A 71,849-nucleotide genomic window follows, 5' to 3' on the forward strand; every position below is an offset into this window, starting at 1 on the left:
CGTCGGTAAGGGCGGAGGCGGACATCTTAATACCAGCGATCGGGTCGCTCGGCGTCATCTCGAACAGCCGCCGCCGCCGGGCCATTAGCGGCAACACCCTCCGGCGGTGAAAGGCCGCCACGACCACGGCCGCCGAGAGGCCGCAGTCACGTAGCTTCCCCAAGGCCCTCAAGAGCGGTTCCAGCCTAGGCTGGTCGACCTTGATGACGCCGTATCCCCACTTCTCCGGTTGACTCTCTACAACCCGCCCGGTATAAGGGGGAAGTCCTCCGCCGTCGTTGCGGAGGTAGAACCAGCCGTCATACCAACGACGGTTGGACGTTGACAGCTGGGCCGGGATGTAGAGGGACTGCCGGTCTTGGCGCACGTGAAGGGTGCAGCCGCCGGCCCTCTGCGCCTTCCGAGCCCCCCTCGTCCCCCCCGGCTTGGAGGTGAACGTCGCTCGGAACAAATGGAGCCACAACTCCCAGTGGGGAGCGATCCCCAGATACCCCTCGCAGACGGCGACGAAGATGGCCGCCTGCGCGATGGAGTTGGGGCTGAAGTTGTGCAGCTCCACGCCATAGTAGTGCGGGAGTGCCCGCATGAAGCTATCCGCCGGCGACCCGAAGCCTCGCTCGTGGAAGACGACGAAGCTCACCACGTAACCGTCGCGCGGCCTCGGCTCCGACTCGTCCCCCGGAGCAATCCACTCCGGCTCGTCGGGGTCGGTGATTGGGCGAAGAAGACCGGCCTCCACGAGCGACTGCAGCTTCTCCTCGGTGATGTCGGACCGCCCCCAGGGATCCGCCGGGAGGATGACGGGACCACCAGCCATTGCGCGGCGGAGGACGCTGCTAGGGCGGTAATCTCTCTCCCTCTCTCTTTCGATCTCTCGCCCTCGCCCTTCTCTTCCCCGGCGCTCTATGCTCTCAGCGACGGCACGGAGGCAGCAAAAGCGAACGCGGAAAAGGTAAGGAGGGAGAGGGCGAGGCTGTTTGCGTATTTATGCAGGGACGAATCGAAACCGCCGGGCGACGAAATCGGGGAAGTTTCCCCCAGAAAATCCGGCGCGGTTATCCAGATCCGGTCTTACCGCCCACGCACTCCTCGTTAACCGCGCGTGCAGGTACGTCCCGTCGGCTGACGCCACGTCGCGTCCAACCGCAGCAGCAGCAGGTGCCGTTTCGCCTCCCCGAGAAAGCCGCCTCAAAAGACGCGCCTGCAATTAATTAGCCGTAGGCGGAGAAATAACCCCCCCGATTCCTTCCAGGCGAAGGAACTGGGCACCGAGCCCGCTACGGTCCAGGGGTTCGAAGGCTGGGCCCTCAGGGGTTTCGACAGCCGCCCCAGGGCAACAGAGTCAGGGGCAACTACGGGCGAGCCTATGCGAGGCCGAGGCCCAAGCAAGCGAAACGCTTGGGACGCCCTGTGTTGTGTCCGAGACCGGCAGGGAGGTCTCCGAATGGGATCCCACCGTAGGGAGGCACCGAGGCCCAGCGAACGGCCTCGGCACCCACTAGAGAAACCCTCCGGTACTCTTGGAGCGCGTCTCCGGACCGCTAGCCGACCCCCAGCGAACGGGGTACGGGCCTCCACTCGGACTTACCCGATAACAGCTCACCGGAAGTGCCATCGCTCGCGCCCACCGAGGGTAGCGTGGCACATTCCACCCCTCCTTCCGAGCGAAAAGGAAGCGCGAGGGTCGAATAAAAAGTCAGGAGAATCCCTGACGGCCCCCTTGCTCCGTGCAGAGGCTAAGGGACTCTTCCTGCAAAACGTTGCCGAGGCCCAGCGACTTGAGCTCGCACACGAGGGGTCTCGGCAAAACAAACCCTCCTTCCGAGCGAAAAGGAAGCGCGAGGGTCGTTCAAAAAGCCGGAAGAACTCCTGACGGCCCTCTCGCTCCGTGCAGAGGCTAGGGAGCTCCTTCTGCAAAAGACGCCGAGACCCCGCGACCTAGGCTCGCACCCGAGGGGGGCTCGGCAGTCAGACCCTCACGCGCGAGGGGCGAACCAAAAGCCAGGGGACCTGTGACCGCTCTCTCGCTCCGTGCGAGAGACTCGGGGGCTCCTCCTGCAACTTTGCCGAGACCCAGCGGCTCAGGCTCGCACACGAGTGGGCTCGGCAAACAGCCCCCCCGTCCGAGCGAAAAGGACGGGCGGGGGACGGGCAAAAAAGCCGGGAGGACCCCTGACCGCCCTCTCACTCCGTGCGGAGGCTAGGGGGCTCTTCCTGCACCCAAGATAAAGACAAGCGACCCGAGCCCGTTACGGTCCAGGGGTTCGAAAGCTGGGCCCCCCAGGGGTTTCGATAGCTGCCCCAGGGCAAAAGAGTCAGGGACGACTACGGGCGAGCCTGTACGAGCGCGCCCCGTGTCGTGTCCGAGACCGGCAGGGAGGTCTCCGAATGGGATCCCACCGTAGGGAGGCACCGAGCCACCGAGGCCCAGCGAACGGCCTCGGCACCCACTAGAGAAACCCTCCGGTACTCTTGGAGCGCGTCTCCGGACCACTAGCCGACCCCCAGCGAACGGGGTACGGGCCTCCACTCGGACTTACCCGATAACAGCTCACCGAAGATGCCATCGCTCGCGCCCACCGAGGGTAGCATGGCATCCTCCACCCCTCCTTCCGAGCGAAAAGGAAGCACGAGGGTCATACAAAAAAGCCGGGGGAACCCCTGACGGCCCTCTCGCTCCAGGCAGAGGCTAAGGGGCTCTTTCCGCAAACATCGTCGAGGCCCCGCGACCCGAACTCGCACCCACGGGCCTGGCAAACACGATCAAAACGCCTCACTCGAAAGAGAAAAAAGCCCCTGAAGAAGTGAAAATCACTCCTCCAGGGCCTCGGGGGCTACACCCGGCGGGTGCGCTCGCGCGCACCCACCGAAACCTCGAAAACAGAACCCCATCCCGACAGGAACTATCAAGAGCCAATTCTCATCAGAACCTCAGGGGGAGTGCCTCCACTCCCCCCAAGGCTCGGGGGCTACTGTCGGATACCGTGAGAAGGGGTACCCTAAGCAAGGTCAAAAAACGACTGCTTAGATTTCGTAAAGATCGAAACCAGCTAAACACTGCTGGCCTCGGCCGATTCTCCGACTCGCCCGAGGCCTCATCGGGCCTCGGCCGATTCTCCGATTCGCCCGAGGCCCCCTCACCGTGGGCCTCGGTCGATTCCCCGCCGAAGGCCTCGGCCGGGCCACCGACCCTCCGTCTCACGCAAGGAGGGCTCGGCAGCACTCCGCTACCTCTTCCTTCTCCCGTCCCTCTGGCAAAACGTCGCGTCACATCAACTCAGCCAACTGCTGCCCCTGACAACAGCCGCACGCCCGGCACAGTACAGCAAGTGGCCGATGGGACAGGAGGCAGGACTAGGCAGGGGTTACCCGCCACTGTACTAACCACCGTAACGCCCATGCCTCACTGTACTGCCAACTCCTGCACCAAGGACAATGCAGCGCGGGGAGCCACATCTGGGCTACTGTGGCCTCGGAATCAGTACCCAGGGCCAATAACTCCCCCCAAGACCTCGACAGATTGCCTCACGGGCTCGGCAGCGTGAGGGTCCATGACCACCGAGCCCCACACGATGGCTCGGCCTCGGCATCTGCAGAGCCGCTACTCCCTACGACGTCATTACACGGCAACCAGCACGTCGCGCCATGTCCTGCATCAAGCCGTACTGGAGCCCCGCGACGCACGAGACCGAGTATGACCAGCATGTCACTTCCGCACGTCCCATCAAGGCGCTCAACCACTCCGACAAACCCCACGACGGCACAGTACAGCGAAGTGGCAGACCAGACGACCGTCACGTCAGCACCCTGCCATCCACGGCGGGACTGTGCAGGGGTTACCGGCTACTGTGCCGCCTAAACTCCTACACCCAGGACGGACACGACGTGGGGAGTCGGAACCGGGTTCCTGTGACCTCCGACGAACTAACTGAGTTCCGCCTCGCCCGAGACTCCCGGTAGGGCCTCGGGCGAACTGGCCATGTTCCGCCTCGCCCGAAGCTGGGCTCGTCCCGCAACCTCGTCGCCTCCACCTCAAAAGTCACTCTGGCAGGCTATCACATCCAATTAAAGCGCCCAGCTGCCCCCACTACGTAAGCCACGATCGGTAGTACGCCGCGACAGGGGCGACAGGACAACGGCCAAATCGCCTTTTTTCCATCCCTTACTGACGATACAGGGTACCGTATCCTGTAGATGCACGTTCCGCACTGTTCCGCCTAAATCAACTATCGACGATGGCCGCCCAGACCTCACGTTGCCACCTGCTGAAGGCCTCGGCACAGCAGGCCTCGGCACAGTGGGTCTCGGCCTCAGCACGGCAGGCTTCATCACAGCCTACTACGGCAGCCACCAGACCTCGGCACTTCACCAAGTCAACAAAAGTACAGGAGCGCCACATGTCGCCAGACCATACCGATTAGACATCGACGGAAACTCCCACAACGCCATGCTACTCCAGGGAGCGGAATACGTCAGCAAATAGTAGCCTTCTCATGTACTTCTGGCTTCCTCCTTGTGACTATAAAAGGAGGTAGCCGGGGCCATTTCTAGGGGGGCAGAGAAAAAACGAACACACCGATAGAACCACGCACTTCCGGGCTGCTTGGGAGCAACGTCTCGAGCAGTCCGCATCACCCTCGCCGAGATCTGGGGTTAGCTCCCTCTCTCACCTAGCTTGTAACCCCTACTACGAGCACTCAGATGCAAGGAATACAAGATCGATCTCTCAGACTGGACGTAGGGCTTCGATTGCCCGAACCAGTATAAACCTTGTGTCTCTTTGCATCACCATCCGGGATTAGGGGCACGCAGCACAAATTCACTCGTCGGTTGGGGGACCCCCGGTTCCAAAACACCGACAGAAGTACTAACATTATTTCCCCCTCTCTCAAACCTTCTCACTTAACCCCCTGATTTTTCCCTAATTCACCTGCGCGTACCCCCGACAACTTAGTGCACGGCAGCGCGGTGAGCGGTGGCACTGAGCGCCTACGCCGGCCACCTGGGAACTACGCAAGATGCGCTGGAGCAAGCTGGAGCGACGCGTGGCCATCCGCTATGGCGGCGCAGCTGCCCCAGCGATCTAGAGCACCTATTGGCTAGCGAGAGAGCATTAGTAGACTACCGTGGACCTTGCCGAGGTGACGGTTGGGGTGGAGGATGGTGGAGGAGAGCTGGCGATGTGCGGCCGAGCCATGCGGCAGTGCACCGCGGCGGCACGGTCGCGTTAGTGACGATAGGGAGGCGGTAGAGGTTCGGCTAAGGCACGTAAGGTGGAGAGGGAGGCAAGGTGAAGCTAGTGGTGCAAGTGAATTGGCTTGGTAGGGACGGTAGGAGGGCTACCCACATCCACGGCCGGACGCGGCCTTATTGGCACGATGGCGGAAGAAACTCTAAATTGGGGCTTGGCCGGGCACGGTTCAAGGCTAGGTAGGGTCAGGCAGCGAGAGGACCTAGTGGTGAAGCCGTGGATACGATGAATTGAATGGAGGTGATCGTTCACTGGGTAAATTGGATGGCGCGGCTCGTGGCGATGGTAGAGGGAGAAAGAGAGAAAGAGAGAGATGGGGCATGGTAGGTGGGCTCTACACGTCCTTGCCTTGGCGGTAGACGGTCAGCGTGAACGTGGAGGCACACGTGTAGACGCTATGGACAAGGCGCGCACATACCGGACTGGCATGGCCCAAGCGTCCGCAGTGTCTTAAATGACAAGGCAATGGTGAGTCCGGCCACATGCGCGCGGCAGTGGTAGCCTCGAACTGGGCTGGCAGCGGCGCAGAGGGTACAGCGAACAGGCACGGATGCAATGACGATGCGATGGTTGCGGCAGCGTCGCGGTGCGAGACGGGTCAGCAGCGTGGCGAGGCTACACGGACGCGGCGGCAAGGTGATAGCACCAGCAGTGGCTTCGTCGTGGCATGGGGTGGGCGACAGCAGCTCGGCGCGGTGGGGCCAGCGACAGTCGGGCCGTAGCTAGGCCAGAGGCAGCCATGGTCGGCCACGCACAGCTGAAAGGTCCTTGTTTGGTTTTGGTAATTGAGTGACAACTTAGGTGGACTAATTGTGTTTATGTGAGATACACAGGTAATTAGTCTACAGGCACATGTGTGTGAGCAACATATGCCATGGAGGTGAAAATGGCTTGGAGATGTTGCAAAGCTCACACATGTGATGATGAAGGAGCTTATTGCACATGAGACATGACATTGAGTCATGTGATCAAGGTGGAGAAGATCAAGACAAGACTTGGCTTGATGGACCGGTTGCAAGCGTGAAGGGCAAGTCGAAGGCTTTGGAGTGATGGACCGCGTGGCGGTGAAGCTTGAGCAAGACTTGACGCCGATGGACGATGGCAACGGTAAAGAGCAAGTGAAGTCAAGATCGATGAACCAATATGATCACGTGATGATATGAAGTGGATCATATCATTGTTGATCGTGTTGGTGCATGTGTTGCATCGATGTTGGAGGAGATGGAATGGAATGCGCAAGGCAAATGTATAACCTAGGGCATTTCATTTCACCGGTCATAGGAGTGTAGAGAAGTTTATGGCTGGGTTTATGATAGATGGCCGTACTATCAAGAGGAGCAAACTTATTTGCATATCGGTCATCTAAGTGCCACTCGAGTGATCTAACTTTGCATCGTCGCTAGGATTGAGTGGCGTGGCAAGTTGAGTGGCTAACACTTTGGAAAATGATTGTAAAAAGCTAACACACATACACATGGTGGTGTACACTTGGTGGTGTTGGCATATTTACAAAGGAAATAAAGTTGGAGTTGATGTGGATCAACTTGGTGAAGAAAAGGAGTGAGTCGCGCTGGTCAGAGAGTGACCGGACACATCTGGTCTGGTGATCGAACACGACCGGTATTAACCGACGAACTCAGCGACTGGACGCGTTCGGTCGCCACACCGGACGTGTCCGGTGTGAATCTGCATGGTCGGTGTTCTGTGAACGGTCGACCGGACGCGTCCGGTCGGACCTGGGTGCTTACTAGACTCGACCGGACGCAGCACCTCAGTGTCCGGTCATGTCTGCCTCTGCGTCCTGTGTGAGCGTCCGGTCGGACATGTCAGAGAGCCGTTGTGGCAACAGCTAGCTTGAATGGGACACGTGGCGGTTAGGCGCTACCGGACACGTCCGGTATAGTGACTAGACGCGTCCGGTATGCACGACTGTCGCGTCCGGTGCTGCGTCCGGTCAGCCCGAAAAACGCCCAGTGAAGGGGTAACGGCTAGTTTAGCCCTTGGGGCTATAAATAGAAGTGACCCTCAGCCATGGCTGGTGCGGAGCACCTTGGGGGACTTTGTGTCCATGCTTGAGAGTGCTTAGGAGCCCTCCATCTCACACATACTTGATAGTGATCATCCTATTGTGTGAGTGAGCAATTCTAGTGCGATTGCATCATGAGGTTGCATCAAGTGGCACTAGGTAATCGAGTTGCAAGCCGGTGGTGCTTTTTACTCTTGGAGGTTGCCACCTCCTAGACGGCTTGGTGGTGGTCTCCGTGGAAGCCCGCAAGAAACTTATGCGGCGCTCCGGAGAAGTGCTTTGTGAGGGGTACTTGTGCTCGCCCCGCGGGAGTCGCGAAGAGCAACTTTAGTAAAGCGTGTCATTGAGCTACCCTCACTCAAGGGGTAGGTTCTTGCGGCGTCCGACGTGCGAGCTTAGCGGGTGATGCTAATTAGCCGCCGAACCACCAAGTGAGCGGTCGACACAACGGACTAGCGTGTTGGCAAACACGTGAACCTCGGGAGAAAAATCATCGTGTCAACTTTGTTCTTCCCATTGATTTGCATCCCCATTACACAAGCTTGTAATTACTTTTATACATATTAAGCTCGTGTAGTTGCTCTTATAATTAGTTAGCTTGTGTAGCTTACTAGTTATCTTCTTGCTTGTGTAGTATAGAAGTAGCTCCTTTGCGTGGCTAATTTGGTTTCCGTAACCTTGTTAGTCACATTGCTTAGTTTGTGTAGCTAAGTAATTGCGCTCTCTAATTTGGCATTGGTTGCCTTGTTATTAAGTATTGCTAGTGAGCTTAGTTGGCTTTGTGCTCTTGCTTACTAGCATGTGTAGAAGCTCCCTTGTCGCCTAAAGTATTAGTGGTATAGGTTTGTGTGACCTTGCTTCTAGAATTGGTTAGGAGAGCTCTATCTAGTCCGGCACCTTTGTTGCCAATTAGTTTCTTTGAAAGGTGTTAGTGAATATAGATAGAGGGGTGTAGTCTTGGCTAGACCGATAGTTATAATTCCGCACTTGTTTCGGTTAGCCGACGAGATTAAGTTTTAGAAAAGACTATTCACCCTCCTCTAGTCGCCATCTCGACCCTTTCAGCAGCAGCGCGCGCACGTGATACCAACGCGGTGACGCCGAGCACCCGATCGTAGTGACCGCGCCCACGCGGCCAACCAACTCTAGACCGAGCTGTGCATGAATTTTAAAGCGCCCAAAACAACTAAATGGTTGCTTCAGGCGTCAAACCATCTTCACCATGCTCAAGATGTCATATGAGACTACCAAATCAAGCTATAACTGTGCACCACCCTCTAACCCAATCTCTCAAAATAATTTGCTAAACATAGCAATGCCTAGCTGTTGACAGACTTAGAAATTTTTCTAAGTTTTTTAGCTGAACTTGATTTCAATTTGCAATTTCTAAGCTAGTAAAAATATTAGCTAGTAATATTATTTTTTAACAGCAAGTATTTCACTGTCATCTACAAAGTTTGTACTTCAAACTTATTTAAGTATCATACACATGTTCTATAGTATTTTTGCTTAATAAAAATTAGTTTTAAACCCTACTTGATATACATGAACTGTTGAATCAACTTTCGTTTAATATTTTTATTAGTCTTTTTAAGTTACAAGAAATTTATCTACATATTCTATCACATGCATTAACACATAAACATGATGCTCATGACATATTTTAGTAAATAATTTAGGGTGTAACACCGAGGGTGTTACAAGTTCCTCTGCTACTCCATCCTATGGACGGCCGTCGCCGTGTCCTTCTACGTGGACGACGCGAGCGAGGTGCGCTGGTCGGACGCCATGGGTGGGGACTTCCCGTCCAAGCCCATGTCCGTGTACACGCCACCACGTGGGACACCTCCACCTGAGGGCTAGGGGAGACAAGGGCTCTCGGCTATGAGTGGGTTTGACTAAAGGAGCGACCGGCGCTGGGCCTCAAGGCAGAAGAAGGCGGGGGCAAAACGGTCTTTTCCTGTGCTAAGTTAGGACTCCCACGGGACCTACTGCTCTGGCACGCTTGCGTGGCGTGCCACGTCAGCAAAAATGGCAAAAACGTATGAGACTCACTGTTTTGAATGACAATTATGTAGGTTCCATCGTAAAACTAGTAAATGGAGAGGTGCCATCGATAAAAAATGGCAATAAGTGAAATATCCCGTGGCGCCGCGTTACGCATCAAGATGGCAACGGGTACGTACCCGATGGGTACTGGCCACCCGTACCCGCACCCGCCAGATCAAAATCTTACCCGTCGGGTTACCCGTACCCGCAGGCGGGTAGAAAATTCATTCCATACCCGCACCCGACGGGTAATTCTTACCCGACAATATACCCGAGTTCACACACCAAAATATAATAGCTTCCAGCAAAACAAATCAACAATAGAGCAGCAAAACAGAAATATGGGCTGGTGGAGTGGTGTGAGGATGAGGATTAGGGTTTGAGGGAGTTCTGGAATATATATACTCATATGCTTATATGGGCCAAATATGGGCTATATGCTTATATGGGCTAAAATTGCAGAGGTTGGATATTATTTATGCGGGTTTTTTTTACCCGCGGGTATGCGGGTATGGATAGTATACACCCACACCCGTACCCGCATACCCGATGGGTACAAGAATTCGTCCAATAACGTACCCGCGGGTGCAAAATGTCTTCCATACCAGCCTCCTTATCGGGTAAAACCCGTCGGGTACTCGGATTTCGGGTACCCGTTGCCATCTTGAGTTACGCAGCATGTTCCTCGAGTTCCACCGCAGCGTGCTCCCTAGCTTGGCGTGCTCTACCGCAAGGACGTGGTCACACAAGTGGCGGACCCAGTGAGTAGTCCAGGTAGGTCCAAGACTACCCACAAATTTAGCCCAAAATTCTATTACTACTCTTCAGAAACCGGCCCACGGTCACTCTCGTCTCAGCCCAGGCGGAAGACACCACAAATCCACAAGCTCTTCAAAAAAATAACACGCCCAAGAGGGATCGAACCGGGGGCCTCTTGTCTCAGGCTGCAGCGCGCTTACCAGTCCAGCTACGAAAGTTTGTTGGATAGGTGATACCCGCAACCCTATTTAATAAGATAAAATAGGAAAAAATACCCCTTAATTAATCACCCATTGATATGCTAAATCATATCCTAAACGACTTTCTTTACCGTATGGAGAGAATATTTATGTAAATTTCGAACCTTTTAAATGTATTATCGTAATTTAATTAATTTATAGCTATATTTATTCAACTTTTTATTTAGATTTTACAGTATTACACATAAATTTTTTTTACTAGAACTACCTGTCCCGGTCCGCCACTGACAGACACTTCCCCCTGCGTCGAATGCCGACGGCATACTTCGTCCCCACAATCTCCTTCCTCCCGGCGCGCGCTGCCGCCGGCCGCGGCCAATACGGCTGGTGCGCCGTCGATGCCCGCCACGGCCACGTCCTGCTCTGGCGGAGCGCTCCTTCGAGTTATGGGCGGGCTGATCTCTCCGTCTGGGACCCCGTCACGGACGAGCAGCGAGACCTGCTCGAGCCGCCGCTCTACTGCACGGGTACTATCGCAGGTGGAACGACGCCGCCGCCGCCGCCGGTGGCGACTGCGACCACCTCGACTGCCGCCAGAGACCTTTCCTGGTTGTCGTCATTGACATCAAGCCCCACAAAATGTACTTGTCCGTGAGGCTGCTGCGTGGAGCAACGTAACCGTTTGTGAGCGCCCCACCCCCAATTTCCTCACATCCTGAAGCCTGCGCCCGGCGTCCTCGTGCGGAGCGTGTTCTACTTCTTGGTTCATCTTAACGACGAGATCGTGGAATACGACATGGCCACACGGGAAGTATCTATAGTTCGCCTACCACATGAGTCCGTCGTCTGACACGAAGCATTGTGCTCATGACTGATGATGATGGTGGGCTAGGATTTGCTGCCAACGTGAAGGACAAACTACAGCTATGGTCGAGGGTGGCTTGTCCAGATGGAGATGCAGGCTTTGTTCTAACTAGAGTCATTGATCTTCGGAAAGTGCTTCCTTCAGGTGTACTCATCAAGAACTCAATTCAGGTGAATGGTTTCGCGGATGGTGGTGCCAACCGTGTCCTGTTCATAAGGATGTCAGATAAATTGAGAACGAGCTCTAGCTCGGTTGGCATGCATTGCAGGTGTGCACGCTGCCCACCAGCGTTCGTAATCTCAGATTCTGCGCTGGTGTTCTCACTGGAATTTATTCCCATAATAACATTTTAGTGAAGTCTCTCAACACGTGGTGCCACAAGAGAACTGCGACGTACCCATCGCCTACAGAGCCTTCATGTTTCTGGTGACCTCTCAAGTACGCGTCTTCATATCTGTGTATAGTTGTAGGTCTGCCAAAGGGCCTCTAGTCCAACTGGTTAGAGCGTCCCGGCGGCACTTCTCAGGTCCTGGGTTAGACTCCTCGTGGGAGCGAATTTCAGACTGGGGTTAAAAAAAATCCCCTCATCTGTCCCACGCCAAAGCACAGGTCTAAGGACCGGCCCGTTCTCATAGGGCGACGGTGCCGCTGTGTAAGGGTGAGGCAGGGGTTCGGGGGTTTTCTGGGCGTGCGTGAGAAGGTTTTCTTCTAATGGCAATACCTGAGGGTGATCATACTCTCGCAGGTCCAGTATAGTTGTAGGTCTGGTTGTGTATAAATGGTGTGAGTGAGGTGTTCGTGTGTGTCTGTACGCGAACCGATGCTGCAGCTGAAGCATAGAGATAAAGGTAGCCAACTACTGCCGTGGCGACAAGGATGTTGTTCCTTACATAAGCTTCTGCACTCCAACCTCCAGGGTCCAGGTACAGCAGTACAACTTTGCTTGCTTATAATTTTCCGTACATTTAAAACATGTATTATGTTCCATACACTTGGTACACAAGTGTTCCATACACTTTTGTATATGTGCTCCTACCTATTCTTTATGAACCATTGTTGAAATTGTAAAGACGGGGTTCCTGATAACTTATCTAAATCTAGGCTCATCAGTTAGGAAGGGATTGATGAGCAGGATGTCATGGAAACCAAAAGAATTAATAACCTACACTAGCTTCTACGCTCCAGAGAATTAATCTCGTCATGCTTATGCATAGCTGATGATCTCAAATGCCTGACAATGCCACTTAATAGCAGCATAGAAACAGGAATGAAAACAGAGTTATTTCTAGTTTATACGGAGGTCTGAATCTGTCGTATGTTTGTAGTTTTGCTTTTTAGTATCTGCGTGTAGTGAGTTATCTTGGGTTGTTTAGTTAACTGCTGAGTAACAAATGTTCAAGCAAACATTAATTTCTCAATTAGTTGATTCTCTCTGTTTTTTTTTAAATGTTTATGTTTCTGCAGCACTAGGATGTGCCTCCAGGGGTGAGAAACCTAGGGCTGGTTCAGCAAATGCATCGAAGACTCAAGTTGTGGGCACACGGTCTTCAAAATTGAAATCAAATCTTGAAGTGACTATGCTTCCCCTTGCCTGAAATTACTGGTGCTCAAGAAAATGAGCATATTGAATTGCTGTAATTTTCATATATGTTATTTTACGGCTGATATACTCCGATAGTTTGGTTAAGTTCTGTGGCTGAAAATGACTGTATTACTGCTAAACTTATTTACTGAATCAATACAATACTGCATTGTTGATTTTTATATTTTTCTTGTTCTTTTACCATGGAAAATTTGTATCCATAGTGGAAAGAAAGTCCATAGAAATATGGTTCTTGCCAGCTCTAGTCAATGTGTCATATGACTTGAGTATATCACCACTTAGGTTATCAGATTGATTCTACAACTCTGTTAACTAATTGATTCTACAACTTTGTTAAGTAGTTATATGATTCATATAATAAGATTTCACGATTCTAGTAGTTATCATTCTAGTTTTGATGCGATTTCAAGTAACAACTTTGTTTGGTTTGAGGTCATTGTTGCCGAAGACACCAATAACAAATTGCCAGCTCATGATCCATGTTGGTTTGATCCAATGATCTGAAAGATGATGTTAAACGTGAAGTCCAAGCTGGAAAACTATTTTCACCATTGTACACCTCTGTCCTGCTTTTGAAACCAGAAAATTCCCGAATTTCATGCGGAGACGTGCTCTCATGCTCTGAAAAACAGAAAATGCCGATATTCACACGCATGCAACCGCACAAACATGAATCCAGGGATCTGGCTCATCGATGCGATGAAACACAAACACCCATACACTACTTACGCCACAGAACTGATTATTACAGTAGCGTTGCTGATAACATAGCAGATGCTATGCCGCTGCTCGCTGGTGGTTACATCGAGGACATAACAAGCTGTGCGAGGCTTACAACTCCAAGTAGAAACGTAACTGTCGCAGCTCAGGATACGGGAATGGTCATTAGCCCATTACATCAGGAAGAACGGCGAGGCATAACGAGAGGCCAAGTTGCTTCGGTGCATGTTGAAGCCCCGGAGGCGCTCCAGATTCATCACGTCAGAGTGGTCGACAAATAGATTTACCTACATAAGCCCGACACATGTCAAAACTTTGGGATCAAATGAACCACGAGAAACAATGGTATCAGCATTACTCAGCTTGAGTTTATTCAGGGGGGAGAGGAGGAGTCAGTACCCTTGGGCCATATCGTCTGACAAACCACTCTGTGGTGTTGGGGTTGGAAGCTTCAAACATGGTTTTATCAAGCCCGAGCCGGCCTACAATCTTGGCGATGATGTCTGTCCTCAGAGATTCAGCACGCTGGCAAACATCATCGGCGTCGATCATGATCATATCTGCGCCTGCTTCCAAGCATCTCTCCGCCCTCCTAATCAGCAGGTCAACATCTTCAACTCTTTCTGCAAGAGTGGACACCAAACACACATGTTCTGAGTAAAAAAAAGGAATTTGATTTTGCCATACTATAGCTTAGAAAAAATGGCGTAGCATAGTGTGCAAGGCTGTGAACTGTGATAACAAAAGACAATGGTGGCAAAAACGGCTAAATTATGAATGTTGAATGAAAAAACGCAAGACATTCAAGCAGTTAGTTAAACGAACCGTCTAACTGACCATTGTTCAGTATAAGAGCTGCTGCTTTGTGCAAACATTATTCAGTACTCAGTATGATAGGAGGTAACTAGGGTCATACCAATCACAGTGTGTATAATAAATGTTGAAAAGACACCCCTGTTTGGTTTACCTGAGGTCTTCTCCTTGACCGGAGCTATGTACGCCCCACAGGCCCTACCACGAGATGCTGGAATATCAGAACTGTCAAACTTCACTGAAAACATTGGCTTTGCCCTCAAACCACTACTCTTGATGAGGCGGACTAGCCTCAACAGAGCTTCTTCAGGGAGGTTGAGAGATCCAGCATTCAGCTCAATTGTGTCAAACCCTAAGGCCTTGCATTCCTGAAGTGGAATACTCATGTCATGTGCTACTCGGAAGTGATTTCACACATTGTTTTCAAACTGTCACAAAATTACATAACCATAACAGACGCGCATACCTCTACATATTGCTTGAAAGAAGAGGGTCCTTGACGCAGCAAATGCTCTGCCCAATCACCTGTGCTCACATAAATGTCATGCTTGTGTGCTAGATCAGTGATCTCTCTAACCAACTCCTTTCCCATCAAACTATGGCATCCTCCAGAAAACTTCAAACCATCAACAAATGGACTAACAGAATCCAATATTTCCTGAAATAATAAAAAGAAAATGTTTGGCTTGAGTGTCAGTAATGGTTAGGATGGTGAAAAAAGAGAGGAAAATATACAGCAGTCATTTAAGCATAACCACCCAGTGCCTGCAAAAACCAGTAAATAGCTATTGATATTCGTTCCTATGGTGAACTGTACTATTACTGTCTATGTCCAATCCCCCCGGGGGGTCTTTAAAAACAGCTGGGGACTAGTTATTCCTTGCTAAAATCAAAATCCAAGGAGTAATCTACACTTCATTGTGCCTCGATCACATAACAGCCTAGATGCTGGATAAATATAAAAATACCAGTACAATTAGCATGAATCGGCTATTTCGGTTCGAAAATTTGGCAACGCCCACGACGATCACATTCTGAAACTACTCATTTGGTTTCAATCCAAGCACTAGTATGAATCTATTATAGTCTTATAGAGACTAATTAACCATCACACGCGTCTTTCACCGAAACAAACACGCCGTATTCGCATTCCACGGAAACTGAATCTCACTCCAAGTCCCAACTAGAATACGCCCAATCCAGGCATCCAGCTCGGCACAACACAACACCAAACGAATCAGAGCAGAGCACACGCAGCGCCCAAAACAGGGGTGGCAGACTGGCAGCTGTGAGCCGGAGGCGAACCTGGAGCGCCTGGTTTGCGGGGCGGAAGGAGTAGAAGGGGCTCCGCATCTCCGTCACCCCGTACCGCCGCGGCTTCTCCGGCCGGTCCTCCTCCTCGTCCTCGTTGCCGTAGCCGTAGCCCCGCAGCGACAGAGCCACCACCTCCACCCCCTCTCGCCACCCCCTCATCGTCGCCGTCGCCGTCCACTCTCTTGCTCAGTTGCGCGCGCTCTCTCCTCCTCTCGCGCTGTGGTGGTCGGACCAAACGGATCGCTCGAGAAAAAGCACGGGAGGAAGACGGTGGAAGCTCGCGGCTGCTTCTGGAAACGAGCGCTGGGCCACGGCGATGACGTGTCGTGGGGACCGCCGAAACCGAACAGGTGTCTGCGTCTCGACTCCTTTTATCCAGTCTGAACCGGGCTTTCTTGGGCCTAGACCGTCATCACAAGTCCTGTTTCGTGGGCTCTGGTTTGGTTTCTACTACGTGCTTCCCTGCTAGAAAAGGGCCTACAACCCGGCATATTTTTTTGGTGTGAAATCCCGGCCCAGTATATTGTGTTCACGGATCACGGGCACATGACATGAGACATGAGTCCTTGTCCTTTGCTCCATTTGTTTGTCCAACGATGGATGATTGAAATTTCACTCTCGGGTCCTGTAACAGAGCTAGTGTCTGTTTGGGACGGCTCCATATTTTTAAGTCAAACATGTGCAGCTTTATAAACTCTGCTCTAGAAAAAAGGTGAAGTTGTAAGAGTACTTAAAGAGGAATGTTTTTAGTTTTTGTGGAGTTGCTCCACGATGGAATTTGTGGAGCAGTATTTATGGAGCGGTCCTAAACAATCCCCTTAGGTCTTGACTCTAAGGGGGCTCTCTTTGGGCAGGTTCACTTACTAATTACCTACAAAGGGGTTAGGACTCAAAAGAATTTTTAAGATGATTCTTTCTTTGTTGAATGGAAAAGGAACTCATCTTTTTCGATTGGCAACATTCTAATCAACCTTAATCTATATGTATTATGGTAGATTAGGTGAAAAACTAATTATTTCCATTCTTATTCAATCTAATACATGTGGATTGGAGCAGATTAAAGTGTAGCCAAGCATTGGTTTTACTCTAATCCACCCTAATACATATAGATTAGAGTGCAACCAAACAAACCCTTAAACAACAAAAGAAATCAGTCGGTCCTAAAACTATTATCCTGATTATTTTTAATACAAAAATGAGTGGTTGCCCTAGCCCAAAAATAGGTCGAACCTTTGCCCATGGGCAGGTTTGGGCGCATAATTTAACTGGACTTTCTTTGTCATCTAGGAAATACTCAGTTCTATTTGTTATTTGTTTGCAATTATTTTGCTATTGCAACATCTTGAGTGTTTGGCATGAAAGATTCAGATTTCAGAAATACCTTATCGCCTCATGACCTCGATGATAGTAGTTGTTCATCAAGGACTTCAATGTACAAGTTATGCTGGCATTCCTATTATATCATTCAAAGGGCTTTTGTCAAAAAAAAATCCTCTTGGATGCAAAAGTTAATATGATTGCTTCTACGTTGATTATTGGTAATAAAGGTGTTCCCGGGTGCTAGCACATCATTAAGCAATGGATACTAGTCCCTCGACGTCAACTTGCATAGAAACAGAGTGGCACATGGTGAGAAAGCTACAAAACCCTAGAGGACACATGAGGAGTCTAATAATACTCTAGTTGTTTGCTTGCGCCATTAGATTCGTCTAACATAGCTTGTGTCATATATTCTTTTTTTCATAGCCATGTGTAAACATGTTTTCATTAAGAGGGTAGCAAACACAAGTGCAAAAAAGCAACCCAAGGCTTACTAGAGAAGAGAGAACACAGGAGAAAAATAAAGGAAGCAGATATTCAAAGTGACTAATTGACAAAAATAGGAACCAACTTCCGTTATACATCGAAAATAGGCAACTATTAGAACTTACATCAAATCCCATTATGATAGATATTATAACATAAATATGTAAAATAAGAACCCGTTTTCACTATGAAAAATATCAGAAAATAATAATAGGAACCGACTTCCGTTACAAATGTTGAAAAGAAACAGCATAGAAAAGTGCTTTTGTCACGGCATATATTGAAACCGACAATCAAAGCGAACTTTTGTCGTGAAATATATATATCAGAAGTAGACAAAAATAGAAACAATCCATTACGACGTATGTTGAAAACGAACAACAAATGAACCAACTTCGGTTATGATGTTACTATTGCTATGACATATATTGAAACCGACAACCAAAGCAAACTTTTGTCGCAAAATATACATTAGAAGTAGACAGAAAATAGAAACTGCCTTCTGTTATGTCGTATGCTGAAAATGAACAACACATGAACCAACTTCCATTGTGACATTACTGAACAGACGATAGAGACCGACTTTTGTTAGGGTTACCAATTTTGGTATGGGTTGTGTTCATTGCAAACTTAACACGCTATTGGTTATCACTGCACCTTTTCACCTTGAATTTGCCTTAAGAAGTGCATTAGCTAGAACAATGAGAGTTGACATATTTCAGGTATCTAAATTTTCAGGCAACGATGTTAGAGAACCGGCTAGTATAATTAGAAAGGACAACTCACAAAAGATAATTAGGATTTTCTTTGAAGTCAAACAATAACAAAATTACATATATTATCTAAATAACAATAAAAAATACACATTGTCTTTATAATCACATGACCTTGCTAGCACACCAGTAAGGAAGCATGAGCCACGATAGTTTTTAATTCAAAAAAGAAAAAAAACCATAATTAGGCCCTATTCGCTTGAACTTATCAGCCGTACCGTTTCAGCGAAATAACAGTGTTTTTCTCTCATAACAAATTAGTATCAACATCGGCCCCATTCGCTTCGCTGAAAAAGCAAGCCGAAACTGTTCCGGTTGATTTGTTGTGAGAGAAAAACGCTGTTCCGACTAAAAAACAAGTTAAAAAAGACAGACTATAAGATAAGTGAACAGGGCCATCAGCATCAACCGTTTTTCCCGTAAGCAGAAGAGGGCTGGGGAGCAAAGCATCACGTCACTCATTCCTGTCCTCAACGGTATCCTCATGATACGCTTAGGTCGTCGACTGACAAAGCGACAGCGTAGGATATCTTCTTGCTGATACAGTAAAACTCACATTTCTGAATTCTAGGCCGCAGTCCACTCTCTGTTTTTATTTTTACTTTTAGATAGAGATAGAGCAACCGTTACTGGACTGACCAGTGTGGTTATTTTTTAAAAAAATTTGTTCAAAGACGACTAACCTCTGTGCATTGTATTCAGCACAGAGCAGGGGCGGCCGCTTCCGTGCCTTCTGGTCCCTGGGGAGAGCACGCAGGCTGCGGCCTGCGGCCCTGTGGCAGCGGCGCACGCTCGCTCCATGATCATCGCGGAAGGAAAATTCCAGTGGCGGCGACGCTCCTCCCTCCTCACTTGTTTACCCATGTCAGTTAGACAGTTACCATTGCCGCTGGCTGTATGTGCCGGTGGTGGTGCAGCGACTGCAACGAGTAGGGGCGGATCCAGGGCCCGGGCTGTCCGGGCTGCAGCCCGGGGCGAGTTCATGTAGTCCCTTTAACATATGTGGTATTTAGCCTAAAAAACTATGATCTTAATTAGATAAAAAGAGGCCTAGGAAGCAAAATCAGACTGTTTTGAACCTGAATCAGCAGCTCAGCCCGGGGCGCAGCCCTGATCTGGATCCGCCCCTGGCAACGACCTTCCATGGTTGGGCCTCCTCAGGTTCTTCGATCTCATCTCATGATCTTGCTGGTGAATCTTTGGCAAATTCATTTGAGATTGAGACCATTTATTGTGCTCAGATTCGATTTGCAATCTCGCATTGAATGCATCCTATGTGTTTTGGCCGATAAATAGCGATGCCTCTCAGCAGCAGCAGCGGCAGCAATCCGGCCATCCACCGAGGTGAAGGTGTTCCCGGATCTTGTAGGAGGAGGAGATCGATCGAAGAAGATGGCCATTCTGTGGTGGACGGCGCTCAAGAGGTCCCTGAGCTGCAAGTCCCAGGGCTCCTGCGACGTGATCAAGCGGGACGACGACTCGCGCGGCGCCAGCGCCAGGGAATTCAACCACAAGAAGTCGTCGTTCCTGCTGCAGCCGTCGTCGTCGCTGCCGAGGTCGGGGTGCTCGCGCTCCATCTCCAACCTGCGGGACGTGATTCACAGCGCCAGGTTCCAGGCGCCACCGGCGGCCGCGTGCGGCAAGTGCGACAGCCCGATGTCGGTGGAGAGCTGCGGCGTCCTCAACGCGGTGACGCACGACGTGCTGCTCGCTAGCGGGACCCCGGTCTCCCGGTCCGCACGCGACCTCAGGGTCGGTGCCGGCGCCGGCGCCGCTCCGGGGCTCGCCGCCTGGGACATCGGCGCGGTGCCGCCGTTCGCGCACAGCCCGCTCCTGATGCGCTCCGCCACCGGCGCCCGTCTCTCCCAGAGGAAGTCACCGCTCCTCCTCGGCGCAGGCGTCTATGGCGACGCCGGGTCGCCCCTTCCCGCCTGGGCCTCCTGCGACGAGGTCGCCGTCCGGTGCAACCGCTGCGGCGGCCTCTTCCCCAACGACAACGCTCTGGAATCGCATCACCTCGTCTACCACGCCGGTAAGCGCCAGCACCGCGTGCTCCGATCCATGCATATTTCTCTGATCAGGAATTCGAAGTCGTTGTGCTGCATTTCATGTCTGATGGCTCCGATCCGGTTCTTCCGTGCAGTCACCGAGGTGGCGGACGGCGAGACGGCGAGCAAGGTGGTGGAGCTCATATACAGTGTCGGGTGGCCGAATCCCGAGGTCGCGCTGGACCGCGTCGAGCGAGTCGTCAAGGTCCACAGCATGGAGCGGCGGGTGGACCGGTTCAAGGAGTACATGGAGGAGGTGAAGGGCAGGGCGGCGGGGCTGACCAACAACAACAAGCACCCCCGCTGCGTCGCCGACGGCAACGAGCTGCTCCAGTTCCACGGCACCACCGTCTCCTGCTCCCTCGGCGCCGGCGGCTCGCACAGCGTGTGCACGTCGAGCCTGTGCAACGTCTGCCGCATCATCCGCCACGGCTTCTCCAGGAACGGCGGCGTCGGCGTGTTCACCACGTCCACGAGCAAGCACGCGCTGGATTGCCTGCAGGAGACCAGCGCCGCCGGCGGTGGCACTGGTGAGGACGGGCCGGACGGCGGCGTGAAGCACGCGTTGTTCGTGTGCAGGGTGATCGCGGGGAGGATCCACCACCCGCTGGAGAAGCTGCGGCTGGACGTCGCCGTGCAGCCGGGGTTCGACTCGGTTGCCGGCCAGGTCGGCGACGATTCGAGCATCGAGGAGCTGTACCTGCTCAACCCGAGAGCTCTTCTCCCGTGCTTCGTGGTCATATGTAAAGCTTAGATCTTGCGGCTTGGTATAGCGATCATATCATAGAGACAAAGCAAAAGATTTAGATCCATCCTAGTATATTTTATTTTGATATGATTGTCGATTAAAGTAGTTACAGTTTAGTTCATTAGATGCTGGAGATCATGTTTGTCCGTCGTTTGCACAAACAAATGACATGTTCTCTTTGTTCTTTGTAAGCTATTTCAATAGCGGTTTAAAAGGACGTGAAGTTCCTACAAATCGAAAACCACAAAAAAAAAAAATCCTAACATGCAAACAATAAAGACATGTTCTCTTTGACCTTTTTAGCAATTTCAATATCGGCTTAAAGGCGCGGGAAGTTCCTACAAATTGAAAACCACAAAAGAACCTAACATACAAATAAAAAAGGACATGTTCTCTTTGCTCTTTTTAGCAATTTCAATATCGGCATAAAAGCGCGGGAAGCTCCGACAAATAAAAAACCAGAAAAGAACCCTAACATACAAACAAAAAAGGACATGTTCTCTTTACTCTTTTTAGCAATTTCAATATCGGCTTAAAAGCGCGGGAAGTTCCTACAAATCGAAACCCACAAAAGAACCCTAACATACAAACAAAAAAGGCAAGTTCTCTTTACTCTTTTTATCAATTTCAAGATCAGTTTAAAAGCGCGGGAAGCTCCTACAAATCGAAAATGACAAAAGAACCATAACATACAAACAAAAAAGACATGTTCTCTTTGCTTTTTTTTTAGCAATTTCATTATCGGCTTAAAAGCACGGGAAGTTCCTACAAATCGAAAAGCACAAAAGAATCTTAATATTAAATGAATGGTTTCCAGTGAAATTCATGTGCTTTAAGATACACACAAACAAAAAAATTATGTTTTATTTATCTTCTCAGACGTTTCCTCAATAGTTTAAAATGCGAGAGTTTCCATACATTGAAAATGTCGGATAGAACTCTAATCTAACATCAAATGTATGGTTTCCCACCAATTTCATGAATTTCAGACACAAACAAATACATCTTTTCTTTATTTTGTACTCCCTCTGTTTCAAATTATAAGTCGCTTTGACTTTTTTTACATTCATTTTGCTATGCATCTATAGATATAACAATGTATCTACCTAGATAGGAAAATGGATGAACAAAAAAAGTCAAAGCGACTTATAATTTAGAACGGAAGGAGTAAATATTTTTCTAACGGTTTAAAATGTGGGAAGTCCGCACCGTATTTTTTCTGAACGGTTTCCTGCGTAATTTTCCACACTTCAAACATATTCATGTTCTTAAATTTGACAATAGTGAGCCAACACACACAAAAACATAAGACTATCTCTAATAACAATACCCAAAATACAAGACCCATTTAACGTTTGGGTAGCACTACAGTCAAAAGGTTCGATACCCATTCGACGTCTTCTCCAACAACAGAACCTAAAAGAGAATTCTTTCTGCAAATGAGTTCCAGAAGAGAGGATACTCATATTTGGCTTATGCCTCTCAGGCAACCCAAAATGAGTCTCCCGTATAGATACTCTGTTGGAGACTGATTTTAGATCTCCTGCTACATATTTTAGGTTTAGGTGCCCATATGAATCATCTATTAGAGACAGTCTATGAGCCGTTAAGCCCAGGTAGCATGCCATGCTTGAGCCCAAGCCCAGCCATCCATGCGGCCCTGCCTGGGCGCCTGGCTGACTCCCCCAGTGCTATCCTATCACTGCTGAAAGCCTGAAGGCTGAAACCAACTAGGAGCTCTGTCCCATTCAGGTCTCAGGATGCTCCAGGAATCCATGGGCAAGGCACTGCGCGACACTGTCCTTCACCACGTCCTCGACGCCATGCCGGAACCTGAACCCCAGATCCATCAGCCTCCTGGACGAAACCACCGGCGGCGAGCACGAGGCGTCGTCGAAGTCTCTGCTCAGCCTGCGCCACGAGAGTTGCCATTGCCGACGGTCAGAGACGACGCACACAGCAGCCGATCAGAAAACGCACCTGATTGAAGAAAAAAAAAACCACTCGTGCCTGTCGCCGGGCCTGAACGGAGGGTAGCGCGAGGCGAGGAGCCGCGCGAGGTGCGCCGCCGCGTACCCGCCCGCGGCGCACAGGTACCGCCCCTCGGCGCACGGCGCCTCCATGAGGAAGACGTGCGCGTCGCACGCGTCCTGCACGTGCGCCAGCGGGACGCACCCGAACCTGGCGTGCACCGAGGCCAGCACCGCGTAGAGCTTCGGGTCACCTGCGGACGGCGTCGCGCCGGCGTGGCCGTGGCGTCAGGTAAGATCAGACAGAGCGTCAAGAACGACCTGTGTTGATTTACCTGTGATGGGTGACAGCAGGAGCTGGATGCTCGTAGGGACGCTTGGCGTCAGGAACGGCCCGGCGACGGTGGGCAGGACGAGGGACACGAGGTGGACGCCGTTCTCCCGCGCGAACCAGAACGCCGCCTCCTCAGTCAGCCGCTTGGACAGGATGTAGATCTGCCACAGGTCAGAAGCAAGCATAGGATTCATCAGTTCAGACAGGGCTGAGAGGTCGACGACTCGACGAAGCAGATCACTGCGTTAAGCGAGAAAAGTGCACGCACCCAGCCTTCCGCCGCCCCTCGTCGTCGACCGCCGTCAACGTGCTGACGGAGGACGTGAAGACGACCCGGCGCACGGTTCCCGCGCGGACGCAGGACCGCAGCACGTTGATGGTTCCCCTCGTCGCCGGCTCCAGCACGCTTGACCTCACGTGCTCCTCTGCAACATCACGGGAGGTTAATTCAATCCGACAAGTGTTAAGAAAAACGAGCTCTCGCGAGGAGTCCGAGCCCATCCGTCCGAACGCCCTGCTCCCGGGCATGTGCAGCGATCGGCCGTGCAGCGATCGGCCTATTAGACCTACTCCACCGTCGGCATAGTTTCTCCGAAAAGTAAAAAGACCAGCTACATTTTCTTTCCCCACCGCCATACGTACGTGACCACCGCGAGCTCGTCCATCCTGCCGCACGCATGCAACCGCCGCAGGAGCCTCCATCGCGACGTCCGCTCGCCGCGTCCTCCTCCAGCGTGGCGGCCCCGCACCCGGCCCCATCCCGCTGTGCTCCACGCCTCGCGTCCCTTTCGTTGCTCCTGCCGCCCGCCCCGCGTCCCTTCCGTTGCTCTTGCCGCCCGCCCCGCCTGCTCTTGCTCCGTCGTCGCTGCTCCGCACTGCTCCTGCCGCTGCTCCGCGCGCCCGCCTCGCTGCACCTGTCGTTGCTCTGACACCCGTCCCGTTGCTCCTGCTTTGCCTGCCCCGCCCCTCCCGACGACGCCGACAGCTGCTGCTAGCGCAAGGAGAAGCACCGGACCCTGGCACTGAAGCCCCCTAGCCTCGCTTCCTGCTATGGCTGCGGCACTCCGATGCAGACGACGGAGGATGCAACACTAGGATACGATGCTTGTTGCATGCACACATTTCAAATGTTTCCGATGTTTTAGATGTATGTTGCAATTGTTTCATACGGATGTTGCAAACCTAGATCAAAATGTTGCATATATTTCAAGCATCTGTCCGCAATATTTCATCGGTTTTTTAGACGTATGTTGCAAGTGTGTTTATTTGGATGTTGCATATGTTTCACACATGTTACAATTGTTGTATCTGGATGTTGCGTAAGTGTTTTTGCAAGTGTTTCAGACGCATGTTTCAAGTATTTCATCTGTCTTTTATTGTACGTTGCAAGTGTTACGTTGCATCTGAATGTTTCAAAAGTAGATTAAGTGTTTCATATGGGATGAAGCGGGAGGGGGCATGAGCAGTCCCCGGACGCGCGGCGCGGGTGATGTTCTGGTGGCACGGACCCCCGTGGGTGCGCGAGACGCAGGCGTAGGCAAGCGATGTCCGGACCGCGTGGGCCCACGCGTGGACGCGTGAAAACGGATTGCCGCCATGGGCGTCCATCCGGACGTCCGAGCGCTAACAGTGCCATAAGAAAAAGTAACGTTATAAGTGGTACGTTTCCTGTTTTATTTAATTGCCATTCGAATTGGCCCGTGACATGTTTACCTATTAATTTTCTGATTTTCTTGCTAAATCAGTTGGACAATTTAACTCGTTTAGTAAGAAATTCATAATACCTAGACTGCACCAAAACAAATTTCTGCTCTCATCATTTATTGACTCATGGTTGGACAAAATCGGGGAATTGCCCCCTTTGTCGTCGTTCGCCAACCGACATCCATCTTTCCTACGATTGTCGTTTCATTAGACCATTTTTCTAGGATTGTCGTTTCACTAGACGATTGTGGAAGGACACAGTGACATGGCTTAACATCACCAACCTTTTCCCAAGAACTTGGGACCACAACAAAAATGTCCCACATTGGTGGAGTATAACATATGCCTAGTGTTCAGTGTGCGGCGAGGAAGGATGTCTGATTATTTGTCGACTCATCGTTTGACAAACTCAGAGAATTGCCCCCTTTGTCGTCTTGTGCCAGAGACTCTTGTTTTTGACTTAAATCTAGCATTTCACTTCATCCTTGATCTTTGTGACTACCTCAGTGGCCAAAGCATTTTTCTTCTAGAAAATTCTCGCGTTATGTTCTTTCCATAACTCCCATGAAACCAGGTTTGTCAAGGATCTCAAACTTTTGGTTGGTGCATTTGACCTGGAGCCAATGTGTGTTATACCATTTTTTCGACCATTGTAGTTTGAACAAGATGCGATCATAACATCTTTTTGTGATGTGGGATTGTGCAAAGATATCTAAAGGTGTTTCATCTTGGGTCCTATAGCTTTGTGGGAATGTGCAATTCAGTGTACCTCGAGCCATGCTTACATTGGCATGAAGCATGGAAGTATTTGGCAAGTCTATCAGGAGATCAAGACGTACGAGGTCGAGGAGTGGCAGGATCACTTGACTTTATCTCCTGCTCATTTTCCGCAAGATTTCGACGATGATCGAGACCCACATGCAAGTGACCGATGACTTCTAGAAGACTCACAAGACTCATAGCATACTTGATCAAAGGATGGAATGCTTTGTCTATCCACATATAGGAATTATTAATGTTGGCCCAATTGACCCAGGGCTTTCCATTGCCCAAATTCTCTGCCTTTTTACCATAGCGTATTCAGGGTAAAAATAGGGAGTCCCACGGTCAAATTTTGGAATCCATCCAGCACAACTCGATGAAAATTACGAAGGAAACACACAAGATGGGACCGATTCTTGTATACATGTTCACTTTTTTTTTCATCTGCTCCCTCTGTCCTGTAACATAGTGCATTATAGGAATTTTAACATAAAAAACACATATACCCTCATTTTATTTCCTAATCAGACATTATCATCAACGTGATTAATAATGATTGGTTGATAAATGAAAAATATTTAATATAAAATTGTTTTTTGACCTATAAAATACATTATATTTGAAGACAAATTTTAAATGCTAGAATACACTATATTACAGGACGAGGACGAAGGGAGTATGCTTCACATGCATGCTAATTGATAACTTAAGTTTATATCACAAAATGGATAAATAAATATTATAAAAGTATGGAGTATTGTGTCAAAATATGAATAAACAAGAAATAACACTGATAAGCCATTTTGATTACTTGTAAATTATAAGGCAAAATTCATTGATTGCACTTTTAACACTTTGTATCTTTTATTAAAACCACTAGCACATGAAAGGCATAGATTGGTGGACTAGCTACTACATCTAGTAACCATTTCAATAATATAGACTTCCTCAGCTTCAAATTATAAGTCATTTTATTTTTTCTAGATGTGTAGCTTTTACTAAGTATGTAAACATAAATATATAAAAAAATATATATTTAGGTGCATAACGAAAGCTATAAACCAAAAAGAAAATGTCAAAATGACTTGCAATTTAGAACTGAGTACCTTTCATTCAAAATTATGAGTTCATAAGTATTTAAAAAAAAAATAATATACAAACATAGCTTATATGTTTTGAAACTACACAACTTAAAAATTTATTGACGTTTGCAGTTTTTAAGATTTATTTATTCATCAAATCTTGTTCTAAAGTCTAAACACAACTTTTTATGGCCGGATCGAGGGAGTAGAATTTCATTAGCCGTAACCCGTGTCGGTGTATGACTCGGAGCATGGATCACGCACAACGGAGTGAGAGCTAGCTAGCTAGCTACCTGTCGACAACTTTACATGTATATCTATCTATCACAAGTTCACAACAACTCACCAAGGTTGTCGTGATGGGCGGGTGATACGTGGAGCTCCATGGAGGCCGCGACGTGGAAGAGCGCCACGCATCCCGTGACGGCGGCGTCGAAGCTCCCTTCCTCGCCCATGTCCGCCCGGAACACCCTGAGCCGGTCCCTCCCTTCTTCCACGGCGCCGAGCACTTGGCAGGCCTTACCTGCATGCCACCACCAACGACACCACCGGCAGGCACCTCGGCCATGGTCAGCTAGCTCAGCAGCAGTCAGCACCTCACTAGCTACATCAGGTAGCTAGGTAAACTAGCAATGGACGGACCCCACGCACCCCACGCGCGTCGCATGTACGTACCTGTGTCCCTGGCGGTGGCGTGGACGAGGTAGCCTCGCCGCAGCAGCGTGCGGACGAGCCAGGAGCCGACGTAGCCGGTGGACCCCGTGACGCAGACCGCCGGCGGCGGAGGGTCGCCACGACTCCCCGCGGTGCGCTCCTCCTCCTCCTCCGGCGAGCCGCAACCGCCGCCGACGCTGCCCATCGGTCCGACGGTCTCCTCTCACGGCTGTACCTGTACGTTCGCTACGCAGATCTGCGCGCGGGTGAAGTGAGCAATGGCGCTACTAGCTGACGTACGATGATGCCTGGAGCAAGTGGGAAGAAGTGGAGGCGTCGGTCGTCTATAAATGGCGAAACCTGTGTGCGAGTTTTCTCCTTGTACTCCGATCCGTCCTCTGTGCAAAAGTTTACGTGTATGTTGGGGCACACAGCTGATAGGCAGGTTGTTACCATGCCATTTTCGATTGACGCGAACAGCAGCACTATATGTGGTGGTCACAGGGACCATGTACCACGCGTTACGTGTCCCTGGGATACTGATCGGATCCATCCATTTTTATATAGAGTCGCCAGCTAGGTTCATCGCAGCAACGTTTACATACAGTCGTGCAGTGTTTATCTTGGCACACATCGAAGACGACGACGTATCCATATAGGCCACCCTCTTTTTTTCTATCGTGAGCTCACCTAGGTATGGGTGCAGTCCACGTGCAGGCGGCCGGATCCGCCTCTTACGATATTGCCTTTCCCACTCACAAGCGAGCACGGCGCCGCACCAACCTCGCCGGCACCGGCAGGCAATCACCGGGCGGGCGCCGAGCGAAGCCTCTCGATCGGCGCGCACCACCAGATGTGTAGATGGATGGGCGTGGCCGCTTCCTCGTGGTCTCAGTTCTCACGACCCTGGCCGCTTCCACCAGATGTGTAGATCGGCATGGTGCCTACGCCACGGCACAGTGCCGCCCGCGCCCGGCCGGCAGGTACGTACGTGCTGACGCCGACGCTGAGAAAGCACTCCTCGTGTGCTCGTACTACGTGGTAACGTGGACGTGTCCAGCACGCTTCCATGTAGACACGTACTCGTCCAGTTTTTCTTTCTTTCTCTCTCTCTGGGCTCAGGGTGCAGACGTGCTTACGTGTACGTGGTTGGATTCCACGTACGGTCGTCGCCGGCGTGTCCCCGGGAGAAACTTTGTTGTGTTCTCGGCACGTGCACGCGATTCTCTACGGCAGCCGCCGGCGGCTTGCATCAGCTGGCGGAACACTTGGAGGTACGCCACTCCGCCTGCACGAGCACGGTGGAGGCTATCTGCTACTCCATTCGGTTCTAGATTATAGGACGTTTTGAATTTTTTAATGCACAGCTTTTTCTATATACTTATATTAGATATACACTATATTTAAATACTAATAAAAACAATATATCTAGAAAACTAAACCGTCTTCTAATTTAAAATGGATGGAGTAGTACCATATAATCATCGTCGGAAATTAAAGGAAATTGACTAAATTAGTACTCCCTCCATGCTTATAAAGAAAGTCGTTTTGAGGTTATCTTAATTCAATATTCTAAACTTTGATTACAAATAATTTTTTTAGGTTCAGTTTGAAAATACGAAAGTGATATGAGTAGATTCACCTTGAAATGTAATTTTATAATAGATAAATGATTGTGCGTTGCACCGGGGTTACATTTTTTTTTTTTGCTACGCGCCTACCGTGACTGATTTGATCATGGTAAGCACTAGCAATCAAGTAGCCCTCGGGATGGAAATCCTGTAGGCAGGGTAGAGAGAGTAGGTGTTGTGCTAGCAGGACACACTCTTGATCCTGCTCTGCCCGTACCTGGCGCAATCAAGGCCACCATGTACACGCCCAGCTCCTCCACCACACTTCCTAGAAATAATTCAGGTTTCAATCCGTAAAAAATTTTGGACAAAAAATGTAATCGGAAATAGCCAACGTCATAGGGAGACACTGGCACCACGCAAGCAAGAAAGAGAGAAGAGAACGAAAGAGCGTGCAACACAAGATGCAGTCCACGGCTCCGTGAGTGCTTCGTGCTGCGCTCGGTCGTTCGGCGTGCGGTGGGCTTCAGCAGCCGGTCCAGCGAGAAGTGCGTGCCCAGATGCTGTCGGTGGCAGAGGAGGAGAGGTCCTCGCTCGACCTCCTGCGCGCCGCGCTGGAGTGGCCCGCCGGCCGTCTTGCGGACGAGGCTGAGTCGGCACGCACTGATATACTCGTATCTTTCGTAGCCACGTCATAATCCACATCGACAGTGCAATTTTGGCCCTAAGGATAAACTGTGGACTGTGATGGTCATAGGTTTTGCTGTCGGCATCTAGGACCGACTGTAGTGTACATTAACACCGTCGATTGACTTATGATTTGCCCATGATTAAATTCTTACTTCAGTTGCATTGGAGCGGCTGTGGATGTACACTAACACTACTGTATTGGCAAATGATCTAACTGTGTCGAGGCTATTAAAACCATCGTGTGGGCACATCAACCGTCTGTGTAGTGGTTACCAGCACCGTCGTCTTGTACTTCGACCCGACTGTCAGCGGTGCAGGTTCACTGTCGGTTCGACGACCGAAACGCCTGTGTAGAGGTTAACACCACCGTCACTTTAACGTATGATCCGTCAGTACAAATGTCATGGTTACCGTCGTTTTGCACCACAATCCGCCTTCGATGATCGTTTAGTCGATGTCGAGTTACTAAACGATTCGGCGGTGATACACTTATATCCCTGCCGCATAATACGTATAGCGACGATGTTGGACGTTTGCACCACCAACGGCGGTGGTGATAACAAAACAATAAACGTCTCTTAATAGCTTACTGAACACAAAGCATACAGATATAATCATTGCATTCATAAACCATATTCTTACAATAACAATGGACGCTTACCATAATATCTTTCTCAACTGATGTCCTAACACAAGCGGTACATAGTGGAAGCATCTAGGCCCCTAGTTGAATTTCGGTGATTAATGTCAATACAAGATTACTATGACTAACGTGTGTTTTGCAGAGGCAATTAAGTTAGGTCATGGTAATGTAGATCGATTGGGCAATCGAGGTTGTCATGCCCCTACGATGGAAATCGTTTCGGTTTTCAAAGGATGGACGACAAGGTTAAGGATAACTAGTTCTAAGTGTCAATTGAAGTTGGAGAGACACTTAGAGTAGTTTAGGACTTTGTTTTTTCCTTTGGCCGTACTATTAAGGGGGTATAAACGGGTAGCTTGACCTAGTTGAGTCTAGTGAGTTAGGTGTGGTGCACACTTGTTAAAACTAGCTCTAGGTAGCTCCTATGAATGCCTAAGATCCTTTGGAGCAAACTTCATTTACATATGATCGAGAGTTGGAAGTGAATGGAGGGTCAAATACTGACCGGACGCTGGCCGCAGGGTCCGGTCAGTTCATTTGACCGAGAAGAACAAGTCTGGTGTGACCGGACGCTGGAAGGTCAATGTGACCGGATGCTGAGGGCCAGCGTCTGGTCGACTCCAATAAGGGTCTAGACTTGAGAAAGTGTGACCGGACGCGTCCGGTCAGTGGTGACCGTACCCTGAGTATCCAGCGTCCGGTCGATTACAGTAAGCATCCAAGAGCGACCGGACGCGTCCGGTCAGTACTGATCGGACCCTGACAGCGTCCAGTCATCACGTGAAAACTGTTGCGCGGGTTGAACTGACCGGAGCGTCCGGTCAAATCGATCGGAGCGTCCGGTCACCCCGCAGAAGCTCATAACGGTTCGTTTTTCAGGCTGCTTTATAAATAGAAGCTCCACTCGTGAGTGGAGTTACTTTTACTCATTCCAACAGCTGAGAAACACGTTTGTGAGTGCCAAGAAGAGCAAGGTCCTAGTGAGATGTTTGTGATTTGAGAATCCAAGAGTGAAACCTCATTAGTGAATCAAGAGTAGACAAGTGTGCATCCATCTTCTTATTAGGCTTCGCGTGGTCAAGTGAGAGTTCGTGCTTGTTACTCTTGGTGATCGCCATCACCTAGATGGCTTGGTGGTGATTGGGAGCTTGGTGATCACCCGGCGGAGCTTGTGGGTGACCCAACTCAAGTTGTGAGCGGCTTTGGGTGATTCGCCGCGACGGAGTGTCGAAGAATCAACCCGTAGAGAGCACTTGATCCTTGCGCGGATCAAGGGGGAGCTACACCCTTGCGCGGGTGCTCCAACGAGGACTAGTGGAGAGTGGCGACTCTCCGATACCTCGGCAAAACATCGCCGCGTTCCTCTCTCCATTTACTTTGAGTATTTACTTTGAGCAAATTCAATACTTGTCTTTACATTCATAGAATTGCTATGCTAAAGTAAGTTTGGAACATAGGTTGCAAGTCTTTGTGCGTAAATTTGATAGAAACACTTTTCTAGGCACAAGGGGTTAATTGGGCTATCCGTAGGATTTGGTTATTGCAAGAAAATTTAGAATTAGCCCAATTCACCCCCCCTCTTGGGCATCTTGATCCTTTCAATTGGTATCAGAGCCTCGTGCTCACGTTTTTAAGCCTAACCGCTTAGAGCAAGATGTCTCACGGGGATGGACCTCCTCCTATCTTTGAGGGGGATGATTTTCCATATTGGAAAATTCGCATGGAGGCTTACCTAGAAGCTCTAGATGTTGGAATTCTTAGAGCCGCCTCTCAAGGGTTCCCAACACCTAAGAATGCCGCACAAGTTCAAGGCGATGAAGTAAACTATGAAAAATGGAATGCAAAGGCTCGCAACACCATCTTTAGAGGCCTTTGCAAAGATGTGTTCAATCGTGTAAGGAACCACAAAGACGCCCATGTACTATGGTTGGACGTTTGTGCGCTCCATGAGGGAACCAAGAGTGAGCGTGAGGAACGCTATCATCTTGTAATTAAAAAGCTAAATTCTTTTGAGATGCTTTCCAAAGAAAGTGCTAATAAAATGTATTCTCGTTTAAATATTCTTGTAGAGGAAGTCAATGGGCTTGGACTTACTCAAATGTCACCATCCGACGTTGTGAGAAAGATCTTGAGTGTCCTCCCCATTAACAAATATGGGCACATTATGACCGTGCTACATTAAGGTGATCTTTCCGCCGCTACACCGACACAAATCTTGGGAAAGATCAATGCTCATGAGATGTACATACACATCACGCCACAAGATGGCTCATTCTCTACAAAGAAGAAAGAGAAGGACTTAGCATTCAAAGCTAGCCAAGATAAGGGCAAGGCAAGACTTGAGTATGAGAGCTCAAGTGATGAAGATGATGAAGAAAGTCTTGCTCTCATGGTGAAGAAGACCGCCAAGATGCTAAAGAAGCTAAATAAGAGTGGCATCAAGTTTGACGGTAAGAAGAAGAAGTTCTTCACTAGCTCAAGAAGAAAGCCAATCTCCGAGATGGATTGCTACAATTGTGGCAAACTTGGCCACCTAGCTCATCAATGCACAAAGCCCAAGAAAGACAAGTTCAAGAACAAGGGCAAGAAAGATGATTCAAGTGATGAAGATGAAAAGAAAAAGAACAAGCCATACAAGAAGAGAGATGGCAAAAAGAGAGACTTCTACAAGAAGAAGAAGAGTGGCAAGGCCTATATTGTCAGTGATTGGCTCACGGACATTGATTCATCAAGTGGATCATCTGATGATGAGAGTGACAATGAGAAGGTGGCCGCCATTGCTATTGATCTTGCATCCTCACCGCCACCATCGCCATCATCCTCTACACACCTATGCCTTATGGCCAAGGGTGAACGCAAGGTAACTAAGAGTGATGATAGTAGTGATGATGAGCAAGCTAGTGATGATGATAGTGATAGCGATGATGATTCACCCACATATGATGATCTTGTCAAAATATTAAGAAAATACACTAAGATCATTAGAAAGAGTAGAGCTACAAATGAAAAACTTGATGCTAAAAATGATTCACTCTTAGCTAAGTGTGATACATTGGAAAAGGCTAATGATGAGCTCAAAGAAACAAATGACTCTATATCATCCAAACTCAAGGAGCTCAAATCTTCTAAGAAAGAGCTTAAAGATAAACATGATAAACTTGAGTGGGTGCACAATGAGCTTATCATTAGTCACAACAAGCTAAAAGATGAATATACAACTCTAAAGATCAATTATGATACCCTTGTTATTGCACAAGAATTCTTACCAAATGAGCCACATGTTGCTACTAACTATGTTGTTAAGATTGATATAGCTACCTCATGTGATGATTTAATTGATGAGAGCATTGAGCATGGATCTAGTAGCAAAGGCAAGTAAGTGGTTGAGTGAAATGACTATGATGAGTATGTCAAGCTCAAGAGTGACCATGAGAAGCTCATGAAAGATCTTGAAGAGATGAAAAGTCACAACACCATTGTGCTAGAAACTCTTGATCATGACAAAGAGTTGATCCTTGAGAATGAGAAGCTCAAAGAAGAAAACAAGAAACTCAAGGAAGAGAAGAATAATGATATTCTCAAGGAAGAGAACAAGAAGCTCAAGATGGAGAAAGAGCATCTTAAGGTGGGATTGAGCAAGTTTGCTAGAGGCAAGCATCTCCAAAGTGAGCTACTCACGAATACCGTCATGAAGATGGATAGAAGTGGCATTGGATATATGGCAAGTGTAGAGAAGAAGAAGGCTCAAGCTCAACACCAACAATCAAAGCCAAAGCTAAAGCCAAAGAGATGTTTTGAGTGTGGACAAGAAGGCTACTTTGCTCATGAGTGTCAAACTCCACCACCACAACCCTTGCCCAAGCATGCTAGACCTTTTGCTTTCAATGCTCACTACATGCTTAGAAAAGATTTTAGTGGAAAGATGAAAGTCATGTTCTTAGGACCCCCAACAAGAGTAGGCCTAAGAAAATTTGGGTGGCTAAGTCACTTGTTGAGAAGGTGAAGGGCCCTCAACAAGTTTGGATCCCTAAAGCTTGAATCTCTTATGTGTAGGTGAACTACAAGACCGGTGGAAGTCATTGGGTTATTGATAGTAGTTGCACTCAATATATGACCGGTGATCCTCGTATGTTCACCTCACTAGATGAGGAGGTAGATGGACAAGAGAAAATAACATTTGGAGATAATTCAAAGGGCAAGGTTAAAGGATTGGGCAAAGTGGCAATATCAAATGACCATTCCATCTCCAATGTGCTCTATGTTGCCTCATTGAGTTTCAACTTGCTATCCGTTGGGCAATTGTGTGATCTTGGCTTCCAATGCTTATTCACCGAGAAGGAGGTTATTGTATCCAAAGTAGATGACAAACAAGTGATATTCAATGGATTTAGATACGACAACTTATATCTAGTTGACTTCACCTCCGAAGATGCAAACTTGAAGACTTACCTATTCACCAAAACAACACTTGGGTGGCTATGGCATAGAAGACTTGCTCATATTGGGATGAGCTCACTCAAGAAGCTTATGAAGAATGATTTGGTGAGAGGGTTGAAGGATGTGAAGTTTGAGAAGGACAAGCTTTGTAGTGCATGTCAAGCCGGCAAACAAGTTGCAAACACTCATCTAACCAAAGCTTTCATGTCAACCACAAGAGTACTAGAACTCCTACACATGAATTTATTTGGACCAACAACATATAAGAGTTTGGGAGGAAATCTCTATTGTCTTGTGATTGTGGATGACTATTCAAGGTCTACATGGGTGTTCTTCCTTCATGACAAATCCGAAGTTGCATCTTGTTTCAAGAAGTTTGCCAAGAGAGCTCAAAATAAATTTAAAGTGAAGCTCAAGAAGATAAAAAGTGACAATGGCAAAGAGTTTGACAACACAAACATAGAAGCTTATTGTGATGAAGTTGGAATCAAACATGAGGTCTCCGTAACCTATACTCCTCAACAAAATGGTGTAGTTGAGAGGAAGAACCGGACTTTGATCACTCTTGCAAGGACAATGCTAGATGAGTACAACACCCCCGAAGCTCTATGGGCGGAAGCAATCAACACCGCATGTTATGCATCCAACCACCTATTTCTTCAAAAGTTCCTTGTCAAGACACCGTATGAGTTGCTCAATGGGAAGAAGCCGGACGTCTCCTTCTTTAGGGTGTTTGGTTGCAAGTGCTACATCTACAAGAAGCGACAACACCTAGGGAAGTTTCAAAGACGTTGTGATATAGGTTTTCTTGTTGGTTACTCATTGAAGTCCAAAGCATATAGAGTATTCAATCATGCCACTGGCTTGGTTGAAGAAACATATGATGTGGAATTTGATGAATCTAACGGCTCCCAAGGAGCACATGAGAATCTTGATGATGTAGGTGATGAACCATTGAGGGAGGCTATGAAGAACATTCCGGTGGGAGACATCAAGCCAAAAGATGATGAAGATGATGTACAAGTCATTAACCAACCTTCTTCATCAAATGTACCACAAGATGGTGAAAAAGATGGGAGAGTGGAAAATGAAGATACTCATATCTCTCATGAGCAAATGGTGGTACAAGCACAAGATGTTGATGCTCCACAACCTCCTCCTCAAGTGGTCAATAGAAGAAACACACCTCTCCTACAAGATCATCCACAAGATCTCATCATAGGGAGTCCATCAAAGGGTGTGATGACTCGATCTCAAAAACTTACTTCATTTATTACTCATCACTCTTTTGTCTCTTGCTATGAGCCTACCAAGGTAGAAGAAGCTCTTAAAGATCCGGATTGGATCAATGTTATGCATGAAGAGTTGAACAACTTCACTCGCAATGAAGTTTGGACTCTTGAAGAGTGACCAAAAGGTGCAAGAGTCATTGGAACGAAGTGGGTGTTCTGCAACAAGCAAGATGATTAAGGTGTTGTTGTGAGGAACAAGGCAAGACTAGTTGCAAAGGGGTTCTCTCAAGTTGAAGGTTTGGATTTTGGAGAGACCTTTGCACCGGTTGCAAGATTAGAAGCCATCCGTATCCTTCTTGTATATGCATCACATCATGAAATGAAACTATATCAAATGGATGTGAAAAGTGTATTTTTAAATGGCTTTATAAATGAACTAGTCTATGTTGATCAACCTCCCGGGTTTGAAGACCCTAGATATCCTAATCATGTTTATAGGTTGTCCAAGGCACTATATGGGCTTAAGCAAGCCCCAAGAGCTTGGTATGAGCGCCTTCGGGACTTCCTCATTGAGAAGGGCTTCACCATTGGGAAGGTCGACACCACACTATTCACCAAGAAGCTTGATGGGCATATCTTCATTTGTCAAGTATATGTTGATGATATCATCTTTGGATCATCAAATGAAGACTCATGCAAAGAATTTGGTGAATTGATGTCGAAGGAGTTCGAGATGTCAATGATTGGTGAGCTTACATTCTTTCTTGGTTTTCAAGTCAAACAAATGAAAGAAGGCATCTTCATCTCTTAAGAGAAATACACAAAAGATCTTCTCAAGAGATTCAAGATGGATGAATGTAAGCCAATCAAGACACTAATGCCTACAAATGGACATCTCGACCTAGATGAGGGAGGTAACCCGGTTGATCAAACTCTCTACCATTCTATGATTGGTAGCTTGTTATATTTAACCGCATCTAGGCCCGACATCATGTTTAGTGTGTGTATGTGAGCTAGATTTCAAGCTAGTCCTAAGGAAACACATTTAATTGCCGTAAAAAGAATCCTTACGTATCTTAAGCACACACCAAGCATTGGTCTTTGGTATCCCAAAGGAGCTTTATTTGATTTAATTGGCTATTCCGATTCGGATTACGTTGGATGCAAAGTTGATAGAAAGAGCACATCCGGAGGGTACCATTTGCTTGGTAGATCACTTGTGTCTTGGTCCTCCAAAAAACAAAATAGTGTGGCTTTGTCCACCGCCAAAGCAGAATACATTGCCGCGGGTGCTTGTTGTGCACAAATATTATACATGAAACAAACTTTGCTAGACTATGGAGTAGTTCTAGAGAAAGTACCTCTTTTGTACGACAACGAAAGTGCGGTAAAACTTGCAAATAATCCAGTTCAACACTCTCGCACCAAGCATATAGATATCCGCCATCACTTTCTAAGAGATCATGTGGCTAAAAATGATATATCACTAGAAGGTGTAAGATCCGAAGATCAATTAGCGGATATCTTCACTAAACCGCTAGATGAGGCTACATTTTGTAAATTGCAGAATGAGCTCAATGTACTTGATTTTAGTAACTTCACTAAAAATTGAGCTTGTGTTGTCCCTTGCATTCATTGTAATATACAACATGTTTAATTTGTGGCAATGCATACAGGGCTTGTCTAACATGGTTAAGATAACCGCCCAAAAGCATGTGAAGAAGCTTAACCTTAGATCAAACTTGACAAGCAACTAGATTTACTTACAAGTAGTGCATATGCATGAATGTTGTTTTGTTGTTTTGTTCCATTTGCCCTCTTGTTGCTTATTTTCTTAAAAAGAATTATAGCCTAAGGCAAAATATTTTGAAAAATATGAGGGTTTGAGAGAGGTCACTCACATCAATCCCAATTGGTGTTTATTTGGATCTTATTCAAGTTGGGACTTGATTGGGAACAGGCAGCGTGAAGGAAGTTTGAAGATTTGCTAGAAAAGGTGCACCGGACAGCGTCCGGTCAGTTCACAGGAGGTGAACTGCTGGTGAAGGAGTGACCGGACGCTGCGTCTGTGCGTCCGGTCAGGAAGGGTTCAGCATCCGGTCGATCGAAGGAAGACCAAGTTGTACTGACCGGACCCTGCCTGTGTCCGGTCATGGACCACCGAACGTGTCCGGTCCCGATTCCAGAGGATTTGGACCTCTCTGGAATCGACCGGACGCTGGGTGGTAGCGTCCGATCGCTACCACCAGAGCGTCCGGTAAGTGGATCTCGCACGTTTTCAGGACTCTTTTCCGTTTCCTTTTCTATCGCGTTTGGGGGATTATTTAACCGTACCACCGCATCCTTTTTTTCTGTATCCCGCCGTGACCTATCCTCCAAGCCCTAGCCTGCGCCGCCGCCAACTCGCCGCCGCAGCCTAGCCCGCAGCCGTGCTCCGTGCCCCGGCCACGCACGCCACCACGCTCAGCCCCCTTGCTAGCCGCGCGCCGCCGTACCGCGCCAGCGCCACTGTGCTAGCATAGTCCACGCTTCCCTTGCCCACGCTCGCTCGGCCCCCTCGCCAGCTGCACGCCACCAGAGCTCACCGCACCGCTGTGACTCCCCACGCGCCACCGTGCCACCGCTGCACTACGCCCTCCGCACTGCGAGCCCGCTGCCAAGCCTCACCGCGTGCCTCCGGTCTTCCAGGGTCATCAAGAGTCGTCGTGCCCTAGTCCTACCTCCTCCATCGTTGGTAAGGCTAGACTTTTCAATCTTGATCTATTGTGACCTAGATCGAATTGCAGTCACTGATTCCCATTGCATTCAGGACTTTTGACTTACCCTAGCTGGTTCCGAGATTCCCCCCACGTGACATCTCATCTTTTCTCGGATCGCTGATCGTCAGGTAGAAAGCCATTCGATTCAAGTTCACATCTACATTGATTTCTCTATTAGGGTTTTGCATCTATTAGACATATGGTATTTATTTGTATATGCATCTATTCTATCATGCAGCGAGTCGGTTCCGTTGTGGTTCTTCTGGCAGTTGGCAGTCAACTCGGAGCCAAGCTCGCGAGTAAGGATCGAGGCCAAGCCTCAAAAGCGGTAGTTTGACAGTTGATCTTCATCAGTGGCAGTTCACCATCTTGTCAGTTCAGATGGCTCGCACCAAGAATGTTGGTGGTGGCCCAGGTGATGATGATCGGAGGCCCCCGCCTCGCTAGCCAGCCGGATCTAAGGGCAAGTCAACCAAGCAGGTGACATCCAAGAAGCGGAAGTACCCTGATGCAGAGACAGCGAGAGCAGCAGCTGTTGCAGAGGCCGCAGAGCGTGCCGAGAGAGGTGGTGCCCGCAGCGGAGTTGTCATTGCAGATCAGCCGGTTTCACCAGCAGTCAGAGCTGTGATTGAGGAGGTTGAGCGTCGTCACGGTAGTCCAGCTGGGACTGCCACATTTGCAGGACGACGGGTTGCCATTGAGGAGGGTCCGTCAGCACAGCAGTAGCCCCCACCAGCAGAGCCTGAGCCAGTTCAGCAGACTCAGGAGGGCGAGCAGGCCCAACAGACTCAGCAGGCCAAGGAGATAGAGCTAGCACCCCAGCTTCGCCGCTCTAGACGGACCCGTGTACCAGTCTCACCGAGGCCACCGACACAGTGGAGGGGATCACGTCCTCCACCTAGACCACAGGGTCCACCTCTAGTGGTACACCTCGACTTGAGGGTCGCTACCACCAGGTAGGTTCAGCAGCTACGTTTTGTTGAGTTTGAGGTTTGGTTTCCTCCGAGGAGGGATGAGAGAGCAGCTGAGGGTTTCTACACGCCACTACAGGAGGATTTCTACAATGCTTATCTCAACAGTGGGGTAGTGTTCAGATCTCAGAGAGTCTATCAGATAGAGTCTATTGTGGCAGCAGCCGGAGAGAGCATTCGGCCATACTTATCATATTTGCCAGGACTGACAGATTTGATTAGATGGATGGGGATATATGTACCATCTTGGGTTCGTCAGTTTTATGCTTCACTCTTCATCGATCCACATCACAGGTTTATTCACTTTGCTTTCAGAGGCAAAGACTACAGAGTGACGAGTGGTAGGGCTAGAGAGATACTGAGGCTATAGGAGCAGCCTATCAAAATGCATGAGGTTTGTTATGGACAGCAGGGGCCTCCCAGGCGTCCTCATGGAGGGTAGGTGCCCCCTACAGATTTAGTGCACCATTGCTTCAAGGAGCCCTTTGGTGAGGGGTCGAGCAGGAACCCTAGTGACTTGACTCCTACAGCGAGAGTGCTAGAGGCCATCATCAGGAGGACACTGCTTCCTAGGTTGGGATATAGGGAAGGCCTAACTCGCTTACAGCTCTAGCTTCTCAATGCCATCATGCAGCAGACAATATTTGATATTTGGGATCTCCTGCTTTCAGAGATGGAGGACACAATAGCTGAGGGATTCAAGGGTCGCAGGCAGCTTCCCTATGCTCACTGGATCACATTCCTCATCCGTAGAGTTGTGCTTGATAAGCCCCCTTGTATGATGGATGAGTATACAGGTGCCACCATAGAGTTCCCAGCTTACAACCTGTCACAGAGGATCAGACACACCACTCCTCAGGCACCTAGATAGCCTAGCCATCGTCCTGACGTGCTAGAGTCCACAGCTTAGTAGGATGAGATCATCAGAGGGATTGCAGCCACTGAGGAGGAGGAGCTAGAGGCACAATAGGAGGTGAGCGAGTATAGTGATAGCTCTGACGACGACTACCAGCCTATACCTCAGATGCCTCCACGCAGACACGATGCAGAGGCCGGTAGCTCCAGTTCTACTCCACCTGCTCCGTAGACAGACCCCGCTCTCATTGCTATTCTTGAACGGATGCAGCAGGATCAGACACGACAGGCATAGGAGACAGCTGCCAACTTCGCACAGTTTCAGGCTCGTCAGGACGAGTTCCAGCGGCAGTAGCAGCTCCTTCAGCACCAGCAGTTACTTATGCAGTAGCAGCTCATGGGATTCATGCAGCATGTAGTGATAGCCATTGGGGTCCCACTACCATAGCCTTCGCCCCAGCTTGCATAGCCTCCTACCACTTCGACGACTCTAGCAGTACAGCCCAGTGAGCTCCAGAGTCAAGGACAGCCTCTAGCTCAGTTTGCTTCACCTCTTATATAGGTGTCCCAGTGGTTAGCCTCACCCGTGGTAGCCCCGCAGTTCACTCCACTTTAGACGGGCTTCACACCAGAGCAGTCTTCCTCGCTATTCGTGCCTGAGACATTAGTCTCCAGGAGTCTTGGAGCATCCTTCAGCGAGTTGACCAGCATGCTACTTCGCCTCATATGCATACCGTCGGTCCGTCTACAGCAGCTCCAGTCGCAATGACTACTTAGAGGCTCCCCTCGTCTGTCACCTCGTCAGATCCTACGACAGACATACTAGCAGCTTCACAGGCAGCACCCACCCCAGCTCAGACCCAGACTGCTTCAGCGACACTCCCTGCCACAGAGGGTCAGTCAGTTCAGAGCTTAGGGTCAGATGATGATGGTGCCCAGTTCCAGCTTGCCCCACGTTCTTTAGCGCCCGGCTCATCCGCTGCAGCTCCACCGACCGATCCTTAGGTTTTGGTGTTTGACACCAAAGGGGGAGAGGGAGTTCGAGTATGTAGTCTCAGGGGGAGCTACATTTAGGGGGAGCTAGTTATATAGTATTAGCTTATATAGTATTATATACATTTGGAGTTTTATTTGTGTGATACACTATTACTTATGCATTTGTGTGTTTACTTTCATGCATACTATTATATATATGTGATAGTGCTATCTACGTGATTGTGATATATGACATGTGTGATTTCTACTTTGCATTATCTATATGTCATATCACTTGTGTTATGCTCATTTGCTTTTGCTTCCGCGTTTATACTTCGAAGCAAATGAGCTTTGTTACTTGTACTCATGCTTAATTCATATCCTTTGAGTACATTGTGTTGGCTTGGGTCATATAAGCTTGCCTAACTCTTTTGTTCTTATCGACAAAAGCTTATATGAACCAAGCCTGTCAAAAACCTCACTCCATAACATACTTGAGTTGGGATTGTCATCAATCACCAAAAAGGGGGAGATTGAAAGCATCTAGGCCCCTAGTTGGATTTTGGTGATTAATGTCAATACAAGATTACTATGACTAACGTGTGTTTTGCAGAGGCAATTAAGTTAGGTCATGGTAATGGAGATCGATTGGGCAATCGAGGTTGTCATGCCCCTACGATGGAAATTGTTTCGGTTTTTAAAGGATGGACGACAAGGTTAAGGATAACTAGTTCTAAGTGTCAATTGAAGTTGGAGAGACACTTAGAGTAGTTTAGGACTTTGTTTTTTCCTTTGGCCGTACTATTAAGGGGGGTATGAATGAGTAGCTTGACCTAGTTGAGTCTAGTGAGTTAGGTGTGGTGCACACTTGTTAAAACTAGCTCTAGGTAGCTCCTATGAATGCCTAAGATCCTTTGGAGCAAACTTCATTCACATATGATCGAGAGTTGGAAGTGAATGGAGGGTCAAATACTGACCGGATGCTGGCTCCGGTGCGACCGGACGCTGGCCGCAGGGTCCGGTCAGTTCATTTGACCGAGGAGAACAAGTCTGGTGTGACCGGACACTGGAAGGTCAATGTGACCGGATGCTGAGGGCCAGCGTCCGGTCGACTCCAGTAAGGGTCCAGACTTGAGAAAGTGTGACCGGACGCGTCCGGTCAGTGGTGACCGGACCCTGAGTATCCAGCGTCCGATCGATTACAGTAAGCATCCAAGAGCAACCGGACGCGTCCGGTCAGTACTGACCGGACCCTGACAGCGTCCGGTCATCACGTGAAAACTGTTGCGCGGGTTGAACTGACCGGAGCATCCGGTCAAATCGACCGGAGCGTCCGGTCACCCCGCAGAAGCTCATAACGGTTCGTTTTTCAGGCTGCTTTATAAATAGAAGCTCCACTCGTGAGTGGAGTTACTTTTGCTCATTCCAACAGCTGAGAAACACGTTTGTGAGTGCCAAGAAGAGCAAGGTCCTAGTGAGATGTTTGTGATTTGAGAATCCAAGAGTGAAACCTCATTAGTAAATCAAGAGTAGACAAGTGTGCATCCATCTTCGCATTAGGCTTCATGTGGTCAAGTGAGAGTTCGTGCTTGTTACTCTTGGTGATCACCATCACCTAGATGGCTTGGTGGTGATTGGGAGCTTGGTGATCACCCGGCAGAGCTTGTGGGTGACCCAACTCAAGTTGTGAGCGGCTTTGGGTGATTCACCGCGACGGAGTGTCGAAGAATCAACCCGTAGAGAGCACTTGATCCTTGCGTGGATCAAGGGGGAGCTACACCCTTGCGTGGGTGCTCCAACGAGGACTAGTGGAGAGTGGCGACTCTCCGATACCTCGGCAAAACATCGCCGTGTTCCTCTCTCCATTTACTTTGAGCATTTACTTTGAGTATTTACTTTGAGCAAATTCAATACTTGTCTTTACATTCATAGAATTGCTATGCTAAAGTAAGTTTGGAACATAGGTTGCAAGTCTTTGTGCGTAAATTTGATAGAAACACTTTTCTAGGCACAAGGGGTTAATTGGGCTATCCGTAGGATTTGAGTATTGCAAGAAAATTTAGAATTAGCCCAATTCACCCTCCCTCTTGGGCATCTTGATCCTTTCACATAGATTACAAACTAAAGGTACTGATCTCTACAGACTTACATAATAAAATGACGTAGCTGTGCTCCTCTTATGTGGCACTCCTGCTTGCTAGGCAAAAATAAATATAATTAGTGCATTCTTTGAATTGATAGGCAATGCACCATGGAACCCCTCTTCTTCCTCCTAGCCAATGTAGGAAAATTATTCAAAAGCACTCAGACTCCACCTGCACAAAGCAGCACAATTAATAATATTCAACACATCATTTCTTTAGTTACGAAGCCTAAATTGGCCTATATATAGAATCAAAACAACTACATACCTGAACAAAGGCATGACGTAATTACAACAAAATACAACATATGCACCTTTACTGCTCTGCTAATGACTCCATGAATAAGAAAACATAAGGAAGATAGTGAGGTCCGCCACTCATACATAATAATTAGGTACTTCTAGGATAGCCGATGGCCTGGGCAGGGAGGACATGAACTTTACTGCGGTTCATGTCATATGCAAGCAATGATTTGTCCCCCCTAACAAGAAAAATCAAATTCCATTCTAGATGAACTGCAATAACTCTATAGGCCGCATCATAAACCTCGGTACCAATTTCAATATAATTCTTTCCAAATAGCTCCTGCGTGGTTACCTTATGCTTCAATATCCATTTACTAGTACCACAGTCTTCAAGGATCCAAATTGAAAGCTCATACCTATTCAAAGTATCAGCAGTACATAAACACAACTGACCTTGAGCTTCATGTATGGAGATTGCATCACCAATTGGCCTATGAATTTTTCTCCATGTCTTTCCCTCCATATCAACAACAACTATCTGGGTGAACTCCAGCATGTGCATAAAACCATTAACAAGCACACCTTTCCTATATGTAGAAACTATAATACCCTCACCCCATTCAGATTCTTTAAAGATCCATGCTCCGGTTTTAGATAAGTAGATGTTGGCACCTAAGGAGTCATCATCGTTGATCCCATATTCAAACACATGGAAGTGCGAGAAGACTATCGGATCGAACCCCAAGCGAGCTGAACCCCAAGAATGGTTGCTACCCGGCAATAGAAACCATTTCTTAATCACCGGATTGCAAACAACATAGCGAAACGTAGACTAACAGAAGAGGATGAGGCCCCGGGAGCAGTCTGAGATCACGACATCCTAAATGGGGAAAGGCAAGAAAGACAAAGAGGGGTATTCACCGTTGACGTTGGTGAAGTTGCATTTGCATTTCCAGCTACGGTAGAAGAATCCGGTGAGAATCTGGGGCAGCTCCTTACGATACTCGGATCCCGAGATAAGGCTATTACAGGAATGATAGACACACTTGTAGCTACACAAGGAGTAGGTGGTGAGGCGGCTAAGGATGAGGACCAAGACATGGTCTGTGAGGATGGCCACTTCATTCCTCTTGTTGGGGGCCTCTTCCTCTATCTTGACGATGATCTGGTGGAGCGGGGACGGCAATGGAAGCGGCGGCACTGTCGCCTAAATTAGGGAAGGAATGACTATGGAGATGTGTTCGTGAGCTCGTTAATAATCATATGGAAGCTTCATTTGTACTCAAATGAGTGAAGAAGAGAACAAAATCCAAGAACAATGCATAAAGGAAGTGCGAAAGCATTACCATTGCCTTTGGATCTTGCGGCATTGAGCTCGAGCAACGGCGGTGGTGATGAGTACCAGCCTGGTCACTGGTGGGTCTGTGCTGTCTACCTGCCAGTGAGGCATACCAACATGAAGCACTAGCTTGTCGGTGGTGACTAGCGGCTTGCACGTCGCTAAGTAGGGGCGGTCGCGTAGTTCGGCACTGGGGAGCAGCGGTGGTGATGAGGAAGAACAGCACTGAGGAGAAGAAAGATATGGTGGGGAGTGCCCTTTGTAAGCAACTATATCCCATGCGGGAATGCAAATTTCTGTCAAACTTTTTAAATATGCTCGGGAGTGACGTGTAGGACTCACGCGCGGGCTTAGAAATTGACGAAAGCGGCAGTGAAGGCTATCGGTGGTGATGATCGGGAGATGTTAGCACCTACTAACGACGGATGTGTCATACGGTCTACGAACTCTAAGGTTGACAAATGGAACGTTCAAGTCACAACAAACAGAGATGAACTCAAAGTAATAACTACTAAATATTATGAACATTTTTATTCAGAATGCAGAGGCATGTTACAATCGAACTACTCATGGGGAGCATTACGAATGATGTCCTCTACATCCACCATGGCCAAGACACCATCACCCAGAGCGAAGAACTCGCCGATCAGGTTCTGGCGCTGCCGATAGCTTGTCTCTCCTAGGAACCCCGGCTCCACCATGGTTAGGTCCTCACCCAGCCGAAGCTATGCAATGGCCATGGCCAAAGCAGCCCCTAGGCGAATGTAGTACGTGACCACCTCCATGACCCATGGTGGCACAGTGCGGTGGCGGTCCGCCAGGGTCATCCCCGTAGGCGCAGGAGGCGAAAGCATGTGGACGACGTTGCCTGCTACCGTGTGGAGGTCCTGGTAGCGTCTGTTGCCCTTGGCCACCATCTGGGAGGAGACATGGGTGTTGTCATTGGCTACATGGTGAGGGTGGATCACCTCCGCCGCCTTGCCCTGCGTGGCGATCAGCTGCTTCTGGACGACTAAAAAGGAGATGAGAAAACGCTACAACTAAAGACACAAAATCGCACATAGTGAAAGAGCAAGATCATATTGTGCCGAATGCCTTACCAGCGAGGCGCGTCTAGGCCTCAGTAGCGACAAGCTCCGCCATGGCCGTTTCCCACTTCATGGTGAAAATGGAGAGGCACAGCCGGTCTGCCTCCCGACTCTCCTCGCGGAGGGCAGAGGTGGCCACGTCTAGCTGCTCCACCAATGTGAGGACATCATCCGCCCCCCGTCGTTGTCGGTGGAGATAGCCAGAAGCAGGGATCGGCTCTCCGGTGGCAGCGCCGCTGAGCTGCCCTCCCTGTCCCATCGTAGCATCACACAAAAGTGGGGATGAGTAGGGACAACCTCCAGCGACTCTTCCATTAGGCACTTTGTTGCCCGATCCGCCATTGGATGAGATGTGAAAGATGGGGTGTCGAGGCGGAGCGCTAGACGAAGAAGATAGAATGAGAAGATAGGTAAGTGTAACGAGGCTAAGAGAAAAGGAATCATGTACTTGCTTCCCCACCTTAGCCTCCGCTTTTATAGAAGGATGGGCGAGATAGGCATCCATTGGAGTTCCCTTCGATTGCACTAAGCGAGAGCAGGAGTTAAGGCGAGGCCACGTCTCGCACAATCTTAGTGAAGCACGCCTCTCCTGGCAGAAGTAATGGTGATGGAATGGTGTTGGAAGTTTGACAGAGAAAATTGACTCGACCGCGTGGCTCGGCCCCTCTAGCACTAACCACGATCTTAGGGGAGACGAAGTGACAAACTGCTAGCCTATTTTATTCTTATCGACTGCTTTGAATTATCTTTTATAATTGTAGAGGTGGGTAATTTACATGCACAATTAGGGGGTTCATACGGTTTACATACACAATTTACGCGGTTCACACTGTTTACACTATTGGAGCCTCTAATTAGTAATCGTAAGATAGTGACATAAAAGATTCTTTCATTCTGATTTTTTCGCATTTTCATACACGGTTTACATGATTCACATGGTGGATGATGATTGACTTCCATAAGATGTTCGACATCCCCGCGCAGCAGAACTTTCAAGAATGGAGCGATCATAAAATCCCAAGAGGGTTTTTTGGAACTCACCTTGCTTCGCTCCGATCCCCCTCCCCAGTGCTCTGCTCTGTCGTGATGTTGCTCCCCGACCCAAGGATCCATCTTTTGTAGCCGCCGTGGGTGTCCTCATTCCATGGAGAAGCTCCTGATGGATGTGGCTATTGAGATTGCTAGCCGCATCGCTATGGCTGTAGCGGATCCCTCGGAAGATCTTGGCAGCCTACAGGCAAGCTATTCACAGATGCGTAGGGTGTGTGGCAACGCCGTAGTGGGACAGAGCATACCACTACGGTGGGTGCTACTGTGTGGGATACAACTTTGGACCTAGAACCAGTTCTATGACCATGAGTACCACGCCAAGCTCATCGCCATGCTTGCTAGCGTCAGCAACCCGAAGGCTTGCTTCTATGTTGGGATGCGCACCATCTTCGTGGAAGACCACAACATGCTCATGCCACGGCTCGACATGCTTGAGCGCTCCGCCACGGCAGGCCATGATGTTGCTACATTTGTTCTCTCCCTTGTGCTCCATAGGTCCAATAGCGGTGCCGACAACGACAACATTGCCTGACGGTAGTTGAGGAAGGTCGAAGGTGATGAAGGGGGGCCCGGTGGTGAATGTGACATGGAAGAATGAGATATGTACATGGTGCCTCCAACATTCCATGTTCATGTTGTAGGACTTGGCTAGGTGGCTGGCACCGAGTGAGTCTAGTCCTCTACCTCCTCTGGCCATGCTGGTGCGTCGTCAGGACAAACATTAGTGCGGAGGTGGAGGATGCGGCGTCCACGTAGGATGGGAAGGTTGGGAGGAGTGGGCTATGTTCTGTAGTGAGGAGTGTAGGATCCGCAATGAGTGTGATAGGTTCTTCAGATCAATGTGGTCGATTCTGTGCAGATCAATGTTGATATGTATATATCTGGATGACAGAAATTTGTATGATAAGCTCTACATTCTCCTTAATACAATGATACGCAAGTACGATTCCTTTCTAAACTCATTATAGTTACCTTCGTTCTCGTATGATGTGGTTCAGATTCCCTTGCACATGTTTCTAATTTCTTAATACAAGTTATACAAGTGATCTCCACTAATAAACATAAGCGGGGAAGGTATCAGTCAAGGTCCGTGACATCCACGGCCACCCATGCAAGTCGTAGGCGACGAAGCAGGGAAGACGACGTGAACTATTTGATTCCCTGCACTTTGCGATCTAACACTGATGCTGAATCACCATATAAAACAACAATGGGAGCTACAATAATAACAATTTGTAAACATAGCAAACTAATTTGCAAATAAACCAAGGTAAATACTTCCGCCCCAGCACCATCTCAGTGAGGTGCTTTAGCTCACGTTTGTGTAGCCAAGGCAAATACTATGACACTTCAAAAAATGGAGTAACAAGCATCACAACCATTTAGTTATTAATTATTTTAAGGCAAAAACTATATATAAACAACACAATAACAATCATCACAACAATTTCATTGATAACTTCAGTTACATTTTACAGATGTACAATAACAAAGACCTATCGAAGACTACTGGGTGTATAATAACAAAGACCTATCGAGTACAAGTACATCCCATAGTCGAGTTGGAGAGGTAGTGCAAGCTAAGGATGAGGCAACACCTCGCAAAACTTCCACCAGCATCTCAGTGAGGTGCTTTACCTTCCCTGCTGCTGCACCTCTCATGGCCGCGAGCGCGAGAGAGATAGAGGCAAGAAGAGGAGCATCTCAGTGAGGTGCTTTGCCTTCCCTATTGCACCTCTCATGGTCACAAGCGTGAGGGAGATAGAGGCATTGAACAAGAGGAGGTGGCCAGGCAGGGAAGAGAAGCACCGTCGTCATCACTGCTGCTCTAGAGGAAGGAGGATCTCTAGGGTACCGGATGGTGAATCAGGACAAGAAATGTGCAGGGCAAACCAGGGATACCAAAGTGCATTGAGTACCCCTTGGCTTGCCCAAATAAGCAAACCCCCTTAATCGTAAAACTTCCACTAGCACCTAGATTGAGTAGCACCCGCTGCTCCTAGATGCTGGTAGTACCCAATCTTGAAGGTCTTCTCCCAACGCCGCTACTGCCGCCGGAGGAGTTGGAGAAGGAGCGCCATGGTGATGAAGGAAATATAGCTAGTTGGCTCAAGATCTTTGTCTGTGTCTATCTGTATCTACTCCGTAAGGAGGAAGGAGTGTGTGGATTGCCAAGAAGCGCATCCAACCCTAGCTTAAATAGGCCAACCTTGAAGATGGAGAAGCAGAGAGAAGCAGTTAATATGAGCGTCAGGGAAGATGAGGCATACTCCATAGGAAAGTAATGGTGATGCTACTATGTTGTGGGTAGTTAGGAAATGAGGAGAAAACTCACGCTAAATTTACTACCGCTAGTACACCAAATGGTCATGTAGGGCCAGCGGCCATAATGTCTATCCTAGTTGGCTCGGTGTTCCAAACGATGGTGGAATTCAACCCCACTATCACTGCCACATTGATGGTTTTCAACTGTCGGTTTCCTTTCTTAGGAGGTCTCCTTATCGATCCAACCGACGGTGGAAGTATCACACCGATGCTTTTATCGCTACGGCAGTGAAAGTGGCAATAGTGATAAGTTAATCTATAGTACTGACCCCAGTCATAGTCAGGAGAAGGCGTGTGGGGGCAGAGAAGGGCGATGACATTGCCACCGGGATGGATGAGGGTGGGCACATGGGATCCAGTGGGAATAGATGGAAACGATGGTGCTATATCTTCAACGCGGATTGGACTCGGACACGGAGGCTCGTATCGGCGCGCACACGAAAGCTGGTTTGGACGAAACCCGTCCGTATTTTTAGGTGGTAATAGAAAAATATATATTGACTATATTCGATAAATATTTTATAGCAAAAATTAGTTGTCAAAGTTGTTTTTGGAGACCGTGTCGATGTCCAAAATGACTTTCTTTAGGGACGTGGAGTGAGTATAGAGGTGGTTGACTAAAAATTATGAAAATATTGTATATTCATCGTCTAGCTAAATGGATTGGATGGAATGGATAATCAATACAACCACTGGACAAACATTGATCAAATCTATCCAAACATATCAAGACACAAGTCATCTATAACCTGTTAGCCCTAAGAATCCTAGCAGATATAGTCGAGCCTGGCAAGATGCAGATATAACTTCTCTCCATGTAGCTTCGCTAGATACAAACAATAGACAAACAAAGGGTTCTTGCATCTAGTAAGCTGAGCTAGTTGGAGTCTACACTATTGATACATAATTATTACTACACATGTTAGACCTTGCTCGATAGGCGTCGGGGTCATAACCCCGGGGTGTCTCAAGGCATCGATTAGTTAGCAGGCCAAGCGACCCATGACACATCAGCTAGCGAAGGCCCGAGCGACCGAGGCCTAGCTAAGCTGAGTGAGCCAGGCCAAATGCCAAAGGCTAGGGTCAGCTATGACCCCTCCTTCTGCTTAGCCACACGACGCACAAGAGACTCATAACCTCTCCACCGTCCTGACCCCTAGGAGGAACGGGGATAGGTCAAGCCTAGCCAAACGTGCCTGCTCTAGCAAAAGTAAGCACGCTACTCTGGCTCTGCAAGGATCGAGGGGATAGTGGTAACCTCGGTCCGGTCAGACACCATCCTTGGGCCACGCTGTGCAGACAAGACAACACCGCATGGCGGTGACGACTGGTACAGTGGACCACCATCCAAATACGATCTGACATGATGCATGTATGATTCTACCCACTATGGGATGGGATCCACGATGAGGGCCTTGACTCAGAGGCCATCTAGACTGGCGGAAGCCATGACCCCAACGGTCGGGATCATGGCCCTCAGCTCCTTAAGCCCATAGGGTGATCGATGACCCAAGGGTGGCTACCAACCCCTGTACGATGCCCCCAGAAACCAGGAGGCGATGACGAAGACCATGGCGAGGACTATGTCACATAGGATGGCTGGTGAACCACCACCATGCCTATAGTACCGCCATGGCCAGCACAGTAGCACCACATTACACCATGCCATGACATGGCATAAGACCATGATGACAACCACGCCTAGACGTGCTCCACAAGACGGCGTAGCTTGCAAGCCAAGTCAGCTAGGACCTTCCTCTAGATCATGACCCTTCGGTCAGGAGAACCTTCTTCTTTGTACATGCCCTGGCCCTGAACTCTATATAAGGGCAGTCAGGGCACCTGGCTTGGGGCCCAAAACCATTCTAATTCAACTCTCATTCATTCATTCTTACACCGTAGAAGGGCTCCTAAAGCTTCCCTTCAGGCATCCCATCTCCTAGCTCTAGATCTCCTACCTCTTTCACCATTCTTGCACCCCCTATTATAAGAACTTCAGAGCATTCAAGCAAGGAACACACACTCGATCATCATTGAGACTGGACATAGGGCTCTGGCTTGAACCAGTATTAATATCCATGTCTTTTGGATGCTACCAACGTCTTCCTGAAGCAGCGCGACAATCGTATAAATTTGCTAGTCTGGTTTATAAAACATCGACAGTTGGCACGTCAGGTAGGGGATAGTCATGCACTCTCGATTGTTGAGCAGGAAGCGATGGCTCCTCACACCGTTGGTGGACTCGCTGGTGGAATGGCCCACGATGGCCACATCCGCTATGAAAACTATGAGTTCACCAGTGTCAGAGGGCTAGCGCCTACGTCTGCTTATAGCCACGGCCCAAACCTCTGCCATGGATATCTAGGTCCCGTGGCCCATGGCGAACACTCTCAGAACTATCCCTAGCGGCAGCATCCCAGAGTTCACCTACATCGAGGGGCCAGTACCCTCTCTCGTCACTAGTCATGGCCAAGTCCTCCACCCAGGAGGCCAAAAGTCCATAGCTTATGGTGAACTCACCCGAGGAATGGCCTCAACTGGCCACATCCTTTCGTGAAACCACGAGGTTATTCAAACTAATAGGGTCAGTGCCCATCACCAGCTTCTATCCCATCTAGGCCAACTGCTTAGGAAGCCTGGATCTAGTGGTAGAACCATGCCCCGAGCAACGTCTCCACAACTTGTGGAGAGTAGTGTGTCAGGGCACGCACGAATGACAAAATTACCCACTGCCATGCGGCGACATCATTAGTGATCAAGCGGCTACTCGGCACCACGCCTCGTGTAGCTAAGCCCAGAACCAGGGTTCAATCCCGCATGGTGGACAAACCGCCCATCATGTCTCAGTGGACTATTAGCTATGACTCGGAGGTGCGTGCATTCGAGGAAGTGGGCTCCCTAAGCGCACCACGCGCTATGCCAAGCGGACCAAACCATGTGGCGCTCAGACCCCACTTCCTTAGCGACGAGTCAGCTAGCTCCTTGTCGAGAGGGGCAATCGCACCTAGAGAGGGGACATGATGACCGCGATGTCGTCGTGCCACGAGGGCTCAAGCACCAAAACACAAGAGCCTCCCTGGTCAGAAGCTATAGTGACTGAGCTCAAAGAAGTCACCCTCGGGGGCTCACAAGCCTACCAAGAATGTTGGGCCGACAGAGATCAACCTAAAGCCATCCGAGAGGTCGATCCATGCCGACTGCAACCATTCCAAGCACAAAAGAAATGCCCTCATCAGCTCATGGCCTAGATATTGCAACAACTTTGCCATGGACAAGCGCTTGGGGGCTCACCGCGCCCCGAGCAATGATGACTAGATCCATGATGGCTTTCGACAAATCGGTTAGTTACATCAGCTTTGACTCTAGCTGCTCTGCCCAAGCACATCAACATACACATGTAGTCTCACCCATAAGTACCAGAGAGCTAGAACCAGAGCCGACACATAGAGTGAACCAAAGTCCATAGCGTCCATACATCTACTCCTAGTATGGCATGGATCCCCGAGTAAAGCGATCCTGTAACACCCTAGGTGTTTAGGCTTCCACTAAATTGCATGTCATTTCATAAACATGTGCATTAGCTATGTCATCATGTCCTTATCATTGAAACATACATATGCAACATTTTTAAATTGTATGTGTTTCATGCTTGATCGCTTAGAGTGGAAGTAGTGAAACCTGTGAATGTAACATGAAACTCTCATACATGGAAACATGGCAATATGGTAGTAATGTGGCAATTATAAAATAATCACAAAGTCATGAAACATGCGAAACATTTCATTGCAACATTGGGTAAATTGCTTGTTTTGATTGTTTCATCACATGTGATCAATTGAAATGGAATAACAATTGTGTAAAGTGGTTGATCATGGTCTAATACACCTTAACTATACTTAGAGTAATTGTTTGGACATTGTTCATGTAGGTCAAAATGACCAAAATGCCCTTAATTGCATGTTTGACTAGAATTGACCCTAGGAGTCTCACTGTTTGACTGATTCAAAAGTCCAACTTGGAAGCTTTGCATGGCTGTACACTCTTTACAAAAGTTGTAGCTAATTTAGCAAGGAACAAAAGTTGTTTTATGACCAACTCATGAAAATGGCTAGAACATGCTCAAACATGGCCCACAAGTCAGAAGTACATGCTGATTTCATATTTAGCAAAATTTTCTAAGTCCTAAAGTGAAGTACAGTTCGTGTACACATGTTTTGAGCCATGTATCTCCCTAACCGAGCCAAACCAGCTTGAGCTCCAGTGGAAAGAGTTGTAGTTCACGTGTAGATGAGCAACTTTGTTAACTATGGCATGGTCTAGATCACCACGGATTAGGAGTTGTTGATCGTCGAATACGTGCTGTCAGTCATCGTCGATGAACACTGAATCGCGTTTGTTTTCAGAAAACGGTCAGTCGCCGTGGCCGACCGGCTCAGAGGCTTGACGCTGCGTGTCCGCCACTCATCGCCGGCCTTCTGTCGCGCAGGCCACGTGCCACGGACGTCCTGGCATTGCAGCCGCGTCTTGAAGCCACCCCAGCGCCTGCCCGACGCACTCGCCGTCCCATTTCGCATTCTCGCCTCCCATCGTAGCTGTCCGCCATTGCCAGCCGCACCTTCGCCTTCGCCTCGCATGCTCACCTTTGCAAAAACGCGTTGCTCCGTTCGCCCAGAGCCTCGCCGTGTTCCCCTCCATCACCTCCACCGTTCAATCGAGTCGATTGAGCCTCGGTAAGGACGTATTCGCCGTTTTCCCCCACCGCAGCCATGGCGGGACTTCGCCGGAGTTGGCGCTCCACGCGGCCAGCTGTCCACGCAACCTTTCCACCCCTCCTCTGCCTGTAGCTAGGTCCGGTGAGCACCACCGAAGCCCGTAGCGCCAACCGTTAGGGCTGCGACGCCGTATCGTCGCCGGAGCCAGCCGTGCCGTGGCCGAGCGCCGCCGTGGCCATCGCCACCCCTCCTTGTCACGTCAATAGCTATGAATGAGGGTTCCCCTAGGTCCGCTAGGATGAGGCGAGCACGTAGAAACCCTTACCTTCGTCGGCACCGGCGGCGAGCTACGCCACCGGCCGTCGCTCCTCCCCTGTTTCGCTCACTAACGAGTGGGTCCGCCTTGTCAGCCGCTGAGGCTCAGGCGGGAGTCCAGCTCAGGCCACGCCGTCGGCTTGGGCCACGCCTGTGCACTCGTGGGCCGCCGTTCCTTGGGCTAGCCCACCGGTAGCTGTTAGGTTTCCTTAATTATTTTGTTTATTTTGTTTTCACAGATTGTGTGCATGATTCAAAAATTTGTATTTCTTAGTATATAGATCCAAATGCTATGGTTCTAATTTTGTTGAGTTCCTAGTATTGTCTAGTATTTAACAAAAATAGTATATGAGCACTTGTTTTAGAAAAATTGGATGAATTAAATAGGAGTTTGAAATTGGTTCTTAGAAGCATGCAAACTTCTTTGAATTTTATCTTGAGTTTCTGTGGTCCAAAAATTATGAAATTTTGTGGGTCCTCTATTTTGGTTTAGTAGAGTCTCTGGTTAAAATTTCAGAGCTAGTGCATGTGTAGTTTTTAAGTTATAGAATTTCCTTTTATTAATGGGTGGATCTTGTGTGAATTTTCATAATTTTTCTATAGATCCAGTGAAGGTAAAATTTGGTGGGTGCTATTCTTATGCTAGAATGATGCTAGAAAAAATGTGAAATCTGTTGCTTGACACTTTTCATTAGGATTTCTTAATTATGCCATTTTAAGCCATTATGCCTTATCATTTTTATGTAGACTGTTATACTTACCCAATGGCTTTGAAATTTTGATGGTAGTCTATGTGAAGCATGAGATATCTACTGTAATTTTTGTAGATTTTTCTGAATAGTTTTACTATATATTGCTTTAATCACCTAATTAACTAAATAAATTAGAAAAGGGTATTAAATAATTTATTTAGAAGTTGACACTATACTTCCTGATGTTTATTTGGTATTCAAAACAAGTTGGTAAACTTGGTTTGATCAAAGTATGCTTTTGCACAATCATTAAATAATTAAGTTAGTAACCCTGCCATTCTGGACAGATTCTAGGTTTGCTGGAAATTGATTTGGTTAACATAAGAATCATGCTTTGATGTTTACAAATGTTTTGTAGAGAATTTCATAAGCTTTCCAGAATGTCCTCATGCAGGTCATTTGGATCTGGAGAACTCCTGTTATGATTGAATTAATAACTACTTATATGTATATAAAACTTTAAATGTTAAATTATGTATACCTTTACTATTCTAAGTTGTGGTAATGTTCCTAGGTGTTAGACCCTTAACCGAAGATGAGCATCTTTATCTTAGGTTATGCAAGTTAGGTAAGTTAATCTTGTTCTTTCAGTTAAGTTAGAAATATGCTTAAAGTGATTTGAATAGGACTAGTCTTACTCGGTAAACAAGTGTCCAGTAATGCGTTCGTAAACACTTACTATGATCCATTCATCATGAGCATAATGTCATACCTTATGCATCCATGGTATTTATCTTTTGCATCGGCATGCAATAGGTGTACCGGAAGGAGTGACCCTGCTGGAATTCGAGGAACCGAGCGAGCAGCAGCAGCCGACACCGGAGATTCAGGAGGAGCAGCCTTCAGGAGAAGGGCCAGACGAGGTCGCCGTTGAGTGTCCAGATCACCGTCCGTGCAACTTTGTGAAAGGCAAGCCTCGGAGCATATTAAGCCTCCTAATTTCCGAAATTCAGTTAAAGTATTAATGTTACATTATATAAATATTGTTGCATTAAGTTTAGGTGTTGGATGCAAACACTTGCTGCATTTGTTATCCAATCCTTGTCCAGATATTTATACCCTGAATCCTATGTAGCTCAGGTTCGTGTAGTGCTTAGCCCTGCTTCAACAGCGGTAGAAGTCAGGTGATTTCCTGTCACCTACGAGATATAGGATGATACATATGGCACGGTTGGCTATATTTGCTATCGTGGAAAAGAACCTGGCTTAATTTGAAATTAAGACCGGGCGGAGGCTTGCTGGTTTGCAGTGACTCTGTCTGTGTCGATTAAGGACTAGATCTTGGAGCCTTTCCTGTTCATGTTGAACGCATGCCTCTCTCTTAGTTGGCCGGCCCGATGACCGACCGCGAAGCCGAGTAGCTCACCTCAGGCCAGGAGTCGATAAGTATAAAGTGCGCCTCGGAAGGGAGCCGTAGGCGTGAGTCCAAGGGCAGGTGATTTAAAAGTCCTGATCGTCCTGGCAGAAGGGTAATCCCCGAGAGTGCTGGCGCTGATCGAACCTGCAAAATTGGTTCCTGAGATGTCCCAAAGGTGACCCACGGCTACTCTTGCAAAGTATGCCAGGGTGAGGGTTAGGAATACCCCCTTAGCTGAGTTGTAATTCGATTCGAATCGCCGTCTCTCCCGGTTAGTGAGAACTTGATGGGCTTATCTCCAATGTAGATACACTTAATAACATAATGGTTCGGAATTGATGATATGATGATGACAACCTTATTATACCTGCTATGGTTAATATTGATTGCCCCTAATAAGTGAGTGCTCTAGTACAGGTGCTAATCTAGTGGACAGGTAAATAATGATAAGCTTGATGCTAAGTTTAAATTGGTTACTATAATCATAAGCTCTTTTATGCAACTATGTCAAGCTAGCCCACCTGAAAAGCCTTGCATGATCCTTGACGTCTTTTATTTCTGGTTTTGACGGGTAAGTCTAGCTGAGTACCTTCTCGTACTCAGGGTTTATCTCCCACCTATTGCAGATGACCAGTTCTACTTTGGTTGCTGCAAGTACTGCCTTCTCCCAGCTGGGGATGAAGACTAGACCGTTGGGCGCGGTCTCTACTAGTTCTCGTACCTGATAATGCTTTTGTGGGACATGACTCAGACTTGGCAATGTATTTGAAAACCTTGATGTTTTGTACTAAACTATGTTGCTTCCGCACACTCAAACTTGGTTTGTAATATTCTATTTCAACTCTGATGGATGTAATCCGAATGCTACTTGTGAAATGTTGTAATGGATGATGTGTTGTGTTGAATCACTATGATCTTGGTTTGTATGTCGAGAGTTGGTTGAAATCCTTCGTGATTTTCGGACTACCGGGATTATGGGAGCTTAAGTACAGGAATTTGATCGCTTCGGTGATTGTTTTTGTACTTACGTTCTTATGATTTGGTCGGTTCTGTTACAGATCTGACTTGTGCAAGCAACCGGACATGACTCACTCACTAGGTTGCACACATAGGCACATGCACGTGATCCATGGTGTAGCACTATTTGTCATTGTCCCAGTGACCCATTTTTTGAGTCTTTGCCAACCGCTCCCTGGGTCGCGATGAGCCGATGACCCACATCCTGATCTCTCGCTCGTGCCAAGGTCGCCCCAGCCAAACCTCATGGACCAGTTTCTAGGCAAGGCTAGGCACCTACACACGAGATTGAAAGGAAATGGGGAACTCATACACTCAAGATGAAGGGAACGAAGGAAAAGAAGAGCGTTTGTCGTCCTCTCGCTTTCTTTCCGCATTGTGCTGGATCTGCGACCTACCCTTAATGTCCTATCGCTTTGATGGATTGTGCACATTTTAGCCCCACAGGCTAGCCCCTAGGCTGAAACACGCATTCACAAACATAGGACTAAGGGGACGAAGCACATTCCAATTTGCATGAAAAGTAAGCGAAAGAACGGCGGAATGACAAATGAATACGCCAAACACACATCATATATATGTAAATCCCGAACACCATCTGTCATCGGACAAAGGACTTGTTTTGAGCCTCTTCGTCCGTACTCATGGTGAAATAGATTGGCGAACTGATTCCCGATCTCTCGAACGCACCGAGGCACCATTCAGACCAAGCCTCATGGACCAGGTCCTAGGCAAAGTCGGGCACTCGCGCGTGGGAGTGAAGGGAAATAGAACATCGCTCTACCCGAACAGGAGGAATAGGGAAAGATGAAGCCTAAACCCTCCACTCATTTACCTCTTACATCGAAACAAATCTGCAACTAGTTCCCAACGCTTTGACCACGCCGCTGGGCCGCGCAATGTTCAGCCCTGCGGGCTAGCCCCCAAGCTAGAACGCGCACCCACACACACATGGCCTAAGGGGATGGAGCACATTCTAGCCTAGATAAGAGGAACACAGGGGGCGACATGATAGATGAGCTCACACACCGAGCACCTCGGCGCACATCTAGACGACAGCACCAGCAAGATGACGAGGATGCTTCATCCAGGTTATCGGCAACCGCCCCTCTGAAGGGAGGACCAATGGCAAAACGATGAGTGTGCCGCCTTCCCGGGGCAGGAGCCATGCCGAACCAGCCCACGACTAAGGTATCCTCGACTATGGTGGAACGCACCATGGTACATGAATGTGAACTCGCATCGCAGCCCGGCAACAACTCGACGATGGGCCCAATCGGGTGGGGTAATTCATGGGAACCATCAATAGCCCTAAAGCCACAAAACTTAGGTGAAGTTCCTCGTGCCAAGATTCACCAAGGCAAATAAGTGAAACAGTCAATAGCAGCAACGTCAAAGAAAAAAAATCAAAAGAACAATGCACACATCGAAGTCTCAAAGGCTTATGCGTTCGCTAAACGTTACAATCATAAACATTTAGGACCATTGACTTCTAAGCCATGGGCAAATACATCTGGTCAAGCGCACTGCAAGACTAGATGTCAACTCAACTCGAGGTTACATTGATTATCGGATCCCTTCCTACTCGCGATAGACATCTCATGAAGCAGAGAGACCAGCACAAGGCGTCTCTAGTCTTCAGATCTGCACCGCGAGCAGGAGAGGACTGTCGAAAGTAGCCTTGGGGAGACCCACCTCATGGAGCTACCTCTAACATCTGAGGAAGAGGAGCCCCATGAGGATCCACCCTGATGCCGCTTCCGTTGGAGCCAAAGCGGAACACTTGGCGATGAGCCGACGATCGCGAGCCACCGAGTCGATGCTCAAGTGCTCCTAGGTCAAAATCTTTGGGGTGAAAGGTCTCCCCACAATAGGAAGTTGTGGGACGCGTTCCCACCCTTTAAGGTCCCCCATCGATGTCCGTACCAAGGAGCCACATGCACGCCAATATGGGGGAGTCGAGTGGCCTAGGCCACCCATGATATTGTTCCTCCCTGTCTTCACAGAACTTCCTTTAACACCCAAGGAGGATGAACACCAATAGGACATAGCAGAAACATGATCTTGAAAGACTCTTCCCAGTGATGGCGAAGTCACTAGGACAAGCCACGAGCCATGGGACTTAGAGAAAGCAACCACTCTCTTAGATTGGATGCCTGAGAAACTCGAAAGCTAGGAAGAAGGAGGGGGCGAGGCTCGCTACCCTTTTCCCCTTCGACATAAATAGATGGCGCAAAGATGAAGGCAGAGAAGATGGTGGTTGGCATTCAAGATGGGTGCGGACACCAAGACGCACCCGCAACCCGAGCGATGAAAGATGTAGCGGTCCAGTCTCCTAGGAGTCACGAGGCTCAAGAATAGTCATGGGAGGTATATAAGACATCCTCCTCAGCATTTACTAACTATTCCAACGATCCCATGGTGCAGGGGAGGTAGCCGAGCGACAGATACCAGCGTTGAAATGAATCCCAAGTAAGCATTGTATTTTTTCGTTCCTCATACTTTTCGATTCATGCGCTCGCATTTTGTGGTGCACAACTACTCATGAGTGGGCTCTGCTAGGACACAACATGGCTAGGGAAGGCCAACAGTCCCTAGATTCACGTGTTGAGCGGCCCGCCGCATCCACGACCCCATGTCGTGTTTAGGAAACCTTCTCTTAGGCCGGTCCTTTGAAGGACTCGAGGCCACAAAAGGGATAGGGGTAGGGAGGAGATGGGCCCCTATGGCTCTAATCAGTGGTGCAGAGCCACACGATAATCTCTCTCTATGTTCAAGTCATCTGCTTCGAAGTCGACCAGGTTGACCCCCTCTGGGGGAGGCATCTTGCCCTCTGACTACTACAGAGGCGGTCGGGGACCGACAGGCTTGATGACCGATGATTTGTGGGACGTCTCTTGATGAGGCACAACCAAACTCCACGTCGATTGGGGAGGACATCGGGTCCCGCTTGAACTACCCATCGACCCCGACGAGGCACATCGCTCCGACCACGTGGTTACGGTGGAGATGCCTCTCCCCACGTGGGGTGAAATTAAACCTACTTGTAACAAGGCAACACGACCTCTCAAGGTCAGCAAGGACGTCAAGGAAAAATAGAGTCAGGTCCCCGTGACCCCGTAGGAAGTCAGGGCCCAGCTTCGATCGACTCCTCCCTGCATCCTAGGTCTCAAATCTAAGGCCAGCTCTGGAGACTCACAAACTATCAGAGGTCTGCGACCTCTCTAGGAGATATCGACAAAGCAGATGGCCAGGGTAACACAGTAGAGTCTTCCTCTTGAAGCAATGTGGGGCCCAAAGCATGATCATGGCTCAGTCATGTGGAAAAAGCAAAGAGGTCCAAGACCTATGAGCCAATACACGATCACAGAAAACCTCATGACCGCGCATAAAGTGGTCGGGGAGATAATTACTCGTATCATAGGCCAAATCAGCTCTTCTAGCGACCCCAAACAAAGGCACAACCCTAGCCTCAAGGCTTAGGGGCTCACTACCACCATAGGGGAAGCCCAAAACTAGGGAAAAATCTCTCCCGGCTTGGCACCTTCGAATACAAGAGCGGACGCATCGCTCGCAAGGTGTCAAGAGTAGGTATCACCTCTAAGGTGATACCACAAAAATGCCCAGTGGTGAGTGCAGTGAATGAAAAGGGCGACAAGAGGCCCCCTCGTCACACCTCTAGTCCAAAGCACGTAGAAATGGGCAGGGTTGGTAGTCTCAAAGACCACCACTATAGCTCCCCGAAAAACAAGAGGGAAATGATGAGGCACCCATAGTTTTTTAGAGAAGCTGATCATGGCCACTAGGACTAGTGTTTTAGTGACCCAAAGCCTAATGGGTCTAGGAGCTGCTGAAACAACTGAGCCTAGGAAACGGTCCAAGCACCTCTCTAACCCTATCCTGCTCGCAAATCACCTTCTAGCACCAGCTATTTGAAGGGGCTACACCGGCTCCGGCCACCATGAACGACCCTAGTAGGACACGCAACGAGAACCATGCTGTTCCCCTCAAACTTTTCTCTCCCTCCTTTCCTCACTCTCTTAGCAGGGAGATAGGAGTGAAGTATAGTCATGGCCATGGGTGCCTCAAATGATAGAAAGGCCCCCCATTTATAGGTCGGGAATGGACCGAATAGCCCAAGACCCCCACGCCACATGGTGAACCACAGGAGGTCAAAGATGATGTTGGATGCCCACGTAAGGTTGGGGAAATCAAGACTCTCACAAAGGCATAACCGGTACAGCGTCGATGAGACCACTCAGTTCCGCCTGGGTCACGAACCTTGATACGTAGCACACTGACATAGCTGGGCTCGACGGTCACGTACCACATTGTCAGGGCATCTTGATGGGACAAAACGCAATGGCCACCTACCGCATTGAACACACCAACCCACAAGGGGTTGAGCAACAAAGCTCGAACAAGCCATGAACTATGAGCCCGTATTCGATATGCACGCAATACAGTGCTTTCACGATGACTTCGTGATCGCAAAAATGCTCGGGGGCTAGTGTTGGGGTCATAACCCCTAGGGTGTCTCAAGGCACCGATTAGTTAGTAGGCCGAGCAGCCCATGACACATCAGCTAGCGAAGGCCTGAGCGACCGAGGCCTAGTTGAGCCGAGTGAGCTAGGCCAAACGCCAAAGGCTAGGGTCAGCCATGACCCCTCCTTCTGTCTTAGCCACACGATGCACAAAAGACTGATGACCTCTCCACCGTTTCGACTCCTGTGAGGAATGGGGATAGGTCAAGCCCAGCCAAAAAGTAAGCACAGTACTCTGACTCCACAAGGACCATGGGGACAATGGTCACTTCGGTCTAGTTAGATGCCATCCCTACGCCATGCTATGTAGACAAGAGAACACTGCTCGGTGTTAACGACCAACACCACCATCCAAATATGGTTTGACAGGACACATGTATGATTCTACCCACTACGGGATGAGATCCATGATGAGGGCCTTGACTTAGAGGCCATCCAGACTAGCGAAAGCCACGACCCCAATGGTCGGGATCATGGCCCTCAGCTCCTCAAGCCCACAAGGCGATCGATGACCAAGGGGTGGCTACAAACTCATATATGACACCCCCAGAAACCAGGAGGCGATGATGAAGACCACAATGAGGACCATGTCGCATAGGACAGCTAGCGAACGACCACCATGCCTATAGTGCTGCCACGACCGGCATAGTAGCACCACGTTACACCATGCCGCGACATGGCACAAGACCATGATGACAACCATGCCTAGACGTGCTCCACAAGATGGCATAGCTTGCAAGCCAAGTTAGCTAGGCCCTCCCTTAGGCTCACGACCCTTCGGTCGGGAGAACCTTCTTCTTTGTACATGCTTGGCCCTGAACTCTATATAAGGGCAGCCAGGGCACCCGTCTTAGGGCCCCAAAACTATTTTGTTACAACTCTCATTCATTCATTTTTACACCATAGAAGGGCTCCTAAAGCTTCCCTTTGGGCAGCCCATCTCCTAGCTCTAGAGCTCCTACCTCACAGCATTCAAGCGAGGAACACACACTCGATCATCTTTGAGACTGGACATAGGGCTTCGGCCTGAACCAGTATAAATCCTCATGTCTTTTAGATGCTACCATCGTCTTCCTAGAGCAGGGCAGTATTTACACCAAAATTTGGAAGGAGGATCTCAAGAGCTCGAGAACTCCCAAAATCATGTCAGCAAGGGATTGATTGCGTGTGGATCGGAACCAGCTAATTCGGATGCAGCGCTAGAGTCGGCTTCCTTCAGATAGCACCAACAGATAACAACAGAGGCTATGATCAGCGCTGGGACAAGACATGCTGGACTCTACAAAAAGGGAAAGATTAGAGTTCAAGTTATCTTAAATTAGGAATGTTTTCATTGTGCCAAAGATTGTATTGAGTCCTACTTGAGCAAGGTTCGTTTTTAGGCTTCGGGTATAAATACCAAACTTCGGCTATTGTAAAGGACATCAATCAATCAAATACAAAGTCAATTACTTTTTTGGCTTCGCCCACCCCTTAGGAGTAGGAGTAGAGTAGATCTTGGTGAGTTCTTCAGTGAGTATGGCTGCATCGATCTGATCGACCTCCATTGCTTGTCTGTAAGTACCATCATGGTTTATACCTCTGTTCGTATGGCTGTATTGATCCGGTCGACCCCCACTGCGACTCTGGTATAAGCTAGTTATCGATTCTTGTCTAATTCAAGTATGGCCTGTGTGATTCTGCCTCACACCCCACTGCTTGAATTAGATCAAGGTCAAGTTATCGGCTCTACCTTAGTATGACAGTTTTTGGTAGATTCATTAAGTTACCGATATTGCTTATTGCTTTCATTGTTTATCTAATTATAGCAATATCACTCTGTCCGATTGAGATTGATTTGAATCAGCCTTATATCTTGTTTAACTCATCGTTTGCTAATCTAAAACTGATTTAATCTACATCTTAAGTGATGAGTTATGTTTTTCATTGGCTGTTTTGCGTCAATCTTAATCGTGCATAGCGTGCGGTTAAGGCATGTTCGATCTTGAGTAGATCCATTAGTTAACGAAAACCGTTCCATGGCCCATCATCATGGCATGTGGGATTCTGCCTCTCACCCCACTGTTGGCACCGTGGAGTGGGGATCATTGGTTAGTAGACCTGTTCCTGAGAAGGCATGACCTTAACTGTACGCTATGCCTAAATCGGTTGTTTAGCCGATATCGAATGCTTCCATGAATAGTTCGCATTACGAGATCATTGAAGTAGAGATAAGTTGAAAGATGTGTTAGCCCCATGATCTTGTTATTATATTATGGCCTGCATGATTCTGCCTCATGCCCCACTGATATTAGTAATGAGTTAGGGTCATCAAGTCTATTGTTGTTTCTATGGCCTGCATGATTCTGCCTCATGCCCCACTGGTCATGGCGATAGATGAGATCTAACATTTTCATTAGATTTATCTTTATTAAATGGTTAAGGGGTGTTGAATTGTTTCTTTAAATAAAAGGTGTTCGGTTACTTGTAATCATTGACTCAGTATAAACCAATTATCATTGATATCTTATTGCTATTGATTAATATGTGCTTAAATAACATTTATCCTAAATGATAACCGATCCTTCTTATACAACCCCATGAGCTTTAATCGATTCATTCTTGTGAATATGCTAGAATCGGCAATTTAGTCGATTTCCTCTCATATCAGCTCTCAGAGACGCACATTCGGGACTGTCTGGCAACACCGGCATGTTCCGCCCTTAATTACTAATAAGCTTTCTCTCCTTGTCAATTGTAGGGTCAAATTGACTGGCACATCTCGGGAGGATTGCGCAGGATCGACTACCCTTGTGCTAAAGCCAGGCGGATCTGCTCAAATCGAGCGAACCCTTCCGGCTTGCTTCGTGTGTCCTCGGCACGGAGGCAAAAATTCTATGTCGACACACGTTTCTGGCACGCCTAGTGGGACCCCACAATCATCATGGTGGCTCACAACAACGATGACATCCTTATGGTACACTATGAAGACCTACCTGATGAGGATAAGGATACCATTGGCAAGGCTACAGAGGAATTTCAGAAGAAGTGTTTGTTGTCCTACACCAAAACACGTGACATCATACTTATTTAGAAATTTCCACTACCAAGAGTTTTATTACATGGGCAGACAGATACGGTTGAAGCTGAAGACATGCGTTTCTTTACAGAAGCCATAAACAAATCTGTTCGTGATGCCATGTCAAGCCGCAATGAAGCTTTCGTTGACGCATTTCACAAGCCATGAAAGAGGCGATTCATGGGATTCCAGTTGGTCAGGTGGGATCGACTTATTACAACATTCTAGATCCGTTGACTCAAGGGACTAATCAAGTCGGTACCAACCATCAAGAAGCAGTACCAGCTAGTAATGGTGATGTTCAGACACTTCAGGGTTCATCTGAACAAACTCCAGGCACTGCTATGAATCAGGCATAGTACAATCCTGGACCATCAATACAGCATGTACAACAGCCGACGGGGCAAAGTCAGATCCAGATGATCAATTTTGGCACATCAGGCCACATACCATCGTTGGCTCAAAAAATAGCACCATCAATTCAAAAGATTCATAGAGATATAGATCCTTATGTCTATAATTAGAGACTTCAAGCAGTAAGCTAGCAAAGGACCCAATAGATTGAGATTCCACAAGGCTATCACTATGGGACGGATTATGACACCCTCCACATGACGCCAAATCCAGGATATCAAGGCACGCGGGATTTCAATCCATAGATGGGTCAGCAAGTACTAAGAAATCCAAATTTGCAAGCTGATGAATTGCTGCTGAAGGTGACCGAGATGATGAAAAATCAGGCCGGTTTAAAGCTGAAGGGGCTGACCTTTTCATATAAATGTCCATATCTAGAATGGTCTAATTTGGTTGCTCTTCCTACAAATTACAGGCTCCCAGAGTTCGCCAAGTTCACTGGTCAAGACAGTACAAGCACAATAGAACATGTCAGTCGATATCTTACATAATTGGGTGAAGCATCTGTTGAGGATACCCATCAAGTTTGGTTTTTCTCCTTATCCCTGTCAGGGCCAGCCTTCACTTGGTTCTCGTCACTACCAGTCAATTCCATTATCAATTGGGCTAACCTGGAGAAGAAGTTTTATACATATTTTTACACTGGGACTGGAGAAAAAAAGATTACCGATCTAACGACCATGAGACAGAGGACTAATGAATCGGGCACTGAGTTTCTTCAGAGATTCCGAGAGACTAAGAATTGGTGCTTCTCATTAAGTTTGGCTGATGATCAGCTAGCTGCTTTAGCTGTTCAAGGAATGCTGCCAATATGGAAGGAAAAGCTGCTAGGACAAGAATTTGACAAATTGGGTCAATTGGCTCAATGAGTAGCAGCGCTCAACAGCTAATTCTAGAGTATGCACAGAGACACTCGATTCCAGAAGAATACCACCATAGCCGAAGCTTATGATCCATACTCAGCAAATGACGGCTATGAAGATGAAGAAGAGGAGGTTGCTACGGCTGAATGGAATTAGAGCAAGAAGACAGTAATGGTGTCAAATCCTTGGGGAAGAAGAGTCAAGGAGAGCTATGACTTTGATGTCACGAAATCAGACAAGCTCTTTGACTTTTTACTTGAGAAGGGCCAGATCAAATTGTCGGACAATTATGTTATGTTGCCCCCTGAATAGTTAAAGAATAAGAAGTTCTGCAAGTTCCATAATGCTACTTCTCATTCCACTAATGAGTGCAGAATTTTCCAGTAGCATATACAGAGGGCTATTCAGCAAGGGAGGCTCAAGTTTGATACGCCTCGAAAAATGAAAGTTGATGATAATCCTTTCCCAGAAGATAAAAATATGGTTGATGTTGGGATATTCAAAGGAAAAACTAAAGTCCTAACATCGGCCAAATCAAGAAAAGATGGAACAGTCGATCCCAAGATGCAGATATCGGCTGATGAATACAGAGAGGTTAAAAAATGTCGTGGTCAGCAGAAGAACCGATATGAGCAGGGGGAACATCAAAGGATAGAGCGACAAGGCCACGAGTCACATCTTGGATCCTATTGAATAAGTGGCGGCGGTAGAAAGAAAAAGATCATCAACAATGGTTAGAGGATCAAGAATATCAGCATCAACTAGAAGAAGAAAGGTGTGAAAGGAAGCAAGCTGAGTCACACTGGAATTGTCCTTTCTTCAGATACTGCTGGAACGAAGGTTTGAAATTGCCTACCAGACATGACTGTCTGGAATATAGTAATCAATATTAGGAGTTTAGGCAATCTCAAATCAACCGCCGGTCTAGCCATGCCCAGAATGTGTATCATCATAATAACTTGGATCGGCGCTTAAAAAATAAAAGTATTCATGATCGGCTGGGAAAGAGAGTTGTTGACCAAGACTGGGCTGATCATGAAGAAGGAAACAATCAGAGGGAACATGTTTGGCAGGAAGGCCAATGGTGCCCTGGAGGTTTAACAAGAAGCTAGAAAAGAAGTGTGCAATGCCTAAGGAATAAGGAGAGGAATAGGCTCAGCCATCCGGTAAAACTCAAGTGTGGCGTACCAAACAAATAGCTGATAAGAGGCAACCATCGGCTAATATCCAAATAACTTTTCTGTTGCCATCAGAATTCAGAGCTCCAGCGGATTAGGAAGTTTACTCAAACTTCGATGAATCAGAGTATAAAGAGATGGTTGCCAAGTTAATGGTTACACACCAAGCGATATTCGATAAGCCAGTCAAACATCGGCACTTGAAAGCTTTATACATGAACGGTTTTGTTGATGGGAAGCCGATGAACAAAATGTTAGTGGATGGAGGTGGTTCTGTCAATCTTATGCCTTACACTACTTTTCGTAAGCTTGGCAAGGGACCTAGAGATTTGCTTGAGACCGACATGATGCTTAGAGACTTCAGAGGGAATACATCTAAGACCCGGGGGGCAATAAACGTCGAGTTAACAATTGGGAGTAAAACTTTGCTCACCACGTTCTTTGTCATCGATGGAAAAGGCTCATATAGTTTGCTCCTCGATCATGACTGGATTCATGCAAACTGTTGCATGCCATCAACCATGCATCAATGTTTGTTTCAATGGCATGGGGATGATGTCGAGGTGGTTTGCACTGATGAGTCTGTGAGCATCGCAACAGGCGATCCAGTGTTTTGGGAATTGGGAGACTTCGAATGCCTTTCTGGCAAAACATGGGAAGGAGGCTTCATCAGGATTAATAATGAAGGCCAATAGCCAGTTCAAGCAATCGGCTCTGAAAGTTTGTTTTAATCAGTAATCATGGCGTCGCGTCGGCCATTGAGTTAAGGAAAAATAAACATTGAGTCTTAGAAATGGGTTTAGGCCGACGCATGTGAATGTTGAATTAAAGTGTAAGTGTGATTCAGAGTTAATGGATTTATTAAGAGAAGTTTTGTTTTGCTTAATAGGATGCTTGACTCAGATTGATCGGTCGTTTGATCTTTGGAATGAAAAATGCATGAAGAGATGTTATTCTGACATCTAGATTTGATAGCCGATTCGTTCTTGGCTCCAATAGCCGGTATTAGGAAGGTATCACCTATAGTTCAAAAATGAAAGATCTTCGAAGATAGTAAAAGCTGATATGATATGTATCGCCTATAGAGCAAAAACAAAAGCAAAAACGATCATATGCAAGGACACTACATTGAAGCGTGTTCATGGAGGAACATGAGTCTTTGTTCGTCAGGATTACCCTAAATACAAACTAATCAAAGACTTTGTTCACCACATCTTGAGCGGAGGTAATGTCCACAATGGCCTCTGCTGCTGCGGTGAAGTCTTCTATCAAATCTTCATGCCCCTTAGGACCATCACCAGTCAGGAAGCCAACCTCCATGGCATGAAGATCGTGCCCAGTTTGGACCTGCATCGCGGTTAGCGCCACAGATGCGCTGTAGCGAACGCCATGAAGAGCAACCTCCTAGACACGGGCCAGAATGTCTTGGAGACGAGCATCAATAAGGGAACCCCACGCATTAATAGCATTCGCAGCCACGTTCGTCACCAGTTGGAGAGACTCCAACTGCACCGTATGAGCTAGCGATTACAGAAAACTATCAAGATGAAGATAATGAGAACTGGAATAGAAGCATTCCTAGAATTCGTCTTACCTGCTACTGCGGCGTCAGACTCTGCCAGTCGTGCTCGGACGGTGCTAGTCTCCTCCTTAGCCACATTGAGGGCCGCTTGGAAAACCCCCAGACAAATCTCAAGCTGGCAGTTATTCCAGATCGCCTCGGAATAGCGATCCTCGGCTGACCTCCATTCCCGAAAGAAGCACCGGGCATCATCGCCATCATACGAGTTAGATGAGCCCGACGATGAAGCCGGCGTAGAGGATGCAGCATCAGCGGGTTTGCCGATCCTAAAGAAAAGATGGAAGCTATCATTCGCGACGAGCCTATAGGAGAGTCAGAACAGGTCATCATCATCAGGGACATAAAAGTTAGTAGTTTTACCTCATGCGTCGGAGACGCCGGTTCATCGGCATGTCCCCTTCGGGAACCTCCTCTGCCGCGCGCTTGCCTCGGTTACCCTCGCTAGCCATAAGAGATAGTTGGAACTATGGAAGGGAGGAAGAAAACTGCTACAGGGTTTTTGGCAGGTGAAAGAGAGTGAAAGAATAGTTGCGAATGGATATGTATTTGAGGCTGAAGCCCCTGGTAGTTGAAGGCGCGAAGCGAAGAAGCAGATGCCTCGGGACACGCAAAAGGCAACCGCAGTTAATAGAAGGCGGAACGCCGCTTCACCGCTGCCAAAGAGAATACGGTGTCTAGTGACTAAGGATGGGAGATCGAAGGTCTCTCTTAATGAAAGCCGTGTTTTTCGGACCTAAGTGGGATTAAGATCGGGAGTCTGAAATCGGCTATTATCATAATCAGCCCTTTAGCCAAAGCAGAAGTGATCGATTGGCTGTAATGGTTCTTTAGCCTCTTGCCTATTTGAGTCCCCCTGGCCAGGAGGGTTTCATGATCGAACAAATTCCTCTGAGCCTATTTCATCTTGGAAAAAGGAGACAAGACTCTAGGAAAGACTAGGAATGGATTGCCCTTAATGACTAGGGGCAGAGGAGCTAATATGATCGCCTTATGAACTTGTGCATAAAACATGATGCAGTCTGTTCTTGGGAAGTTCAAAATGGATCAAGGCGTGTTATGATGCAGAGTAATTTATCAGCCAAAGTCTACCGGGGTCTCGTGATGGATGACTTAGAAGACTTGAGTTGCCTTTGGCTGTGTGCTCTTGAAAAGGCATTGAAACCAATAAACCAGAGGTCACAAAATATTACGATTAAAAGGTCGAATGAGTAATCCTCTAAGAAAGATTTGGACTGGAGAGTAAAATTAACGATCAAAGGGCAGCAAATTCAGCAAAAAATGGTTGTCTGATTAAGAATGACCTTATCGAGTCAAGAGCCCTGTGCCAGGTAATACTTATATTTTGGAAATACTAAAAGAAGGAAAAGGATTCGGTAGAGCAATCAGATAGGGAATATTTGAAGGAATATTACCCTAACGTTTGGATTAATACTGGGCAACCAATTTGCTTGATTGACAGCTCTAATAGACGGTACCACGAGGGTATCGCTTCTGGTGCAAAAATAAACCCAGGAGGGTAAAAGCTGGTACAACGTGTGTGGCCCACAAGAGCAAAGCAAACATGAACAAAATAATGCACGTAGCATGGAGTACGGAACAAAAGAAGAAATCATCCAAGACAGAGGAATTGTTTGCTAATATCACATATTACTAACTACGGGCTGAGGAACACTTTGGCTATTATATGTCATCGACTTCGAGAAGTGATCGACATCGGACCATGGCCAGAGCCGATTCTACAAAGGAGAGACATTCAGTAACATTCTGGCCATGTCGATCAATTGAAGCGGGTCATTTTTGTCGCAGAACCGACCAATTTATAAGAATACAAGTACAATGGCAATCCGCAAGCGGTCGCACTGTCATACTTGAACCCATATAAACCCGGTAGTCCGTCGAGTACCGCGACGGGTCTCGATAAACGATTTACAACAACCAAGATCGTATAGGATTCAACATACATGCCACATATTACATAAAGTTCACAGATACTTTTCATCATCAGAGTACGAATAGAAAGTTATTACAAACCAAGTTTGATAATTAAAGCGGAAGCAATTAAGTTCGAAGATAAGTTTCCAACGTAGTTTGATATAGTGCCATGCCAGATCACGATCCACAAAAGCAAAGATAGGAATTACTAAGGGAGCCTGCCCAAGGCTTACTCCTCATCCACAGCGGGATAGAAGCAACTCTTGCAATAACCATGATACACAGTGCCATCTGCAACAATGGGAAAATAAACCCTGAGT

The 71,849-nt window shown here is 48.1% G+C and overlaps 3 protein-coding genes across 3 annotated transcripts; 1 reads left to right on the plus strand and 2 right to left on the minus strand.

Annotated features, from left to right (window-relative positions):
* Nucleotides 1–13,478: 13,478 nt before the first annotated feature.
* On the minus strand, nucleotides 13,479–15,902 carry LOC136521485 (protein HEAT-STRESS-ASSOCIATED 32-like). Its single transcript, XM_066515233.1, has 5 exons — nucleotides 15,592–15,902; nucleotides 14,753–14,944; nucleotides 14,441–14,654; nucleotides 13,873–14,096; nucleotides 13,479–13,760 (listed from the first exon to the last, which is right to left on the minus strand). The coding sequence occupies exons 1-5, from the start codon at nucleotides 15,757–15,759 to the stop codon at nucleotides 13,647–13,649; spliced, it is 912 nt and encodes a 303-aa protein (XP_066371330.1). The 5' UTR covers nucleotides 15,760–15,902; the 3' UTR covers nucleotides 13,479–13,646.
* A 3,669-nt stretch (nucleotides 15,903–19,571) lies between these two features.
* LOC136524471 (uncharacterized) lies at nucleotides 19,572–20,981 on the plus strand. Its single transcript, XM_066517835.1, has 2 exons — nucleotides 19,572–20,211; nucleotides 20,323–20,981. The coding sequence occupies exons 1-2, from the start codon at nucleotides 19,572–19,574 to the stop codon at nucleotides 20,979–20,981; spliced, it is 1,299 nt and encodes a 432-aa protein (XP_066373932.1).
* A 1,118-nt stretch (nucleotides 20,982–22,099) lies between these two features.
* On the minus strand, nucleotides 22,100–27,815 carry LOC136523109 (putative anthocyanidin reductase). Its single transcript, XM_066516888.1, has 6 exons — nucleotides 27,503–27,815; nucleotides 27,174–27,350; nucleotides 23,551–23,704; nucleotides 23,281–23,504; nucleotides 22,986–23,199; nucleotides 22,100–22,886 (listed from the first exon to the last, which is right to left on the minus strand). Exons 1-6 carry the CDS (start codon nucleotides 27,684–27,686, stop codon nucleotides 22,724–22,726), a joined length of 1,116 nt encoding a protein of 371 aa, XP_066372985.1. The 5' UTR covers nucleotides 27,687–27,815; the 3' UTR covers nucleotides 22,100–22,723.
* Between the last annotated feature and the right edge of the window lie 44,034 nt (nucleotides 27,816–71,849).

Source organism: Miscanthus floridulus, chromosome 18 (genome assembly GCF_019320115.1).
Source record: "Miscanthus floridulus cultivar M001 chromosome 18, ASM1932011v1, whole genome shotgun sequence".
NCBI lineage: Eukaryota > Viridiplantae > Streptophyta > Magnoliopsida > Poales > Poaceae > Miscanthus > Miscanthus floridulus.

Excerpts from the sequence above, each read along its gene's own strand:
- LOC136521485 (XM_066515233.1), bottom strand. The coding sequence starts at position 15,759 with ATGAGGGGGTGGCGAGAGGGGGTGGAGGTGGTGGCTCTGTCGCTGCGG. Across the intron at positions 14,097-14,440 it reads GGTCAAGGAGAAGACCTCAG|AAAGAGTTGAAGATGTTGAC; the intron begins GTAAACCAAACA and ends CCACTCTTGCAG. Across the intron at positions 13,761-13,872 it reads TCAGACGATATGGCCCAAGG|GTAAATCTATTTGTCGACCA; the intron begins GTACTGACTCCT and ends GGGCTTATGTAG.
- LOC136524471 (XM_066517835.1), top strand. The coding sequence starts at position 19,572 with ATGGCCATTCTGTGGTGGACGGCGCTCAAGAGGTCCCTGAGCTGCAAG. Across the intron at positions 20,212-20,322 it reads TCACCTCGTCTACCACGCCG|TCACCGAGGTGGCGGACGGC; the intron begins GTAAGCGCCAGC and ends TCTTCCGTGCAG.
- LOC136523109 (XM_066516888.1), bottom strand. The coding sequence starts at position 27,686 with ATGGGCAGCGTCGGCGGCGGTTGCGGCTCGCCGGAGGAGGAGGAGGAG. Across the intron at positions 27,351-27,502 it reads CGCCACCGCCAGGGACACAG|GTAAGGCCTGCCAAGTGCTC; the intron begins GTACGTACATGC and ends GGTGGCATGCAG. Across the intron at positions 23,200-23,280 it reads CCTGCTGTCACCCATCACAG|GTGACCCGAAGCTCTACGCG; the intron begins GTAAATCAACAC and ends CGCCGTCCGCAG.